We start from the raw sequence: 53,312 nt of genomic DNA, 5'->3' as shown, positions 1-53,312 counted from the left end.
TAATTAATATAGTTTTATTATATAGAGTAGATATTAGTTATATATAAGTAGTATGTATACATACAGTCAGTGACGAAACCAGGATTTCAATCAAGGGTGGGCAAATTTGAGAAATATTTTTTAGGAGGGGCATTATTGAAAAAAAACTTACAAATTTAGGTCAAAAACATAATTATTAGTAAAATTTAAGGGTAAAATTATAAAAATAGTATAAAAATTTGAGGTTAAAAAAATAATTTTCAAAAATTGAGGAGGGGCATTAGCCCACCCTGACCCCCACCTAGATCCGTCACTGCATACAGTTATAATAATATATAATGCCTATGATATTCTATACATATATATTAATAATATTTACGTATTCATTGGTATTTTATATATATATATATATATATATATATGCAAATAATTACGTTTAGTAGGATATTTAATATTTAATTATATTTAATTTCTAGTATTAAATTCGTATTATTTATTAGGATATTTTTTTTAATATAAATAGGTTTTTAGGTCTTTTTGTTAAAGATAATTTTGATAATAAAAAAAACTAAAAAAGAGAATTACCTCTGATTTTTTTTTTTTTTTTTCGATATTGTTAGTGAATGAGATACGTGTAATTTTTATCCTTTTTCATCACACCTCCAGCTACATCACTTTTTCTCTCTCTGTGTGTATATGTGGCATATATGCTCTTGTTGGCTTTGGTTCTAGTGGTACGTTTTAGCGGATTTGAAATTGTGCTTTAAGATATTTTTTTTCTTAGCTTTTAGAACAGCGGTTTTGATCTGTAACTTCTTGTGTTGTGTCGTGTACGTGTGACTATAGAGAAATTTCATTTTCTACGCTTAAAAATTATCAAATTATCAAAATTAGATACATAGTTTAATAATATTTAAAATTAGACTTTTAGATATTTTTTGAACAAAAATACTCCTGAAATTCAAATAACTCATCTTTCTCTCTCATTTCAAACCATCTTCACTTTTACCTCTTCATCACAAGTCTTGTCACCTTCGAATTGGTTGTGCTAGGATTAGAAGGGTTTGTGTTAAGCTTCAATTTTTGGGAATTTCGCATCGTTTTTGGGAATGTTCTATAGTTAGAGTTTCTAAACAAACTTGGAAAAATCCGATTTTCGATGAAATCCGATTATCTCCGATGAGATTCATCGGATTTTTCCGATGACTTTCAACCCAAAATCTCCGCCAAAATCCGATGAAATCCATCAAAATCCGATGCATTGCGATCCGATGCTTTTTAGATATATATATATATATATATATATATGTATGTATGGATTTTTAGAGATATTTTTGTCCGAAAATGTTCAAAAATCAAATTTCGGATATTATTAAATTAATGGATTTAATTTTGATATTTTGATGATTTTTAGGTCTCTCGTTGTATACATGTTACTGATTGCATTACTGTGTTAATAATAGTGGAAGTGGAGATTTAATTCGTGAATATATGGATGAAGTTGTAATGGTTCAAAGTTTAATTCCACGTAGAAAAAAAAATGTATTTAAAAAAATGGAAAAAGAATGAGTGGTTGGGACTTGGGACTGTGTTTGGACCATGTGGTTTGGACTTTGGAGTTACCTTGAGGTTCTTGACAAGTGGTCAACTCAAAACTCAAATGAATGGTTAGTTTGTTAGAGTTTTGAGGGCTTTGAAGTTTGAACGTTCAAATTATAAAATAAATAAATATTATAACAAGAGGAAAGTGAACTAGCCGTTTTATTGTCTTGGAAATCATATTTTATTTGGTAATCCACCGTGAACCAGAAAAATACCGTGCAATACTTAAAAAAAAAAAAAACATAAAAATTCATATATAATAAAATATAAAAATGAAAATAGTCTCCAATATCATCGTTATATTACAAGTCATAATTCGAATAATTAAACCTAAAATCATAAACTATTTGCTATAGTTCAACACAAGACAAGACAAACCTAATAAAATAGTTCAATATAAAATACAAACTAAAATAAAAAAGTTCAACACAATCCACCAAATAACATAATTAAACATAATCGAAAACAAATAAAATTATATTAAATTTGGATTTAACAAATAAATTACACAAATTTGGATACACCATCAAAATAATGATAATATTCATGTTAAAAACCAACTAATTATACATAAACATTAATATTATACAACTAATTTAACAAAAAACCTATAAAAACATTCAAATTTAAATTCTATTTTTGGATCTAACAAAAAAAATTGAAAAATTTCGGATATAAAATCAAATTAAACACAATAATGAAGTTAGAAATTAAGAATTTGAACTTAATAATTAAAAAAACTAACAACAAATTCAATGAAAACACTAAATTTTATATGACTTTGAAAAATTGGCAGGATTTGACCACTAGTTTGGATCGCAAAAAGAACCCTGGTTTTTTTTTTTCCCGTCAGATTTATGATTTTGGATGAGAATTTTTCCTTTTATACCGTGATTTTTTTTAAAAAAAAAAAAAACAACTGAACCAGATCAGTGTTTTCGAATAGGGTTCCGGTTTGATTTTTCGAGTTTCCTCAAAATCCAATAAAAATTTTGGTTTTCTGAATTCCGATACTAAAACTCTAAAAAAATGGATTTCGAATCAATAACCATCCGAAATCTTCTTAAATTCAAACTTTAGTTTGGGCATGGAACGCTATATGACCCCACTCTATAATTAATACTTTTTGCCATTAGCAAGCGACATATATCCATTTGGACAAAAACTTACTTCTCACACATTCAAATATCTCTAAATGGTGTTCTCCTCTTTATAATGAATAGAGAGATTATTGAACAAGGAATTGAAAGTTCAAACTGATCTATTAAGATCCAAGAATTGTGTTCTTGCCAATTAATTCGGGCGACTATCCTATTTCCACTCCAACATTCCAACGTTATTAGAAAAAGTAATAATGTAGTAGCATTGATTTATACAAATACAAGTATCGACATTAAGGAGAAAATATTAATTAATGAACGACCAGCCTCAAATTTATTGTTATCACAACCAAGCCAAATAGCCAACCAACCCATATGAGTCATGACCATAGGTTATAATCTTCCACCAACTCTGTTTCACTACTGGCCATATTGAAAATAAAGAACAGGTATAATTTTTCAGCGTTAAATTATACATTATAGCTATACACCTCTTGATGATCAATTAGCTCTAATACTACCGACTTTTAACTATAATTTCCACAAATACCATCTAAATTCATTTAACTTCACGAATACCATCAATTATCTCTTTTGCATTTCATTTTTATTAGCAATCAAATACTTTCTAAGAGAAATTCATGGTGTGAACATGTGATTCACAGCATATGACCATAGGTTATATCTTCCACCAAACAGACCTTTGTGGAGTAAAGTCAAATCAATCCCAACACCAAACGTGGCATTCTTGCAGGTCGATTTGGCGGCGCCGTCGGAGGACTCGAGATCATCGTTAATGGCCCTCACGGCGCGGAGGAGGAAGATGACGAAGATGAGAAAATGCCTAGCGTCTGTTGACGTTACGTGAATTTTCAATATTAATTAATTTTATAGATCCATCGGTTTACTTTTTTTTTTTTTTAGGTTGGCACAAATAATAATACATAGATTTCCAATATAAAATTTCCAGATACGTATAATTTAATCCCTAATTATACTTTTGTACGAACTAACTAATTCAAACTAAACGTTTAACAAAATAACTAACGTTTCATAAGTTAGCGTAATCTAGTCACTTATAGTGTAAAAATACTAATATACCCTTAATGTTTTGGCGAACGTTTTTTTTCAGGATATCAAAATAATTAATCTATGTGTCCAGAATTTTAATCCACTATTTTATATATACCAAATAGTTAAAAAAAATTTCATCGTCAAAAGTAGATAACATCGCGACGTGTCTAAGGCCGGCGAGCCTCCACGAAACACGAGATCGGCGAGCCACCGCGAGTCCGAGATCGACGAACCCCCGTTGGTCCGAGAGAGACAAGCCCTCGCAAAGCTCGTCGTCGGCGAACCACCGTGAGTCTGAGACCGGCAAACCACCACAAACATTAAAAATTAATGGAGAGATCTAAAACTAACTCGGTCTGTTGACCAAAAAAAATGTGTAATAGCGTTCTCTTAACGTGTATAAACAAAATGTGTAATAGCGTTCTCTTAACAAGAACGTAGAAGGTTGTTAATATTTGTCTTACATATATTTAGACAATAGAAAATGACAACATCGATCCAAAAGAATTTAAAAATTACTTTATATGATGAAAATAAATTGTCCTTGAAACTGTTTTTCATGATAGTGGATTCCACGAAATGTCCTTCAAATTTTCCACGATAGTATACTCCACGGCAGTAAATGTTCGTTGTGAAAAGCTTTCATGACGAATTTCTCATGTTGTGATTACGGTTTTTGTAATAGTGTCCATAAAATATGCATGATGATAATTTTGTGATGCGACTTTATGTATTGCATACTTAATTTTCGTCTCCACTCCTATTTTTGTTTTGTCTTTGTGTATGTGCCTATATTGCCCGTAAATCTAGAGACTCGTGACCTCGTTTTTCGTTGGAGTCGAAACCAGAAGTTGAGTGATGGCGAGGTGGAGTACTTGGCACAAAAAGATACTGGATTGTTTGATACCGGATTTGGAGGCATGATAAGCTTGAGGCAATGAACATGAGAGTAGCTTGTGGAGGATGGAATGGTAGCCAAGGTGATTCTCAATAGGAATCAGGGTTGAACGGTCGGTCCTCGAAGAAGGCAACATCCACGGTGTTGTTGAGCTAAATAATACTAAGGTACATCAGATACCCCGAGGGCCTTGGTGGGGATGTAAGTGAAGAAAGATAGTGATAGATGGTAGACTAAAGAGAAGCGTTTACTTGGGCATGGTTTATAAATTTTCCAGAATATTGAGCCTTAGAAGAGTAAAAAATCACAGGGCAGCGCAGAACCATTGGCTCTTCCGGGCCAGGTATGGGTTAAACAAAGAGAAGAAGGAGTAGAAGCAAATATTTTGAGTCAATTACAATTTATTATAGTGATGATAACTTAACAGGACAGAGAGGAGAGGGAGAGAGAGGGAGAGAGAGGAGAGTAATGAAAGAAAAGGCAAAATTACAATACAAGAGTGGGGTTTGGCAGAAGAAATAGTAAGTGTTTAGATTTTGTCGATGTCCTCGTCCTCGAACTCGACAAAGTTGTCGTTGACGTCGTCGTCGTCGTCCTCGATGCCGCCGGCGATGCCCTCGTTGAGGCGGATGCTGTCGGGGAGCTCGCCGTAGGCCTTGAGGAGACGGGCCTCGTCGGGCATGTACTTGAGGATGACGTCGGCCTTGTCGTCCTGATAGTCGCGCAGCCCAACGAGGATGATGTCTCCGGCCGCGATCCACACCTTCTTGTGCATCTTCCCTCGGATGTGGCTCAGCCTCTTCGTCCCGTCGATGCACATCGACTCGCACCGCCCGTTGCCCAGCATTCGAAGCACCTGAGCGTACTCTTGCCCGTCCTCCTTGAACACCAGCTCTCTCTTCTCGTCGTCCGCCTCGTTCTTTCCCCTCTTCCTGTTCTTACCTCCCTTCCCTTTGTTCTTCGGCATGATTCTTCTCCTTCTTCTTTACTGTGCCATCAATTTCGTACACAAACATTCAAATTCCTACCCCCATAATTCATCATTTCTCTCCACCCCAAATTATCAGCACTTTCTCTTTTTCATTTACTTTTATTCACTTTCATTTCAACCTAAGAAAAAAGCAGCCCTAAACTTCCAACTCAAAATCCCCCAACATCCATATACACCTACAAAAACCATCATCTAATCTAACCCCTTTGAATCAGGGACCCAGGACCTGCTATATCTTTTGATTAGACTTCGCCAAAAACGGAATTTGAATTTTATACGATTTCAAATTACATAAACTCAAAACACATCGATTGTATATACTTTCGCAATCAAATAGGGAATTCAAGCAATAGTGATCAACACGTCAACGAAATAAAATAAAGAAACTGAAACTAAGAGTTTGAACATCACCTGGTGGTCGAGACGATGAGGCGGTGGGAGAAGGCGAACAATCGGGAGCGTCGGCTAGATGGTTTTCTAATCGTACAGGTATCACTTGCTAGGTTTTTATATTTAAGAATTATATTTCTTTTTTCTTTTTATATTTAATTATTAACAGCCTTGGTAGATATGGAATCCCTGTTCTTGTGGTAATCATGTTTTTTAAAATATGCTACATAACCAAATCCGATCATTTTTTAATCGTGTTTAAAATTTAGATTCAAATCCGATCATTTAATTTTAGGTTGTTGGCGGTATAAATATCTTAACTTTTCAATTTGATACGCTTTTATATCACAATTTTTTTTTCGACGACAAAAATACATAATATTATCTTTTAGTACCATGGTTGCTCTCATTCTATTAAAATGACACGTGAAATGTTATTGGCGGCATAAATACCTTGATTTTTCAATTTTATACATTTTTATTTCACAACATTTTTTTTTCGAATAACAGGGTTTAAAAACGTGAAAACGTTTTATTTCTTAGCAACTTAATTTAAACTGCTACAAACTAATAATTGTACACACCAGATTTCATAATTAAAAAATAAAATACCTACTTGCTCTAGTTCACTGAGAAAAGAAGAAGAGAGACGCCATGTAAGTTGTTCTTCAGTTCAAAGGGCTTATTGTCTTCTTTCGATACAGGCTAAGCTTCGGTGCCCAACATCATTGTTGCCTTCTTCACGGCTGTATCGACATCTTCACAAACAGATCCGTTGATTTCGGGTTTGTGTGTCGCTGAAGAGGAAAAAGAAGAGAGATGTGTTGTTTCCGTTGTCGTGTGGTTCCCGACATGTTCATTTCGATCTCGTCGACACTCATCTTTGACTTCAGTTTGTGTGTGCCCACGCTGAAGAGGAAAAAGAAGAGAGAGGTGTTGTTGCCGTAACTAAGTATTTAGAGCTTCTCCAGTGGAGCGCAATAACCTCCTTAATATTGCGCTAGTGCCCCACTGGAGCGCAATAACCTACGCTATATTAGCGTGGGAAGTTATTTCCCAACAGTGCAGCGCTATTTTTAGCGCTGCACTGTTTAAGCGCTAAATTTTTTTTTTTTTTTTTCTCTTTTAGGTTTTAAAATTTACCCAAATGCCCAAATTGTATATAATTACTTAATATTTACCCCTAAAATTATTTAGTTTATATAAAATTTATTATTGTGCATAATTTAAAAGACAACAATATTTTAAAATACAACAATGATATTTGCACATTGCAAGAAAATTATAATATTAAAACGGTCATAATCAACTAATACCAAACACAATTACATTAGCAAATTAGAAGAAAGTCATCAAAAAAACTCAAAAGACATTAAAAACACAATGCAACAAAATAAAATAACAATAAATAAACTAATATTCTGGAAGATTGGTGCTGGATCCCCCGAGACCGGTAAAATATTGAGAATATGAATCAGAAGTCGGAGGTGGTGCATGGGATTGTTGTTGTTCAAGCCTCTTTTGCATAATTTTCGCTTGTTCGGCTTGAACATATGCCCGAACCTGTGGATCTGGTATTGAACTTAAATCCCGGAACAATATTTTATTTTCTTCATTGATTTCTTTCAATTCCAAGTGGCGTTGCCTGATAACACTTGTCTTCTTCAATTGCTCAAGAAGTTCTTTATTTCCTTCCTCAATACCACTAATTCTAGACATTATTCCATCATCCACTTTTTTTTTAATTTGGTTTTCTTCACCCCAATCGGCCGCTCAGGAGGAGATGGATGTCTAGCAGATTCAGGAGTTGGATTTTCTGACTCTTGTGGGCAAGATGAACCTCGAGATGTTTGTCTTGCACTTGAGGCTCCATCTTGGAATTTTTCAAAATTCTTAATAATGTTCCACACATGATCAAACTTTCAACCTTTCTTGAATTTTTCATCTTGTGAAAGCAATACTTTAGCTTGATCCATCTAAAAGTTGATAAAACAATGGTTAAGTAAAAATCTAATCGTGAGAAAATAATAAACTATATTACTCACAATATCTTCAGTTGAAGCACCGCTTGGGTGTCTATTCTCAATTTGTCGAATGCATGCATGCATCTTCCTTGTAGCTTTCTCAATCACTTGAATACGGCACTGGATTGATCGCGTCGAACGCATCTCTGAATCCGGACTTTTGCCGTTGTTGTAAGCTTCCGCAACACGAGTCCAAAACTGATCGGATGATTGGTATATACCGATGATTGGGTCTTGCGAAATCTCCATGTAAACCCTACAAAGGAGTTTGTCTTCATCTCGAGAGTAATTAGAAGCTCTAGACATTTTTTTTAGTAAGGTGAGTGATGTGGTGAAATTACAACTTATGAAGGCAATATTTATAGCAAGATTCTCACGTTTCACAACTCATTCTGACGCGATTTGACTACTCACTTACAAGATTCTCACGTTTCTCAACTCCTTCTGACGCGATTTGACTACTCACTTACAAGATTCTCACGTTTCTCAACTCCTTCTGATGCGATTTGACTACTCACTTACAAGATTCTCACGTTTCTCAACTCCTTCTGACGCGATTTGACTACTCACTTACAAGATTCTCACGTTTCTCAACTCGTTCTGACGCGATTTGACTACTCACTTACAAGATTCTCACGTTTCTAAACTCGTTTCTCAGCTTTATCATTAACTTTTTCTCTATAAAATACCAATTTTATCATGAGTTTTAATACACACACTCATTCTATTCTGAATATAATACACATTCTCTCATTTTATCTCCCAAAATGAATACTAATTGGTCCTCGTCGTCTTCAAGCTCGGATGACGATTTCATTACTAGTTTGGATGAAGAGGAGGAGGCCATAACTCGTGCTATCATCAACAACAATATCTTGATTACAGAGCTTATCCGTCAACATTCAAGCCAAGTAGACATGAGAGCGGGAGGCTCAGTGCCAGGACGTGCTTTCATCAACCGTGATCGAGTGAGTGCAGACCGTCGACTATTCAATGATTACTTTTCAGAAACCCCGATGTATGATGAAGCCATGTTCCGTCGGAGATATCGGATGTCTTGCTCATTATTCCTCCGCATAAAGGATGCTGTTCAAGGTCATGACAACTACTTCGAGCAACGGGTGGATCGCGCCGGCAAACTTGGTTTGTCACCCCTTCAAAAGATAACAGCTGCATTTCGGATGCTGGCATACGGTGTTTCGGCAGATGCCACAGACGAGTACGTCAAAATAGGAGAGTCAACGGCGATTGAAAGCATGAAGAAGTTTTGCCGGGCAATCGTTGAGGTATTTTCTGAGCAATATTTAAGATCACCAACAACCAATGATATTGCTAGACTTCTGCATGTTGGTCAACAACGTGGTTTTCCAGGAATGTTAGGAAGTTTAGATTGTATGCACTGGAAATGGAAAAATTGTCCCACTGGATGGGCCGGCCAATACACGGGTCGCGGTGGAAAGCCTACTATTATACTTGAAGCTGTAGCAGATTATGATCTTTGGATATGGCATGCTTATTTTGGTATGCCAGGGAGCAATAATGATATCAATGTGCTAGATTCTTCCCATTTATTTTCCAATCTCACTCAAGGTATCGCTCCTCCTGCCCATTATGTCATACAAGGAATATAGTATAATATGAGTTACTATTTGGCTGATAGTATATATCCAAAATGGTCAACCATCGTGCAAACTATCCGAGAGCCACGTGGCAAAAAAAAAAGTATTTTGCAATGAAGCAAGAAGCGTGCAGAAAAGACGTAGAACGTGCATTCGGGGTTCTCCAACAACGATTTGAAATTGTTGCCGGACCGACACGATTTTGGAGAAAAGACGTCTTACAAGATATAATGACTGCATGCATAATTATGCATAACATGATAATTGAAGATGAACGAGATCTTAGTGCTCCAATAAGAGTTGCGGGAGAAACACCACCAGCGAATGTTGAAATGGTGGGGGATGATGGCACAAGATTTGAGCAATTCGTTAATCGTTATAGACAAATAAGAGATAAAGATGCACACATCGCACTTCGGAATGCATTGATTGAGCACTTGTGGGAAGAGTATTCTAATTCCGAGTCATAATTGTTTGTGTTAAAGTTACTTTTATTTGTTGTGTTGTAGTTTGTTTTACTTTATTTTAATTGAGTTGTGTTGTAATTTTTTTTATTTTAATTGTATTGTGTTGTATTTTATTTTTTGTGTTGTGATTTTTATTAAATAAAATTTTATTTTATTTAATGTGTATTTATATTTATAATTATAATTAATTTATAGAGTAATATTTTACTCATTATCATAATTCTTCTAAGTTATCTAATTAGTAATAATAATAAAAAATATAGGGGTATAAGTATAAATAGGAAATAAAGGGGGAAAAAATAGAGTGAAAAATAGAGTGGAAAATAGAGTTCGGTTGGAGAGAAATCACTGTTTACAGAAAAATAGAGTGAGAAATAGAGTGATCGGTTGGAGATGGCCTTAAGCATGAGTAATGATAGTACTAAAAGGTAACGTTACATGGCGTCTCTTTTCTTCTTTACTCAATGATCTAGATGTGAGTTCTAAACTTGTCTTGCTCATGGTATTTTATTTTTTTTATTATGAAATCTAGTGTGCATAATTATTAGTTTGTAGCAGTTTAAATTAAGTTGTAAGAAATAAAAGGCTCGCAAAATTCGTCACGTTTTTAAACCTTGTTATTCAAAAAGAAAAAAAATTGTAATATAAAAGTAAAAGTGTATAAAATTGAAAAATTAAGGTATTTATGTCGTCCTCCACGTGTCATTTTAACCGATTGAGAGCAACGATTATACTAAAAAGTAACGTTAGATATTTTTACCGTCGAAAAAAAAATTATGGTATAAAAGCGTGTAAAATAGAAAAAAGTTAAGATATTTATGTCGCCAATAATCCAAAATTATTTTAAAAAGCACCATTACCATTTACCACACGAACAGGACTCCTAATATGAATATCTACTAAGGCTGTTAATAATTAAATATAAAAAGAAAAAAGAAATATAATTCTTAAATATAAAAACCTAGCAAGTGATACCTGTACGATTAGAAAACCATCTAGCCGACGCTCCCGATTGTTCGCCTTCTCCCACCGCCTCATCGTCTCGACCACCAGGTGATGTTCAAACTCTTAGTTTCAGTTTCTTTATTTTATTTCGTTGACGTGTTGATCACTATTGCTTGAATTCCCTATTTGATTGCGAAAGTATATACAATCGATGTGTTTTGAGTTTATGTAATTTGAAATCGTATTAAATTCAAATTCCGTTTTTGGCGAAGTCTAATCAAAAGATATAGCAGGTCCTGGGTCCCTGATTCAAAGGGGTTAGATTAGATGATGGTTTTTGTAGGTGTATATGGATGTTGGGGGATTTTGAGTTGGAAGTTTAGGGCTGCTTTTTTCTTAGGTTGAAATGAAAGTGAATAAAAGTAAATGAAAAAGAGAAAGTGCTGATAATTTGGGGTGGAGAGAAATGATGAATTATGGGGGTAGGAATTTGAATGTTTGTGTACGAAATTGATGGCACAGTAAAGAAGAAGGAGAAGAATCATGCCGAAGAACAAAGGGAAGGGAGGTAAGAACAGGAAGAGGGGAAAGAACGAGGCGGACGACGAGAAGAGAGAGCTGGTGTTCAAGGAGGACGGGCAAGAGTACGCTCAGGTGCTTCGAATGCTGGGCAACGGGCGGTGCGAGTCGATGTGCATCGACGGGACGAAGAGGCTGAGCCACATCCGAGGGAAGATGCACAAGAAGGTGTGGATCGCGGCCGGAGACATCATCCTCGTTGGGCTGCGCGACTATCAGGACGACAAGGCCGACGTCATCCTCAAGTACATGCCCGACGAGGCCCGTCTCCTCAAGGCCTACGGCGAGCTCCCCGACAGCATCCGCCTCAACGAGGGCATCGCCGGCGGCATCGAGGACGACGACGACGACGTCAACGACAACTTTGTCGAGTTCGAGGATGAGGACATCGACAAAATCTAAACACTTACTATTTCTTCTGCCAAACCCCACTCTTGTATTGTAATTTTGCCTTTTCTTTCATTACTCTCCTCTTTCTCCCTCTCTCTCCCTCTCCTCTCTGTCCTGTTAAGTTATCATCACTATAATAAATTGTAATTGACTCAAAATATTTGCTTCTACTCCCTCTTCTCTTTGTTTAACCCATACCTGGCCTGGAAGAGCCAATGGTTCTGCGCTGCCCTGTGAATTTTTTACTCTTCTAAGGCCCCATATTCTGGAAAATTTATAAACCATGCCCTAGTAAACGCTTCTCTCTAGTATACCTTCTATCATTTTTGGATGCACTGTCTTTCTTCACTTACATCCCCGCCAAGGCCCTCGGGCTATCTATTGTACCTTGTTATTATTTAGCTCAACAACACCGTGGATGTTACCTTCTTCGAGGACCGACCGTTCAACCCTGAATCCTCTTGGGAATCACCTTGGCTACCATTCGATCCTCCACAATCTACTCTCATGCTCATTTCATCAAGCTTATCATGCCTCCAAATCCGGTATCAAACAATCCAGTATCAGTTTGTGCCAAGTACTCCACCTCGCCATCACTCAACTTCTGGTTTCGACTCCAGCGAAAAATGAGGTCACGAGTCTCTAGATTTACGGGCAATATAGGCACATACACAAAAAAAGGGAGTGGGGACGGAAATTAAGTGGTGGGTAACATACACATATCAAGTATGCAATGCATATGTTGCATCACAAAATTATCGTCACATGCATATCTTATGGACACTGCTACAAAAACCGTTCTAACGACATGAAAAGTTCATCGTGAAAACTTTTCACAAGAAACATTTTCCGCTGTGGAGTCTATTATCGTGGAAAATTTCAAGGACATGCATTTTCCGTCGTGGAATCCACTATCATGAAAACAGTTTAAAGGATAATTTTTTTTCCCCCTCATGTAAAGTAGTTTTAAAATTCTTTTTGATTGATGTTATCATTTTTTGTTGTCTAAATATATGTAAGATAAATATTCACGACCTTCTACATTTTTTTTAAACGTGGACGGTACCACTAAATTTTATTAATAAGCACTCACTTGTGGCGGAGGAAAACCGTGGTTACAGAGATATTTCTTAACAAATAAACAGAAAAAAAAGAAGAAGGTAAAGAATATAGATTACACAAATTTTTTATGATATCTATATCCCGTGCCATCTTTTACAATCAAAGATCGAATATGGGTCGATAAACTATCAGAATTAAAAATAGTAAAACCATCCAAAGAAAAACCAAGCTTACTAAGTGAGTCAGCGACCATGTTCTCCTCTCGATAAACATATTTGATGCAAACGTTCGTTAAGGCTTTCGAGATCATATTCCATCAACAATTAATATAACAAGGAGGTTTAACTTTACTAGTAAGAGAATCAACAAGGACTTTTGAATCACTCTCAATGGTAGTGATATCTGCCCAAAATTTCGAGAGGTTGAGAATGCTAGTTACCAAACTTTCTGTCTCCGCATCCAGACTAGTTGTAGACTTGATCGGACCTGCAAAACCACATATAAACGTACCTATTCCATCACGGATGACACCTCCGATTGCCCCACAACCATCGCGGAAAGCACCATCAATATTCAACTTAAAGCCTTCGTTCGGCGGCTTCCATGAAAGCCATGTAGCGCTGCGAAGTTTATTATCATCTTTCTTCAGTTCTGCCATTTGTAGAAGAGATATATAATGCTCAAAGTTACGCTGAGTCTTTTCCCGAGTCATGGATCCATCATCAAATCGGCTAAGACATCTGGCCTTCCAAATTTCCCAGAGAATCACATAAGCTCCTTGAATTTTGCGTCTAACCAACTGATTCTTTATATTACCCGTAAACCAGTTCTCTACGAAGTGAGGGATAGTAATCTCTCTGTTTGTATGTTTGAAAACCACATGAAACACATGCCATATCTTCTTAGCAATCTCACTAGTAAAAAATAAATGAGTGCTCGTTTCAGCTCCGTGAAGATCACAATAATGACATTTAGAAGCCATAGGAATCCCAAGTTTAACTATTCTGTCATAAGTAGGTATGGCTTGGAACCACATTTCCAAACGAAAAAGCAAATTTTCGTCGGGGTATGTGAATTCCAAAGCTTGACATTCCATGCAAAGTTACTCAAACCGGTACTTGGGTAGAACTTCCAAAAATAATATTTTGATGTGGAAAAAGTCCCAGAGTCACGAGGTTTCCAAATCAAATTATCACACTTATCAGAGAGGCTCGTACATTGGATTTGTGACCAAATATCAAGAGGAACAAGACACTTTACCCGATTTAACAAGGTTTGATTTTTTAGGCCATCCGACACCGTGGGCTTGAGGTTGTCAAAGCTCATTGCAAGAGGTCTCAGAGTTAATCCGCACCAATTATCCAACAGATCAAGTTAAGAGAAGGCTATTACATATTTTCTTGGTCAACAGATCAAGTTAGCTTTAGATATCTCCATTAATTTTTAGTGATCATTGTGTGCATTTTGTGTTAGATATATACAAATAATAAGCTAAAACGTGTATCATGTTTTGGATTCGATATGATATAAGTTGGTGTTGTACTTTATGTAAGATGTTCTACAAAACTATGCAACTGTAATAGTATTTCTAGTCTTCTACGAATCATCTTTTATTTATTGAAATATAACTTTAATCGCATTTATACTATATCATAACAAGAATTTTGGAACAGAATTACACTGGGACCATGGAATTCCCATGGTTGGGATTCATAAGATTTTGTCGGCAAGGTGTGTAGTAGCGTCACTAAGGCGTGTCTTGGTGTCCTCAATGACGGTGAAGAAATCGGTGATCTCAATGATACGGTGCTAGTTCTGATCCCGAAAATCAAGGACCCGGTGGAGGTACGGGACTTTCGGCCAATAAGTCTTTGCAACGTGATGTACAAAGCAATATCCAAGTGTATAGCTAACCGGCTCCGAAAGACGATGGAAGGGACTATCTCCGAGAACCAAAGCGCCTTTGTGGGGGGGAGGCAAATTTTCGACAACGCCATGATCGGGTTCGAGGGCCTCCATACCATGATAAGATGTCGTTTTGGCAACGGAAAATGCGGTGCCTTCAAGATTGACATGTCCAAAGCCTACGACCGAGTGGAATGGGTGTTCCTTGAGGCGGTGATGATCGGGCTTGGGTATGCGTCGGAGTGGGTCCGTTTGATCATGAGATGTGTTAGATCGGTGAGGTTCTCCTTCATCCTCAACGGGAGAATCTGTGGAAATATCGTTCCCTAACGAGGCCTCCGTCAGGGGGACCCGCTATCCCCCTTCCTATTTCTCTTTTGCTCCGAAGGGCTCTCGGCGTTGTTTAGGAGAGCAGAGAGGAACGGGCTGATCTCGGGACTGACTTTTGGAGAGCCGAGGGTGACGGTTACCCATCTTTTCTTTGCCGATGATAGCCTCATTTTCTTCAAGGCGGAGGAGAATGAGGCGGTTGTGGTCCAAGAGTGCTTGTCGTCCTACACCCGGGCTTCGGGCCAAGTCATTAACTACGACAAGTCGGAGATTTGCTTCGGGAAGAAAGTCAAAGAAGCGGTGGGAGCCTCTCTTGCAAGAAGTCTTGGGGTAAAGATTACGGAGAGCCATGAAAGATACTTGGGGCTACCCATGACCATGGGGCGGAGCAAGGCGGAGATCTTTAATTACATTCATGAAAGAGTGTGGAACAAGGTCCGGGCCTGGAAAGGATCCTATTTTTCCTACCCGGGCAAGGAGGTTATCATCAAAGCGGTCCTCCAAGCCATTCCAAGCTACGTGATGAGTTGTTTCATCCTCCCCAAGAAACTTATCAAGCATCTTCACCAATTAGCGGCCAACTTTTGGTGGGGAAGCACCCGAGAGAAGAAAAAAGATTCATTGGGGGAGTTGGGACAAACTTTGCACCCGTAAGGAAGAAGGAGGTCTTGGATTCCGCAACCTCGGGAGTTTCAACCAAGCCCTCTTGGCTAAGGGAGTGTGGCGTGTTTTGAGGTTTCCGTCCTCGTTGGCGGCGCGAGTCCTCAAAGCTAGCTACTTCCCTAACTCGGACATTCTCTCGACGGACAACATGAACTACGCCTCGAGTACTTGGAGAGGGCTTATGTGGGGGCGTGACCTTATTCTTAGAGGCTCAAGATGGAGAATCGGCACCGGGGACTCTGTGAATGCGAGGTCCGGTAGGTGGATCCCTCGAGCTACGGGTTTCTCGGTCTGTGATCCGTCTCTCCTCCCGGGCGATTGGACGGTGGCTGACCTCAAACTGCCGGGGGGGCTGTGGAACGTCCCGTTCCTCCGAACCTTGCTGCGTGACGAGGACCTCGAGTGGGTGTTGAAAATCCCTTGCGTGTCCTCCCCCGTTCCCGATGAGTTGTGTTGGCACTTCTCCAAGGACGACGAGTACTCTGTGAGGAGCGGATACAGAGTAGCTCGCGACGCCGTGGGGAGCTGCTGCTCGTCGGACCCAAGTGTGACGGAGAAATGGTGGGAAGGGATGTGGAAGCTCGAAGTCCCCCCCAAGATGCGTATGTTTTTATGGAGGGTGGGGAAAAATTGGTTGCCCACTATGAGCAACTTGGTGTCCCGAGGCATGGAAGTGGACTCGAGGTGCCCTCGTTGCAAAAAAGGACCGGAGAGTGTTTTTCATGCCATCTGGGGCTGTGAAGCTAGCGCGAAAACGTGGAAGTTAACCGGATGGTGGAGGTTGATCAAGACAGCTTATGCCGGAGATATTATTGCGCTGCTCATCCACATGAAATCGGTCCTCTCAGGCTCGGAGTTTGAGATCTTCGTGGCGGTGGCTTGGTCAAGTTGGAACGCCCGGAATAATGAAGTCCACTCGGATCGGCGCGAGCACCCGGCGGGGCAGCTGGGTAGAGCCGTCAACTACATCGAGGAGTTCCGTCTCGCCTCGACACCGCGGGCGGTAACAAAACCAAGGACTATAGCGAGATGGGCCCCCCCACCAGCGGGTGTTACAGCGATATGTGTGGATGCAGCCTTTTTGAGGGACGAGAATGTTAGCGGAGCAGGGGGAGTGCTGCGTAATTCGGAGGGGTTGGTAGTAGGCTCCTTCATCGCCCCGCTCCGCCATCCTTCTTCTCCCCTGGTCGCTGAAATGCAGGCGATTATCGAAGGCCTTCGGGTGGCAAAACAGCTGGGCTGCCAGAGGATCCGTGTCCAATCCGATTGCGCCACTGCTGTGAAGCTCGTTCAAGGTCGGCGTCTCTGGGCTACGGAGGAAGGCTTGCTGGTCAGCGAGGCGACGCGCTTTGCCGACGATTTTCTTTTTGCTGAATTTTGTTACTTACCAAGGGCTTGTAATCGGATTGCTCATATCTTGGCAAGGAAAGCCTTACTCTTCCCTGTTTGTACTGTGTGGGTGGAGGTTGTTCCCCCAGAAGTTGTTGACCTTTGCTTGGCTGATATGCCTTAATACATTTCTTGGATTCCCAGGTTTTCTAAAAAAAAAAAAAATATCCACAATTCGATGCAAAAGAAAAAATAAAAATATATCCACAACATGACTTGTGTGACTCTTAGCCAATTGATCACCAAGATCCCATAATATGATTACTGTTTTCCGTTCTAGATCTCTAGAGAGGATCCAACACAAACAAACTGTCACATACATATTTTTTGTTTTAATGAAATGTCGAGTTTAATTTTTTATTTTAAAAAATGTCGAATTCATATATTCTGTTTAATTAAAATGACGAAATTATACCCTAAAATAGACAATAATGTCACGAATCTTCTTTTTCTTGAATTTTTATTGAATTTTCATTGACGTTGACTATAATATTTATATGTAAACACGAATTATCTTTATTCATTCGCGCCATATATGTAATTTATTTAAAAACTAAAAAATAAACAACAATCACTTAATCGTGAAGAACACAGAAAGAGGCAAATGAGTAAAAATCGACAGTTGATATTTATCAAAATCACATATTCGAACAGAGAATCCATGATTCAGAGGTTCAATTCGAACACAGAATTAAGTCATCTCTGGAGAGATATGAATTTTATTATTTAATTTCAATTTAAAGCTATTTTTATTTCAAAATTGAGAATTTAGATGTTATGGTACTGATTTGGATTTGATTGAGTTTTTCTTATATAATAGTTAATATCAATGAAAGAGAGATTTGTGACAGTGTTATCTATTTCAGGGTATAATTTTATCATTTTAGTTAAACATAGGATATGAATTGTATATTTTTGAAAACCAAAGGTCAAACTCGACATTTGATTAAAACACAAGATATATATGAAGTCTTAAAAAAAAAAAAAAAAATTTAGGAGCCTTGTAAACAGTTCAGCCCACAGCTCCGAAGACAAACATCGATTGGGCTGGGCTGGTCTACGCCCATACACGTGGCTACCGGTACACGTGTCTTCCGTGAACGCTCTAAGCCACTGCCACGCGTGCACATATATACGTAGAGAGAGAGAAGTCATTTTCTGAGTAACGCATTACTCAATACTCATCACCAGAGCCAGTTTTTCAGGTCTTGTCACAAGGGCGTAGTATCAAAGCCAAGGCGCGTGGTTCAAGTTTTATACACCTCCCAGCTACTCACTCGCGAGATCCAGCCTAACTATTCGAACGTGACTGACACGCGTCTGTCGTTTTAGCCTCGCGGTAGTGTTTGTCATTGCAAAAAAGCAAAAGCCTGTGGGTTTTTTTTGGGAAACTTGATAAACCAAGCTTAGTGTAGCATGTGATTTGAAAACCAAACCATATTTGGGTTCCTTTAAAGAAACCAAGCATCTGACCACATGAAATGTCCAAATTACCCTTAAATTAATTTTTTTTTCAAAATCAATTCTTTATGTCTCTGCCTCCCTTTCCCTTCCCTCACGAGTGACTCCCTTCAAAAACATAAAAAAAAAAAACCCTGCTCAGCCCCAATGGGCAAAGGCTCTGTGATCATCTACATAGCTATTGCTCTTCTCATCCTCTTCCTAGTCTCTCGTTCGCCGCAGAAATCCCCCTCATCTCTCCGCCACCGCCACCGCCGCCTCCGCCTCCGCTCCAACTTCACCTCCTCCTCCGGCCACCACGCTCCCGCCACATTCGACCCCCTCGTCGCCGGCATCGAGCGCCGCCGCGAGGACCGCCAGTGGGAGCGCGAGTTCTTCGAGCACTCCCACCCGGAATCCGCCGCCAATTCCACCTCCGCCCCCGGCGACGAGGCCCAGCCGGAATGGGACAAGTACGTGGACGCCGAGGATTACCTCAATGACGAAGAGAGGTTCAACGTCACCGGAAGATTGGTTCAGCTTTTCCCGAAGATCGACATTGATCTGGCCGACGGGTTCGTCTCCGAGGACGAGCTCACGGAATGGAATCTCAGGCAGGCTCAGACCGAGGTGATCCACAGAACTAAGAGGGATATGGAGATTAGCTAGAGAAAACATCTAATAAATTGCACTTAAGGCTTGTGACAATTAGCTAGAGAAAACAATAGAAGAAGATGCAAGGGAATTTATGACGTACAAAACAGTGTGTTTGATATGTTGAAACAAAAAAAATGAAACTTTCTTCTTTCAGATGCCCAATATTCCAATTTATATTTACTTATTATGTACACTTACTTTGGTTCTTATGTTTAGTTTCCTAATTATGACGCGATTAGTTGGAAAAATATATTCTTTTTGTATTTGTTTCTTCAGAGTTTTAATTATTCTATGTTGGATTGTGTAGTTTCGAAGAGAAGGAGCAAGCGGCCCATAAAGCATGATGATTACACTCCGTTGAATTTGGATTGTGTAGGGTTAGAGACTAGTATTTTGGAGGAAATTTGGGTTTGTAATGTTTACTGATAATTACTTTGGTAGTGTGGGAGACTAGTTTTTTGGAGGAATTTTGGGTTTGTAATGTTTACTGAGAACTACTTTGGTAGTGTTGGAGACTAGTTTTTTGGAGGAAATTCGGGTTTGTAATGTTTACTGATATGTCTGAAATGTCTGAAATAAAAAACATAAACTAACTGAAAACTCTGAAATCCATTACAAAAAATAACAGAAAACTCTGAAATGCATTACAAAAAAAAAATTGAAACGTCTGAACTCAAACACATAAACTAACTGAAAACTCTGAAATCCATTACAAAAAATAACAGAAAACTCTGAAATCCATTACAAAAAATAACTGAAAACTCTGAAATCCATTACCAAAAAGAACTGGAAACTCTGAAATCCATAATCAAACACAAAACTAAGTGAAAACTTTGAAATCCATTACATAAACTAACTGAAAACTTTGAAATCCATTACCAAAAAGAACTGAAAACTCTGAAATCCATAATCAAACACAAACTAAGTGAAAACTCTGAAATCCATTACATAAACTAACTGAAAACTCTGAAATCCATTACAAAAAATAACTGAAAACTTTGAAATCCATTACAAAAAAGAACTGAAAACTCTGAAATCCATAATCAAACACAAACTAAGTGAAAACTCTGAAATCCATTACAAAAAATAACTGAAGCGTTTGAAATCCATTACAAAAAATAACTGAAAACTCTGAAATCTATTACAAAAAAGAACTGAAAACTCTGAAATCCATAATCAAACACAAACTAAGTGAAAACTCTGAAATCCATTACATAAACTAACTGAAAACTCTGAAATCCATTACCAAAAATAACAGAAAACTCTGAAATCCATTACAAAAAATAACAGAAAACTCTGAAATCCATTACAAAAAATAACTGAAAACTCTGAAATCCATTACAAAAAATAACTGAAGCGTTTGAAATCCATTACAAAAAATAACTGAAAACTCTGAAATCCATTACCAAAAAGAACTGAAAACTCTGAAATCCATAATCAAACACAAACTAAGTGAAAACTCTGAAATCCATTACATAAACTAACTGAAAACTCTGAAATCCATTACAAAAAATAACAGAAAACTCTGAAATCCATTACAAAAAATAACAGAAAACTCTGAAATCCATTACAAAAAATAACTGAAAACTCTGAAATCCATTACAAAAAATAACTGAAGCGTTTGAAATCCATTACAAAAAATAACTGAAAACTCTGAAATCCATTACCAAAAAGAACTGAAAACTCTGAAATCCATAATCAAACACAAACTAAGTGAAAACTCTGAAATCCATTACATAAACTAACTGAAAACTCTGAAATCCATTACAAAAAATAACAGAAAACTCTGAAATCCATTACAAAAAATAACTGAAAACTCTTAAATCCATTACAAAAAAGAACTGAAAACTCTGAAACTACACAATCCAACATAAGAACCGCTTGCTCCTTCTTTATGGGCCGCTTGCTCCTTCTCTTCGAAACTACACAATCCAACATAGAATAATTAAAACTCTGAAGAAACAAATACAAAAAGAATATATTTTTCCAACTAATCGCGTCATAATTAGGAAACTAAACATAAGAACCAAAGTAAGTGTACATAATAAGTAAATATAAATTGGAATATTGGGCATCTGAAAGAAGAAAGTTTCATTTTTTTTGTTTCAACATATCAAACACACTGTTTTGTACGTCATAAATTCCCTTGCATCTTCTTCTATTGTTTTCTCTAGCTAATTGTCACAAGCCTTAAGTGCAATTTATTAGATGTTTTCTCTAGCTAATCTCCATATCCCTCTTAGTTCTGTGGATCACCTCGGTCTGAGCCTGCCTGAGATTCCATTCCGTGAGCTCGTCCTCGGAGACGAACCCGTCGGCCAGATCAATGTCGATCTTCGGGAAAAGCTGAACCAATCTTCCGGTGACGTTGAACCTCTCTTCGTCGTTGAGGTAATCCTCGGCGTCCACGTACTTGTCCCATTCCGGCTGGGCCTCGTCGCCGGGGGCGGAGGTGGAATTGGCGGCGGATTCCGGGTGGGAGTGCTCGAAGAACTCGCGCTCCCACTGGCGGTCCTCGCGGCGGCGCTCGATGCCGGCGACGAGGGGGTCGAATGTGGCGGGAGCGTGGTGGCCGGAGGAGGAGGTGAAGTTGGAGCGGAGGCGGAGGCGGCGGTGGCGGTGGCGGAGAGATGAGGGGGATTTCTGCGGCGAACGAGAGACTAGGAAGAGGATGAGAAGAGCAATAGCTATGTAGATGATCACAGAGCCTTTGCCCATTGGGGCTGAGCAGGGTTTTTTTTTTTTTATGTTTTTGAAGGGAGTCACTCGTGAGGGAAGGGAAAGGGAGGCAGAGACATAAAGAATTGATTTTGAAAAAAAAATTAATTTAAGGGTAATTTGGACATTTCATGTGGTCAGATGCTTGGTTTCTTTAAAGGAACCCAAATATGGTTTGGTTTTCAAATCACATGCTACACTAAGCTTGGTTTATCAAGTTTCCCTTTTTTTTTGGGTAAGAAAGAGAGGGAAAAAAATATGTCTGTCAGAGTACACTGACATTAGCTTTAACTCTCTCTCTCTGACCGTGTCTGGGTCTCAAATCTTGGCAAATCAGCAATTGAAAGAGAAGCGTTTATGATATGTACGTTATTAAAATCATCATTATCCATAACCTGTCTCTCACCATCTTTATCCAAGTAATTCTTGATCTGATTCGCAAATCGCAAGTATTTTTTTTAGTATAATTATTATTATTATATTTTTGTTCTTTGGATTCAGCTTTTTAAATGCTCTCCCTCTGCTCTGTGTCTGTTTCTCTGTGTCACACACACATAAAAACACAAAGCACTTAATAAGCTATTTTTCTGAGGCCGCAAGAGAAAGCGAGTAATTAGTGCTTCGAAACAAGTTATTATGTGTCCGCATTGATGCATCGAACATGGATACCCAAACTTTCTCATCAACCTCAGGTATTTCTTTTCTCTCTCTCTCTCTCTCTCTCTCTCTCTCTCTCTCTCTCTCCACAAGCTTTCATACAACACTCGCATATATATATATATATATAATGGGTGTGTGAATAAGGTGGGTTGTTAGGGAAGAAGAAGAAGAGGGAATGGACGGCGGTGATGCGTGAGAGGGAATCGTGGCCGTTGATCACGAGGAGAGGGTTCACGGAGGATCAGAGGAAAGAGCTTCACGAGCAAGCGGTGATCCACAGACACATCTCCTCGGGTCTACCTGTTCCTCTGCACCTCGTGCTTCCACTCTTGAAGACCGTCTTTTCCTCTCTCGGACCCATTTCTTTCACCAACCAATACCCTACCCGTGAGTTCTCTTTTTGACTGTAATCTTTGAGAACTGTTCTGAGGAAACAACACTGATTGTCCTTCGACAGTCTTGAAGTGTGGAAAGATGACGGAGGAAGAGCCGGGACGGTGCCGGAGAACGGACGGAAAGAAGTGGCGGTGCAGAAGAGACGTTATCTCGGGGCAGAAGTACTGCGAAACCCACATCCACAGAGGCCGTCAACGTTCAAGAAAGCTCGTGGAACAAGCCTTTTCTCCGTCCCTTTTCGCCGAACCCCAATCACCGCCACGTCATCACCACCGTCCGAGCCCCGCGCCGCCGGTATGCGTGGGCCTTCAGCTCATGACCAACGCGGGCGCGACATCTGGCGTGATCAAGGCGGCGAAGAAGCCCCGCGGGTCGGGGTTCTCTCCGAAGAGTGTCCTGCAAGGCAGCCAATTGGAGTTGGCGGTGGGAGCGAGCGGTGAGGTGGCGGCGGGGGATTGGCGGAGGTGTCGGAGGACGGACGGGAAGAAGTGGCGGTGCAGGAGAGAGGTGATCGCGGGGGAGAAGTATTGCCAGAGCCACATGCACAGGGGAGCCAAGAAGCGGCCGCGGGGCCCGCCAGACACGAGCCTCAGCATCTCGATCCGGCCCCCGGGCCCCGCCCCCTCCGCGGAGGAGGAGCAAAGCAGCTCCAGCGACACCACAATCACCGATACCAGCAATTAATCAAGTTTTATGTTATTAATATTACTAGCTAGCTAGCTAGATATGTTGAGATGATGAAGATGAGAGAGCAAACTGCATTTTGTTTTGTAAACACCTCTTCCTCCTTTGTAATATCAAATATATCAATGCATCGTTTAATTTTCTTCAGCAATTTTGATCATCCAACATCGGCCTAATTATGGCTACCGGGTAACATTGTGGCGGTTTCTTAATGGCAACCGGTAAAAAGCATGAGTCGTGTACGATTCGGCGCTCGAGCTCTATCTCGTTACTCACCCGAGTAAATCATGCGTTTCGGAGACTAAATGCGAATAGTTCGCATAGTAGAGCTATCATTTCAAGCTCAGGGGAGGCCACTGGAGACCGGGGTCTAGACACGACCTATGCCCATTGTATATTTAGATGAAGGAATTATATCATTATTAATAAACTCCAATTTAAGTGTAGAAACATATTCCTATAAATTAAAATTTGTTTTTATAATATATATTTTATTTAGAAATATGTTTTCTTTACTATGAAGGTTTGGGCCTTTATCGAGCCTAGATTAGGGAAGTAATTATTATGATAGTCTTATACTCTAAGTCCATCCAAACCCTTCACAGATCTGGACCAAACCTTTGCTAAAAGGGTCACCCGACTCAATTGACAATTTTATCATACACTATTCATGTTATATATTTTGGGTTAGAATAAGAATAATAAATCATATTATTTTGAAAGGAAAGATGTCAAAAATAAGTGTTTCCCTCTATTAATATATCAATATGACAGTGTCCATACAAACACATGATTTCTCTAGACAAAGGAAGCTCAAAGGCACAAAACATACATACGAGTAGTAATTATAATAAGCAAAAAGTAGTAGCATTGTCGTCCAAGAAGGTGGTTGGTGAGAAGTAGAATCTGAGTTTACAAGAGGCTTCTTCATGTTAACAACCACCCCTCGTTTTTATCTCCTAACCTCTTTTGAGTCGCTAGGAGCCTTACAAGTTGTCTAGCCTATCGCCTCCCGGTTTGGACTCTATTAACGCAACCTATGGCACTAAGCTCAGTGTTCAAACGATCACACCATTCCCCTTATCTTTCTATAGATCTAGTTAGACTAGTGTTGGGTTGGGTAATCTCACAAGTCTCTTACCTCTCGGCATCAAAACAAGTAAATCAAGCTCTCTAATTACTACGTAATTAATCTAGCTAGGACTCACTAATCACTCCAAAAACCCATGATTTTCATGTATATAACTTTTCTCTCATGAAGGACTCTTCTATTCCTAAGAAATTAGCTCACACTCACACCATTCCACCACCACCTACATCATGCTCCTACTAAAAGCTTAGCTAGACGTCCTAGCTATCAAGCAAATCATGATTGCGAAGAGAATAACAAGCAATAAAAGGAAGGAAATAGACATATCAAGGTGAATCAAGCAATCAATAATAATCAAAGACTCAATTCCACTAAATCAACATCCAAACTTCATTCAAATGCTAGTATCACAAAGCAATAAACTCAAATCAATGTAAACAAGAGTATATCTAATTATCAAGAGCTAAAAAAAATAAAGAAATCCAAGAAACTTAAGAAACAAGTCAAAATGGGTAGTAAATGGAAAAGTAGTAATGAAAGAGGGAAGAGATAACAAGAGTGTAGAAGAGGCGGTCACTCTTTCTTCTCTCTAGCTTTTTCTTCCTTCAATGGCTTCCTTGGACTTTCTCTCTCTAGAGCTCTCTAAACTTGCGTCTCAATAATGATTCATCCTCCTTTGTATTTGGACCTGATTAAGAAAACTGTCTAGGAAGGGACATGTTAATCATTGTAGCAAGTGCAAACAGCCAGGCCATTCGAGGAAAACTTGTCCTAATCCAGTTGTGGTGCAGGTGCAAGTCTTGTTCTTAATATTGTCTTCATGTAATAACTTGTTAAGAACCGAGTTTGTTCTAAACTTGTCCTGATTTTGTTGCTTGCAGATCACGGCAGTAAAGAAGCGAGGAAGACCACAACAGACTAACCCTTGCCCTGAGATGGTGAAAAGACAGAAAAGAAGAGAGAGACGACAAGCTCTAGCTCAGCCTTGATGTTGTTTGGATTAGAAGCTGTGATGCTGTTGTCTGTTTTAGAAGTTGTGAAAATATTTTTGGATTCGAAGCTGTGAGAATATTTTTGTGAAGCTGTTATAAGTTGTGTCATTTCGTGAAGATGTTTGGTTAGAAGCTGCGAACATATTTTTGGATTAGAAGCTTTTTGGTTAGAAGCTGTGATGTTGTTTTGGTTATGTCATTATGTCATATTGGTGATGTGAACATATTGTCGGATTAGAATCTATTTTGTTGAAGCTGTGAACTTATTGTCTATTTTGTTGAAGCTGTGAACATATTATTGTGCAAGTCATTATGTCTATTTTGGTTATGTCATTAGAAGCTGTTTGGAACAAAAGCACATTTGTGAACATTTGTTTATATTCATACGTAAACACGTGCAGAAAATTCACTTGGAACAAAAGCATCATCTATTTGGAGCAGAAACACACTTCATTCCTTTGCAGAAAATTTCAATGCACAATACACCATTCATTTGCACATTTCATTCCAATATATACCAGCCAATATCATCTAGCAACAAATTACAACAAGCACAATGCACAACAAAAAAACCAATCTCTGCCTCTGAACCCAACAAGCAAGTGCATTCGTCTCCAGCTCCAACTGATTCTACAACTGATTCATTCTTCTAAGCAATCCAGGAATGATATTCTTCGCTCTTTCGCAAATTTCAGGGTCAATCCACTGAAAAATTTACATCCACCCTCAACCTGAAAAACCAAACAATAAATCTCAAGAACTCAAATACCAAATATCCTAAAAATACTCTATAATCAATATCAACCAAAATCAAAACACTTACACTACTCACACGGCAAGTTATGAACCTTCATCATGGGTTAGCACTGGTTCATGACGTACTCTCGATCCACAATACGCCAAAGTTACAAAAAAATGTTACCTGGAAACTCTCTCGCCAACGCTGATGTTTGCGAAAACCGATGGTGCCTCGAGTGTTATGAAGATGATTGTTGCTCACCTAGAGTAGTAGCGGTGATTCACATTTCTAACATTGAGTATTTTGCCCATAACTTTTAAACATTTGAGTATTAAATTGCAACTCCTCGAAAATTTTGAGTATTTTTACCGCCAATAACTCTATCTTTATTACGGTATATCATTAAATCAATAATTCATGTTGGGGTATTAATGAATCGTATGTCAAACACATGGATAACCTAATCAAATCAAATACCTAATAAATCATATCATATTTGTGGAATAAATACACGGGGGTAATGTAGTCCTTGCAAATTTGGAATTCAACCAAGAATCATATTTGTGGAATAAAGGGCTTGTACTGGATAATTAGAAAAACTTGACCAAGATCATAATATGTCTTTTGTTAATTTATACAGTTCTACGTTTATCGTGGTATTTTTCTTTAATGTGTAACTTATATAGTGCTTAGTCAGCTATATAACCCCTATATAATGTGATAGATATTAATTTTAGTAAAGTAACACCATATTTTAGTTAATATTTAGAATGGGAGGCTCTAATGGAGAAAAGTAAACAAAAACACAAACTTGGATGCATAGATATAAAGTTACAAACAGACATGCTTACACTCACAAGGATGCATGTACTGGGATACGGAAACAAATTAAAAAATCAAACCAAATATTTTATAACTCCAATGTATCTCACAGAAAATCCTAATATCATGTGTCTCTTGCAATTGCAAGCCTTTACATGTCTTCACGTATCACAATATACTGCATATTTATCAACAGGCTTAAAAGCTTAATCACGAGTGATATTTGCAGCATTGAGGTTCAGCAAAGACTTTTGAGTTTGTCTCAATAACTAGCCTATTCGTGTAAAAAACAGAGGTAATACAAAAGCTCCACCTTGCAAATAGTTCTCTAAAAAGAAATTTGAAATGAGAGCGAGAGATGATCATGAATATAAGAGAGAATAGGCATCGTAATTACTCGAACTCACCCCCATCAAATCGTATCAAACATTCCGACTCTAGACATGAGAACTAGTACCATGAGATTACACGGGATATATCAGGTCTTTTGCTTAATCTAAAAAAATATAAGGCATGATTCATATGACCATTAAAAGCAGTCAGATCTTTATATTCCTGAGTCATTACAAAACACACAAACTGGAGTTGTCTGGTTCCGGTGAAAACAGCGTAGCTACAACTTAACTCAACAGAGTTAATGAGGCAATAGAACTATACAAAAAATCATTCACCAAAAAAACAAAACTCCAAGCTTGCACTACTATAATATAATAGAGATGACTTAGCTGTCGCAGACGCCAGTCGGGTCAGCGTTCTTGATTATCCAAGGATGCTCCAAGATGTTCTGAAGAGACAGCCTCTTTGACGAGTCCTTCACTATAAGCTGTTGAAAAAAAAAATGTAAATGATCTTTAAAATTAAGGTAAAAAAAAAAAACTCCTACTAAGAATACCATGTCGAAGGGAAAAATAACTTACCCTGCTTATGAGATCCTTCGCTTCAACTGAAACTTCAGGAACCGTGGGGAAGCAGAAATCAACTCTTGCTATTCTGCAGCCACAATCACTCGCTCGATAAGAATACCATGTCGATTATCAAAGAGTGATTGTTGGCATAATAAAAATTACCTCTTGAAAGTGTCCTTCTGATTCTCGGCCTCAAAGGGCGGTTCGCCGTAGAGGAACTCGTAGCAAAGAATGCCCAGAGTCCAGTTATCGACGGAGTGGTCGTGAGCTTTGTTCTCCACCATTTCCGGGGCCAAGTAGTCCAACGTCCCACACATCGTGGTCCTCTTGTTCCTCGACTGAACCGCCCATCCAAAGTCCGCGATTTTAAGCCGACCCTGCATAATCAGAACACAATCGTCTCAAACCAGGAGAAAAGAAAAAGAAAAAAACGAATCGAAATTTCACCAACTCAATGTGAGAAAGACATATACTAACATGGTGGTCAATGAGCAGATTTTCCGGCTTTATGTCGCGGTGAATGATGTGCTTCTCGTGACAATATGCCAATGCTTGTGCAAGGCTCATTATGTACTGAACATTTAAATAAACCATTAAGAAATCAGTACCAAATGTTTAGGGGGATTTGTTAGGTGTACCGTGGCAGCTTGGTTCTCGGAGAAACGGCCTTGCTTCTTGAGCTCGCCGTAGAGCTCGCCGCGGAAGGCATATTCGAGGATCAAGAAGATTCGGTCAATGTCGTGGAACCATCCGTAGAGTTTGAGAATGTTTGGATGGTCGAGACTGGACTGAATCTCCATTTCCCTCTTCAACTGGTGGAGCATCGAGTGCTTCTCCACTTGCTCCCGGAATATCACCTTCAAAGCCACCACGTACTTGCTCTGCCATAACGAGATTCATAGTATATATATCTTCGTTTTCTCGGTTCAGAAACACACCGAGTATTGAAATGAGGATCGGAATCTTTTTTTTACCTTGACCTCCCGAGCGAGATAGACTCGGCCGAATTTTCCTTTGCCGAGAGGCTTTCCGATCTCGAAATTCTTCAATGACCAATTTCCCTTCTGATTTTCGGGGTCTTTTTGGGTCTCCGACGCCATGTTTCCTTGGTTCTCCGACGCCATTTTCCCTTTACTGTCTGCCAATTGGATTTGAAATGGCAGCGAGGGAGGGAAATTTTTTGCAATTTTAATCCCTTTCTAGTACGAAAAGACCAAATTGCCAACGTTCTCAATATATACACAATTTTTTTTTTTTTTTTTTTTTTTTTTTTTTTTTAAACAACTAGTCCGGGACTTTTAAATTATAGCCCTAACTATTTAGGGAAATAAACCATATTTCTCATACTTCCAAAATTACCATTGGTTTCATAAAACTTCGCTCTTATGTGTTTGTTAATTCCATATTTTTTCCAGTTATTCATCATCGGATTTGAATCATAGAATCATTTGTCAAATGGGAGACATGTATTTTGTTTTTTCGAATGGTAAATAATATTTACTATCGAATGACCCGACTGTAAATATTATTTACCATTAAAATTATCCTGCGATTTGCAACCAGGATATCCGACGACTCATTTGGAATAGATGTTTAGGATCGTCGATTTCGTAAATGTTCTTCTATTGTTATTATATTATCTGTTCATCTACGTTAGTCATTTAATCTTTCTTAGTTTATGTTTGTCTAGTGTAGATGTTTAGGTTCTTTGGTTTCTTAAAATTTCGTTCTTATTTGTTTGTTAATTCCAAATTTTTTCCAGTTATCATCATCAGATTTGAATCATGGAATCGTTCTAAATCGGAGACAAGTATTTTGCTTTTTCGAATGGTAAATAATATTTACTATCGAATGGCCTGACTGTAAATATTATTTATCATTAAAGTTTCAGAGTTTCGATTATGGTGTTCTATGGGTTAATCGAATTGGAAATATTATTTACCATATTTTATAGTTAATCTAACAGAGAATTGATCGGAGATGCGGGGTAGAGTTTCCATTATGGTGTTCTATGTGTTAATCGAATTGGAAATCATATTCACTTACCATTTTTTACAAGTCTGAGAACGGAGACGATTCGTCGGCTTCGAAAGTGGCGAAAGCAGAAAATTGGTGGCGGAAAAGAAGGTCGGACGCAATATCGGAGGATTGAAGGATTCGAAATCGATGGAGAGTTCGGAGACAATCTCGGAGGATTGAAGGATTTGGAGTCGGATGCGAAAATTTTGGTGTGTATTTGATGAATGATAAGATAGGAATATAATATTGTTTTGTAGTGGATTGGGCTAGTTACCTAATTTAAGTAATAGTTGGACTATAATTTTAAAAGAGGTGACCAATTTAGGCTAGATACCTAACCGCCCCTTTTTTTTATTCATTTTTGCAGCCTAAAGAAAAAAATATATACACGTTTTTGGTCATAAATATTTACAGCGTTTGTTATATACTTATCAATGATCTAGTATATTACAAGTACAGCCAAATAATTATTTTTATTATACATATTTTACTCTAATCTTAAAACATAAAGGAGCAATTAAAACGGGTTATTTTACCATGTGAAAACTGAAAATTAGCATGTTGAAGGTTTTTAATGTGATGATTTGATAATGACATTTAGTGTTTTACTGCTTTCTGTTGTCAAATTAGAGAGTTTATAGTCTATCGATGTGTCGAAATTTTTTGAAATATCACACTCCATATTACATTATGCTTGCTCTTCAAATAATTAATAACGGTTTCCTTCTCGAGCACTAATTTTAAATTCTTTAACATACAAGCCAACTATGTTAGTTTAATATTCCAAACTTCAAGAAATTGCACGTAGCTATCTAACGTGTAGCGGAACTCCTTGGTCATCCTTTTTTATTTTAAATTTTTCGCAATTTATTTATTCATGTAACGTAAAACTAGATCACAAATCTTATCCCCCTAATAGATCACAAATTTATATATGTCCTATCAAATAAAACAAGAAATCAGACCTAGCCACTATTTGGATAATTATTCTTTGAATTCTTTTTCGGAAGATGAGTATTATTTACACATTTACAAGGGCTTTCTGTAATAAAACCCAAGCACATGTAGAAAGAATCTAATTCTAAATTTCAATATCAGGGTCAAGGTAAAAATTCTGGTATAACTATTTACTAGGAGCTCTCAGTTTGAACCAAACTCTTGGTTCCACTTTTCAAGCTCTTCCCATTTGCTTTTGTTTAAGCTCGGCCTGATAACACTCATTGCCTTCTTGAAATCGTCATACTTTAGCGATCTTACCTGGTTCAGAAACAAAAATGGTTTTATTAATGCAGAATCGACAGTTGACTCAGTGTCTGATACCACCTTAATTACTAACGGATAACCGTCCAAAAGATCGAATAATAAAGATACTCGAGCAAATAAAATTCTCTCGTCTTATAACTAATGAATCAGCCACATTTTAAAAGGCTACCTGATTTGCCTTGACTGTGAGAATGTTATCACCCAATTCTCTGATTGGCATCATCGCAGCTTCTTCGCACAGGGCTTGAAGATCGCTCCCAGAATATCCTGTACAAACGAAACTTAAATTTCCGATCAGCTCTGGTACGACTTGCATTTGAGTGACGAAAATAATATGAGCTTGATCCAAGAATAAATTGAAATGGTTGTTTTATATTCGATGAATTTTCCCTCTCAATATAGATCACAAAGAACTCCTTCCATCCTAAGTTGGGTAAGAAAAAGAGCAGACCTTCATGAACAGATAGAAACAAGATAGGATAAAGAGAGTGGCTTCCGTATAACAAGATAGGATAAAGCAAGTGCTTTAATTTTACAGTCTCAATAACTATAAACTAGCTTTCATATTGAAGTGAAAGCTCTTCAGAACATGCACCAGAATATCGGCATACCTTCTGTATCTCTTGCAAGCCTATCTACGTCTCCACCTAAACAATAAAGAACATCGTGTGAGAGATGAAAAACGGCATTTGAGTCCATGAAAATCACGTTCAACCCGAAAATTTAAATTTCCCATTTAAAAAAAAAAGTAGAAACAAACATAATTTACAGCAAATAAATGTGTTCTTACTGGGTAAGGAAAATGATTGGCCTTTCAGTTTGTGTCTCAGAAGAAGTTTCCTAAGTGCTGCATCTGGTAACGGCACATAGATTTTCTTCACCTGGTTCATCGATTCATGTTAAAAGTTGCAATACATGATTTTGGAGAAAATAACCATCGTGAATGAGAACATTCACTCAATCTCTGTGGCCTATAGTCTTAAATGGTAACAATAACCTCATAAATAAATCATATTATAAGTGAGATGTAGAAAATTTAGCTAGCTGGAAAACATACGTACCAATCTCCTTAGAACTGCATCGTCTAATTCTTGTGGCTTGTTTGTCGCGCCTGGAAGATTCATCAGTTAATAATGAGAAAACTCAAAAACAAACTATATGCACAATACAAACAAAATCATTATGCATATTTCCCAGCATTGTCTCTATCCCACTCGGCCTATTTGAATCAACGTGAACCCAGGACGACTTTCAGTTGCCTCAGATGTTATCTCAATTACTTGCAAACAGATAAAATATCAATGTATGCCCAGCCTGTGGACCTCGCCATCGAGTTTGTCTCAATGGTTTGCATATTGATACGGTAAAAAAATGACCTAGCAACTACTGTTGAAACAGATAGGTTTAGTTAGTTCTGTTATCATATTTGTTATTGCATTTTATCTCTTTATTTGGATAGGATATATTAGATTAAGTTCGTGTTAATTATTGTTTCCTTTGGTTTGTTTAGATCCTGGATATCACGGCTGTGTTAGATTTAAATCATCCCCGTCCAGTTTTATTTAGATTCGTTTGGATAGGTTGTAAACCGAATTAATCAGAAAATATACCAGATCGGATTTCTGCTGGAAACAATTAGTTTCCATAACATTTCAGCTAGCACCAGCATTCTATAAAAAAAATGCGTATATGTAAAAGTAATGAATGAGTATATGACATTTAGAGCAGTGAAAACCCAATATTTATGATAGCAGATGGTACTATTTGGCAGACCTAAAAGCACAGTTTTGATGCCAGACATCAAGCAGTAAGTGAATAAAGAGAGATGATCATAGTGCCTACAAGGTTGCATTTAGAAAAATAAAAAATAAAAAATAAATAACAATGGTAATGTATTTGTGCTGTTCTACAAAGCTTACCAATGACAATTACTAGATCGTTATTATTTGAAGTCACCCCATCGAATTGTATTAAAAACTCTGACTTTAACCTTCTGCTTGCTTCATTCTCATTAGCCTGTCTCGTTGACATAATACTATCAATCTGCAAACGAAAAACCTCGTCAGATAGTCCAAAAATGTAACTATCTAAGAAATCTTGGAAGACAGCCAAAAAGTTGTACGCTGGAACTCAAAGCTTCTTCATGAGTATAGCTAGCATGTAGCAATGGAGCTTGATTGAGAAGAAACAAATACCTCATCCATGAAAATTACAGAAGGCTGTCTGGATTTAGCAACCACGAAGAGAGTTCGTACAAGCTTTTCTGCCTCTCCCACCTTTTCAGTAAATAAATAAAAATGAACGGAATGGCTTTAAAGGTGATAGCGATGAGGAAATAAAGCTAAAGTCAGCAATTAGGATCAAGAGAGACACACCCATTTTGATGTCAATGAAGATGCAGAAACATTGAAAAAAGTTGCATCTGATTCTGAAGCAACTGCTTTGGCTAGCATGGTCTTTCCATTCCCAGGTGGACCAAAGAGAAGCAAACCTATAATGAACAAATATAGTCATAAAATAATATCAAATAATTAAATGTAAATATGGCAATATATCTACTGGACCAAATAATATACCCTTTTTAGTTCCCGAATCACTCATCCAAAAACATATTTACCTTTAGCCGGCCTCCGAAGTCCGGTAAACAGATCTCTTCTCTTAGTTGGTAAAATAACCATCTCCATTAGAGCTTGCTTAGCCTTCTCAAGACCAGCTGTGAAAAGAGCAACTCGAATACTTAAGGATATCACTTCAGCATAAAGGCATTGAAAGGGAAAACTTAAATAACTTGTATAAACCTAAATACTAAAATGTCTTACCAACATCTTCCCACTTAACAGAGGGACTCGCGTCGACTATTGAGGTGTTTATCATTTCAACCAGTTTTGCTTCATAGCTACCACCAGAGTCTTGCACAGGTTTCGTATTTGCATTGCTATTTGTTTTGCTACTTGCAATTGGAATTTTGCGACCAGGAAGAGTGGAAGTAGGTGCAACATATCTCTTAGTCTTTGGGGTCGTTGATACAGCAGTGGCTTTGGGAGCTGGAACTACATTGTTCTATTGGATCATTGAAAAAACTGATACTCAGATTCTCTTATATTGCAATAAAACCTGAATTTCTCTATTTCAACAGGAATCATTACATGGCTTCAAGTCTCAAATAGACACGAAAATAAATTTGACAACTTTAGATTGCACTTAGTTACTTCTACGTCTGTGAAACTCCATTTGGTCTTAAACACAACCGTGCTTCACGGAAGGAAGAGTAATGAGTTTAATAAAACTCTAAAGATAAAAATATACCTTATTTATAGATGAACCACCTGAAACATAAAGGGCATGAGAGGATAGAGTAAGTGCTTCGCTTAAATTGATATCAATTAGGAAACTTGCTAGTGTGAGTTAATCAGTGAGGAACACGAACCCGTTCTCTTAACTAATGCCTGTAATCTCTCAGATACTTGGTCCTGCCATTTCGATATCTTTGCGCGATAGGATTTAACCTTCTCTTGCTCTCTGTCACGTAGCAATATGATCATTCTCACAATCTCGACTCGATCACGTAGCAAAATGAAAACTGTTAAATCATCTTAGTTCTCTAATTATCACGATGTCTATAATTCCCCCAAACCTAGTTGAACTCAGAGATTATCCGATCAGTGTCACAAACCGCAATCGACACGGTCAAAAATTTAAAGACAAGTTTTTTTTTCTTCTCAATTATTCGACTCTATCTATCAGATCAGACATCACTAAACCACGCCTGATTAAACGATCTAATACCACTCTTCAAACCCTAGACTCGCCAAACACGAACAATCGACCACCGAGAATCCAATAAACGATATCAGACACCGAACCTGGATGCTATAAACGACGGCGTTGGAGTAGAAGTAGCTTCGGCGAGAACTCTCTGGGCGTTTCCATAGTGAGCGATCGCGTCGTCGACCAAGCCCCACTCCTCAGCCCTAACGGCCTTGTCGATCTCTTCTTTGGCCAATTCGAAGTAGCTTTTGAGCTTGTAAGCGACGCGCTCGTTTGAAACCAAAGCTCCGGTTCCGACTTCCATGGCCGGAGAATCGGTCGGAGGGGTCGGGCTAGGATCGCCGGTGGTGGGCAAGATTGAGCTGAGAGAGTCGACGAGGCCCTTAAGAAAGCTCATGATCGTGGACACGCATACTGGTTTTGACGAGGAATTGGTAATTTGCAGAGGAAGTTTATTTTCTGGTCCTTGCCGGGAAAATCACGCTACTTTCCCGGAAAAATGTGATCCTCCAAATTGATATTTCAAAACTTTTCATTTAGAAACCAAAATGTTCTCAAGTTTCGCCAACTCGACTAAATTTTATGTTTTGAATTGAAAAAAAAAATAGGGTGAATTAGCCTACTAACCCAATCAACCCATCTTTGTTGTTAAGGGAACAGTCCAAGTTTGAATTAATTAAGAGAATAGTTCAAATAAAATTTCATTCCATTATTACCCTCATAATCCAAAACACTCGGAGGATCAGGAACGTCACGACGGCGACGAGGACAACGAACACAGCGGCATTGAGGAGCGAGCTTTCGGGCTTCTCGGCAACGGTGTCGGAGGGGTTCTCGGAGTAGACGAGGTTCGCGGCGGTGCGGATCGGGGTCTCCGGCGATGGATTGGCGGTGGAGTAGACGAGAAAGACAATGCTGTGGAATAAGCGTGTTTTCGAGGGATTTGTGGTGTTGGACACATTCGCATTCTTCTTCTCGCTCTTTGCAATTTCGATCAACTTATACATACCTCTGCTTGTTCGTGTTTTTGATTCGTTCTACAATTTCTTTTTGTTTGTTGATTCGGTGGATTTTTCCTTTGTTTGTTGATTCAGTGCTAATTCGCAAATCAGTTAATTAATTAAATGACTGAATTGAGTTAGGTTAATTAATAAACTGATTGGTTGAATTAAGAATTAGCGTAGGTTCTGATTTTTTTTTTGTGAGTAAAGTTAATTTACTAACTGACTGAATTATGAATTAGGTTAATTAATTGAATGATTTGAATAGGAACTGACTTAAGTTCTGATTTTTGTAAATTTTTTGTGAATTTCCAATCCAAACATTCAGTTAATTAATTAACCTAACTCAATTCAGTATGTTAATTAATTAACTGATTCGCGAATGGTATAATTGTCTGCTAAGAAAAAATGAGATATTTTCTTAATTAAATGAAACTTGAGCTATTCTCCTAATAAAAATTGTAAAATGGGTAGTGATAACAAATTTCAATATAAAATAAGAATTTGTCACAATTAGTCAATATTTTTAAGATTTTAGTCAAAACTTTATTTTATTAATAAAACAATTAATTAGACCGATGTACTTTAATTTACTTAAAAAAGTAGATTATTGAACTTCTGGCTTAATTGCCTCAATATAAAATTAATCCTAACTCTTTGTTTTTCTTTTGTATACTTCAAACTAAATAATACTTAAAACTAATAAATATGAAAATTATCAATAGTTTGTCTAAAACAAATAAAATAATATAAATTACAAATATATATGTTGATGTTTGAATACGTTTTCTAGGAAAAAATATTAACAGTATTTTTTGTGATTAATTGAAATGCGCGATTTAATTTCTAAGCTATGGATTATGGATAATTTACAAGAAACCCCCCCGAACTCTTACTCGATTAACGAAATGCACCCTCAACTCGGATTTTCAACAAAAATTACTCCGAACTCACACTTGTGTTGAATTTTGCCCCCTCCGTCAATTTTTTTCACAAACTGTTAAAATTTTGATGACGTGGAGGTCACATGAAACTTAAAGCATGTGCAATTATCAAAATACCCTGAGTTCTATTATTATTATTATTTTTTTATATATCTATTATTATTATTATTATTATATTTTAATAAATAAAAAACGTTAAAGAAAAACGAAAAATATCTCTGAGAGTCTCTTCGTCTCTCCATCGCTCTTCAAAGCCCAGCTCACAAATCCGATCAAATTCTCGACAGAATTTGGGGGTTCCAATGACACTCACCGCGAGCTCCTCGTCCGGATCGGAGTCAAGAAAACGACGATGGCAGTCATATAATTGAAGATGACGCAGTAATGGCTCCAAAGGACGCGAACTGTTCGTCCGAAGTTCGATCGAGATTGAGAGACTTTGTAAGGTCAGAATCTATGTCAATTTTGCGCGAGTAAGCCCAGAAGTTTGTCGACTAGAAGGTTCTGGACTTCAAATTTCTCGTCCAAACTTTCGCTCTTTCAGGTGATTTTCAAGTAAATCATATCCAGATCGATGATCGATGCAATTTAAATCTTGAATTAGGAATAACTAAAATTTTAAATTAGGAATAGCTAAATCATATCCGTGTTGCCTAGCGATTCTGCAGAGTTGTAAATGTCGGTGACGAGAGTGTCAGAGACGGCGATGACGTCCTCCACCGTGGACTCCAGCCTCGGGAACGCCTCGCGGACGCATATCGCGTAAGGTCATCGCACTCCCAGGAGGTCGCTCGCCGAGACCGGCGTATCAGCCGCGGGAGGGAAGTCAGAGATTTGGGTCCTTCTCGGCGGACCAAAATTTGGATATTTGTTTTTCTCATAGAGGTAAAAAGCCTTGACCTTAGTGTGGCCATGAATCTGTTGTTGTTCGTAGTTGAAATATTTATGTGGTGTAGATCTCTTCTCTAACAATCGTTGTTGAAAGAGCAGGGTCTCACATAAGTTGGAAACAGATGGAGGTGGTGAAAGAAGTGCGGTGATGGAAGAAGATGAGGAAGAATTAGATCTATATATTTTTTTAATTATTTTTTTCTAATGTATTTGGAGATTCAGAAGAGTATAATAATAATAATAATAATAATAATAATAATAATAAATAAAAAAGACCATTATAACCTCAATAAAGAGTTCACGTGCCTAAAACGTGCGAATCTCATGGATGGTAACTGATAAACTTTGACACAAGTGCAAAAGTCAACACAAGTGTGAATTCAGAGTAATTTTTGTTTGAAAATCCGAGTTGAGGGTGCATTTCGTTAATCGAGTAAGAGTTCGGAGGGGGGGGGGGGGGTTGTTGGATTTGCTCACAAATATTATAAGCGAAAAAAATATAGATCTCATATGTTAGGCTACGTAAAGGTAAGATTGATGAGTTCGTTGAAGTATAATAATCACTTATATATGTGTTAGTTCTCTCTCCATAATACCAATTGAATTTAACAGAATTTACTTTAACCGTAAAAGGGATATGATATGAATTGAATGTTACATAATGGTTAAAAAAAAGGTTGGGGGCTTCATATGCCAAAAAGCCATAACACAAAAGCTGTGACACACGAAGAAAGTATGGAAGGCAACAAACAAAACAAGTGGCACCATACAAAAACAATCGTCAAACTCACACTTTCCTTTCTTTTGTCATCACTCTAATAATTTAATCGCCTACTACACTTGGCTCATAGTTCTTCAGATCGGAGCGCTTTTCCTTTCTTAAAAAATAAAAATAAAAATAAAAATGAACGTTTACACTTTCCTCTCCGCGATCTTGGCACTAACATCGATATCAGTAGCGATCATCTTTGTGGCCTTGGCTTACTTGGCCATTAAGACCTACACAGGCAAGTCAATCACCGACTCTTCTTACCCTCCCGTGAAAGGCACGCTCTATGGCATCTTGTTCCACTACGGCCGTGCGTACGATTACCAGGCCGACCTCGCCGCCGATTCGCCGACGTTCCGGCTCCTCAAAACGACGGCGAGCGAGGTGTTCACGGTGGACGTTCGGAACGTGGAACACGTGCTGAAAGGAAGCTTCGAGAGCTACTCGAAGGGGGACCAGAACGTTGAGTTGGCGAGAGATCTGTTCGGACAAGGGATCTTCGTTGTCGACGGCGAGAAGTGGAAGCAGCAGAGGAAGCTTGCGAGCTTGGAGTTCACGACGAGGATTCTCAGGGACTTTAGCTGCGTCGTCTTCAGGAGAAACGCCGCCAAGCTCGCTACCGTCGTCCATGGATTCTCTGTTCAGGACCAGGTTTTCGATATGCAAGTAAGATTCTTTATTTTTCAGTTTCTCATCATTTTTATATGACCTTTTTTGTTTTTTTTTTTTGTTTTTTTGGCAAAATTTATCACTGAATTCTTATGGACTGACGGTCCACAGATTTTCTATGAAACAATAAATTCATTATCTGAAACATAAGAATATTAAAATGATATCATGAATCTCTCACCGGATTGTTGAGATCATTTATCAATCGTTGCAGTTGTCTTCTTTCTTTCTGCTTGATGATGCATTTAACTAAAAATTAGGTAACTAGCCGCCTTACATTTAATGTATTTATCCATGCCACCTTATAGCGTAAATGTTGGTCCGTATTTTTTTTCTGGTGATAGATGTGGTTAAGCACATCCCCCAGGAAAGATTCTTAATTTTCTGTTTCTATTTTTTTTATCATTATTTTTAGTATCCAAGGTTGGTATGACTTTTTTTTGAAGGAAAGACTCAGAGGTTCATTAATCAACCAAGGAGAGGACCACATCTCGGTCACTACAAGCCTTCAGCCACGCAGGGCTGTCAAAAAAATGAAACTCAAACATAGGGGAGTCTAAACATTTTTTAGCAATACAATTGGCGACCTCGTTGCAGCAGCGAGGCACCCAGGAACATAACAGAGAAGGAAAAACAACATCCAGAAAGGAGCAGATGTCGGCTATAACTGCACCTTGGAGCCCGAGCGTGTGTCTACCGTTAACCAATTGCACCGCCCGTTGACAATCAGACGCAACCGCCGAAATCTCCCAGCCGTGGTTTTGGGCAAACCTCAGCCCCTCTCGAATTGCTCTGCACTCTCCAGTCAGCGCTGAATCCACGTCCCTGATCCCCAGGCCCATGGCGCCCACAACCGCTCCGCAGTGGTTACGAATAACTCCCCCGATCCCAGCCCGTCGGGTCTGCGCGTCCCACACCATGTCGACGTTCAGCTTCAGCGTACCAGAGTGTGGTCGTACCCATGCCTTCGGAGCTGTAGTCGGGTTCCTCCCATCAAGCTCAAGTTTGCGGGCATGAGACTTGAAGCTTGTAAGCCAGCACACCACATCGGAGACCCAAGCTTCAGGCGGTTTGATGGTGTTCTCAAAAAGGCGGATATTCCGATCAGACCAAATTGCCCAAACCATGCCACTAAAGAGCTCCAGATCAGCCGTGGAGAGACACGTGAACGCGCGAAGACAAATCTCCTTGAAAGGCATGGCTTCGGTTTTCCCCACCCACCGCCACAACGACGACTCTTCCAGATCAGCTGAGCCCTCTCACAGGTCCAAATAGCGTGCACAGTACTTTCCGGAAGCTCTCCGCAAAAGGTACAAAAAGGAAGACACGACATACCTTTGCGCCTCAGTTCCCCATACGTAGGAAGGGCTTCAAACCAGCATCTCCACAACAAGTGCTTGATCTTTGGTGGGATATTGAGGCTCCATAGCACTTTCCACCACGTAGGTTCATCGGTCGATGAGCTCGACGGCCCTCCGGTTTCATCTCTCCTCGCTAGGCGATAACCCGAGCGAACCGAGTACAGCCCATTATCCTCGTAGTGCCACACCAGCTGATCTCGTGAACCCTCTTCCCCTAGAGGAATATTAAGCACAGCTTCCGCATCGTAATGGGACAACATAACTTCGATCAACCCGCGATTCCACTGCCCATTCGTCATAAAATCAGCCACTCTCCACAGGAATCCATCATTTGGCTCCGGCGTAATCAAACAAAAAGCCCCCGCTCTTGGAAGCCAAGGATTCGAAAAGGCCCGCAGATCCCCCGCTCCGACTTGCCACCGTAGACCCCGTCGGACCAGGTCAAGACCCCAAAAGAAGCTCTTGCATAAGTAGGAGAAGTGGTTCTTACACTCTGCATTCAGTGCCGACGAGTTGGGAAAATATTTGGCTTTAAGAACTCTAGCCATTAAACATTCCGGGAACCGGATAACCCTCCACGCTTGACGGGCCACGAGAGCTTGGTTGAAAACGCCTAGATCCTTAAAGCCGAGCCCGCCTTCGCCCTTCGGCTTAGCAATGAGACTCCACCGTTTCCAATGGATAGTTTTTTTGTCTTCCGAGCCCCCCCACCAAAACCGACTGATCAAGGAGTGGAGTTCATCAATGAGCGTCGCGGGAAGCTTGAAGAGGCTCATAGCATACGTCGGAATCGCTTGCACTACAGCCTTCACAAGGACTTCCCGGCCGCCCGCTGAAAAGAGTTTTGCCCTCCACGCGCGAAGTTGTTTACGCACCCGGCTCGTGATAGTACTGAAAACCTTCATTTTACTCTTCCCGATGCGGGCCGGCAATCCCAAGTAGCTCTCCAATTCTTCCGTAACCGGGATGCCTAGGACACTGGAAAGCTCTCCCACCTCTGCCTCCGGAATATTCCGAGAGCAACAAAGAGCCGATTTTTCCAGATTTACCACTTGTCCAGAACCCCGTTCATACACCTTCAGAATGTCTTGGATTGCAAGGCATGCTCGAGGATTAGCAACGCAAAAAAGAATACTGTCATCCGCAAACAAAAGATGGGAGATCGAGGGGGCCGCTTTACAACATGCAAAACCTCTCAACAGTCCAAGGCGTTCTTGTCCTCTAATTAGCGCTGAGAATCCCTCCGCACAAAGAAGGAAGAGATACGGCGAAAGCGGGCACCCTTGACGAAGACCCCTCTTTGGCACAAAGGAGCCCCCGACCCTCCCATTGATAACCACCGAGAACACCGGGGAAGAGATGCACTCGAGAACGACCGCCACCAGCCTCGGCCCGAATCCGATTCTCTCCATCATAGCTCTAATGAAGCCCCACTCAACCCGGTCGTATGCTTTACTCATATCCAGCTTGAGCGCCAAAACCCCCGTCTTCCCTTTAGTTCGCATTCTCAAAGAGTGAAGAAGCTCGAAGGCTATCGTGACATTATCCGAGATAAGACGCCCCGGGACGAAAGCACTTTGAGCCTCAGAGATCACTGCCGGAAGAATTCCTTTGATCCGATTGGCCACCGCCTTCGTAACTAGCTTGAGGGTCACATTACACAAACTTATGGGCCGGAAATCGACCACTCTCTTAGGATTTTTTACTTTCGGGATAAGAACGACATTGGTCGCATTCCAACCTTTGGCACTCTTCCCTGAATTGAGGATACCTAGGCACTCCTCACGCACCGTCGGACCCACCACACTCCAATTATTTTGAAAGAACAACGCATGAAAACCATCGGGGCCCGGAGCCTTCCGAGGACCCATAGCCCACAAGGCCCTATCGATATCTTCACTCGAGAACTCCTCCTCTGTCAAACCCCGGCTAGCCTCCGGCAGCCTAGCAACGTCCTCTCTTGTGATCATGTCGAAATCAGCTTCGGTCGCGCCATTCGTGCCATAAATGCCTCGAAAATACCGTTCAAACACCTCTCGGACCTCCACCTCCGACGTGACCCAAGATCCCCTTTCATCAAGGATTCCCCTAATGGTATTTTGGCTCTTCCTCCTCGAGGCACTAGCATGAAAGTACCTCGAGTTCTTGTCACCGCCCTTGAGCCAATCCACACGAGCACGTTGCTTCCAATGGTACTCATCAAGGAGGATCAGAGTCTCCAGCTCGTTCCCTAACCGTTTCGCCTCCCTGCAATTAGCCGGAGAACATACCTCATTGTTGATCTGAGCTATCCTCGTCGAGAGATCTTTAATTCGCCTCTCCCTGTGCCCGAAGGATGTCCTGGCCCACTTCGTCAGAGCAACCCGGCACGAATCCAGCCCTTTGGTACATTTCTCCATCCCGGTACAACCCATGGTCTCCTCCCAAACTCGCTTGATGACCTGCCCACATTCCTCGTTGGATAGCCATCCCGGTTCGAAAGCCCACCGTCTCCTCGAGGATGAGACGCACCGAGTGACCGGGGGACGTGCCTCCGTATTGATAAGGATGACTCGGTGGTCCGAGCCCCAAAAATCCAGCACTTCGACAAACCCTGCCGGGAATAGTCTTTTCCAAGCCCGATTCGCACAAGCCCGGTCTAAGCGACATTGCACATTATGGTCACCACTTTGTTTGTTGTTCCAAGTAAACAGCGCTCCTTGAAATCCTAGGTCGCATAATCCACAATCCTCTAGCGCCTCCGCAAACCTAGCCATATCACTCGCACGCCGTCTCGCTCTACTAGCATGCTCAAAATCAAAGAGTACTTCGTTGAAGTCGCCAGCGCACAGCCATGGTTCCTCACCCATCGCCTGGATTCTTCGCTGAAGCTCCCAAGAAAGGTGACGAGAAGATTCATCCGGTTCTCCATAGAATCCTGTAAATCTCCATTTGCGACCCTCCCCGTCTCCCACTGATGCGTCGATGTGACCCTTGTTGTAGCTCCGAATGCACACTTCAACATTGTCGGACCATAACAGGACTAGTCCACCACTCAATCCTCTAGCATGGACCCCAAACCCGTTCGAAAAACCCAACCTCCATTTCAGTCTTTCCACCCTTACTCCTTTTAATTTCGTGTCCGAAATAAAAAGGAGGTCCGGGTTCCGCTCACGAATCAGCCTTCGTAAGCGGCCCATTGCCCGAGGGTTCCCCAACCCCCGGACATTCCAGCATATGGTTTTCATTGCGTCCGGTCAGCCCGCCTCTGGCCGGCCGAGGTTGGTATGACTTTACTTATGTAGTTTTAGTATTTTTATTTACAAAATTTCTCACTTAAATACTCATGAACTAATTAATTTCACCAACGACAGACAATATTATATATATTTATATTTTTTTTTATAGGAACAATTAAGTTAGAGTCCAATATTTTACTTTCCTTATAAAAAAAGTCAAAATTTCATTTTATCAAAAAAATAGTCTACTAAGTCGACCCTAATTTCTTTTATTTCGGTCTGGTTGAAATAAACTACATTAATTGTTTTAGTTAGTTTAATTTACTTTGGTCGAATGGACTAATTTTTTTAATAAAATGAAATTTTGGCTAGGATCTTAAAAAAAAAATTAGGGGATCGACTAATTGCAACAAATTTTTATTTTTTATGTCGGTCCACATATTTTATTTTGAAACAATAAATTCATTATTTGAAATATAAGAATATTGAAAGGGTAGAGTTATAGTCAATTTTTTTTAAGGACACATTTGCTGTCAATGTGGATTAAACTCACAACCTCCATTTTAATAGGTACCACTGCAGTTATAGTCATTTTGATTATGTTAAATTTGCGTAATTTGGTTTGATAACCCTAATGTTCATCGCCTTAAAATATTGGGTTTAATTGCACGTTCATAAGTAATTTGTGTTTTTTTTTTTAAGGAAACGCCAATTAATAATTAAAAGTACTTATTAATAAAGTTAACAACAGAAGAAAAAAACAAATTAACAATGGCAAATAGATAATTGCATGAGAGTTTATTGTTGATATTTGTTACTAAGAAACAACTTTTCAAATCTTGATTATAAAAAAACATCTACGTCAGAATAAACAAATTAACAATGGCAAATAGTTGTTAATAGAGTTAAGCGAACATAAAAATCAGAAGACGTGTTTATAAGTAAGTCGTAGTTAATAGGGTTTGCGAGCATGAACTGAAAAAAGAAAAAAAATTTCATAGAAAAAAAAAAAATATCTTCCAAAATTTGGAAAACAAAAATATATAACCCAACAATCAACATAAAAATTGAAAGAATAATTGATTCTTATAATTATGGAAATAAATAAACTATTTTATATTAATCGAATCAATTTCCTTAAAAATTTGACTTGAAAACCAAATAAGGAAGGCTTTATTGAAAATTTAAACTGATGAAAACAAATACAGGATTGTAACAAGAAAAAAAAAAACGCCTAAACAGTTTAGGCACATCATTCATGTGACTATTTCTCTTTATCAAATTGGAACGTTGTTGAAATTGCAGTTATTAAGTTTCAACTTTCAAGTAGCTTAACTAGTTATAAATTTGATATTGAAATGATAATACGAATCTCTCACCGGATTGTTGAGATTATTTATTTTCTAAACTGTTTTTTCTTTCTTTCTTTTTGCTTGATGAGACATAACTTTGTAAACTTATGCATATATGTATTTTTGATATATAATTGTGTTTGGAAGTTCAAATTTTGATTTTTTTAAAATATATTTATACCCCTTTATTATTGTGATAGATGTGGTAAAGCCTTCATCTATCACAAAGAAAATAGAAAGGTGAAGACTTTAAGCACACCCCAGGGAGAGAAAAAAAGATTATCTACAATACGATAGTTTCTCTCTACTATCAAAACCTGTCCATCCAAAGTCTTCTATTCTCTATGTGATTAACCAAGATTTCTGTACTTGTTAGTCTAATCTGTAAAGCTGTAAATTGGGTATTAAAGCATGGCTGTTATTTCCATAGGATTTGCTAATGAGATGCACATTAGATTCCATGTTCAAAGTTGGATTTGGATTAGAATTGAATTGCTTGGAGGGCTCAAACGAGGAAGGACTTGCGTTCATGAAGGCATTCGATGACTCACACTATCTGGTTGGCTTGCGATACATCGATCCCTTTTGGAAGTTGAAAAAGTTTCTCAGAATTGGCTCTGAAGCCGCTCTGAAGAACAACATAAGACTCATGGATGAATTTGTGGGCCAACTTATCCAGGAAAAAAGAAAAATGTTCGAAGAGAGACGGGATTGCGTGAGTAATTCACTAAGTTATAATGCTTTTCTTGGTCTCCAAGACTCAAATAACGGACCTTTTTTTTCTGCTTTGAAATAGAATGAAAAAGAGGATATACTTTCAAGGTTTCTGTTGGAGAGCAAGAAAAATCCAGAGGAAATGAACGAAAAATATCTGAGAGACATAATTCTGAACTTCACGATCGCCGGCAAAGACTCGAGCGCAAACACGCTCTCGTGGTTCTTCTACATGTTATGCAAGAACCCGGTTGTACAAGAAAAAGCTGTGCAAGAAATACGAGATGTTCTCGGTGACAAAGCTGACGAGACCAACATCAAATCGTTCGTCGAAAACATAACCGATGAAGTGATCGAGCAAATGCAATATCTTCATGCAGCGTTATCAGAGACTCTGAGGCTATACCCTGTACTTCCAGTGGTACAAAACTATCACTTACATTTACAACTTCAATTTACGAAAACTAAGTCGCGTCTTGTAAATTATTGCGTTGTCTTTATACTAGTGGCATTCTGATTTATAAATTAGTTTTGTGAGCAAGTTGTTTTCAAGCATTTGATATATTTTTTTAAAATTTTAGTCTTTTCTAAAATAATTTTTTCAATGAGAAGCCTAAACTTAAAACATATTTTCAAACATAAATGAGTTGTTAGTGTTCAAAATACTAATAAAAAGATAAAAATAATATTGTAATCTAATCATAAAATTACTAGATTAAAAAAAAAAACAATTTCGGATTGTTCGTTAGATTGTGTTTTAATGTTTTTATTTATTTATTTATGTTTATGCGTAGTCTAATTCAGTCTTCTAAATGTTTGGTTCATATTCATTAGTACTATTATCGATTTATTAGGGTTCGAGGACCGCGGATAAGGACGATGTTCTTCCAGACGGGTTTAAAGTGAAAAAAGGAGATGCGGTGAACTATTTGGCCTATGCCATGGGAAGAAGAATCGACATTTGGGGAGACGATGCTCTGGATTTCCGCCCCGAAAGATGGCTCAAGGACGGGATTTTCCAACCCCAATCGCCGTTCAAATTCATAGCCTTTCATGTTGGTGTTTTTTTTTTTTTTTTTTCCTTCTAATATATTCTGTTTTTTTTTTTTTATAGGTTCTCTTTTTCTTTATTTGATATGGGTTGAATTGAACTTTTCAGGCTGGTCCTCGGATCTGTCTCGGGAAGGACTTTGCGTATCGACAGATGAAGATTCTTTCAATTGCGCTGCTCCGTTTCTTCCGCTTCAGATTGGCCGACGAATCGAAGCCCGTAACATACAAAATCATGTTCACTCTTCACATTAAGGGTTCTCTCTCTCTGTGTGCTGTTCCAAGGAGTAGTATTACAGTTTCATGAAATAGATCAATCCACAGGTCAAGCTAAATAGTAATACTCTCCAGAGTGACTATAATTTGTGTATATGCATTTGGATTAAACTCTCTTTTTTTAATTTTTTTTTAATTTTTTATTATTCTTAGTATGTTATTTGCTTTCTTTCACAGCTATACCACCTTTTGTAAATGATCCATGGTTGGATGTTTTAAGAGATCAGAATTTCCCACTTTCACTATTTCATTACTAGTCAACTGGACATAAAGTGATTAAGGCAACTATATTGGACTTGGACTTGATCACAGAGTTAGTCTCGTTTGTTAACAGTGCCACGTACTCAACCATTTGTTGATAGTGACTATCACCAACCCGTGAATTTTACTTAACCTAAATTAGGTAGAGGCTCAAGACTTCTATACTGAGTATGGGTTAAATAGTTAGAAAGTCATTACCAATTAATTGGGTTTAATGTGAACCATAATTAGATTAGTCTATAAAGTAAATTAGCGTTATGGTCCCTAATATACCAAAATATTAAACACACAATTTTCATTAATCCAATTTTGAGTGTAAGATCCCATTAATTGTATCCGGAAGTGTGGTTGGAAGATCATAGCACACTGTGGAGCCTCTCGTGGATTTCGACCTGAATATTTATAAAATTGTTGTTTTTTCCAATAACTGTTAAAGTATCATGAGGTTCTATCCTAAAACCAATTGACACTAAAAGGAGTAATTCATATCCTTTATAAGAAGCACAAATGATAGGATTGAACAACTGGTGCGTGAAGTTTGTAGAAACGGGTGGCCCAACATCGAGAATGAGTTTGACTCTGATACCATGTTAAAGTATCTTAGAATTCCATCTTAAAACCAATTGGCAATATGAGGAGTAACTCATAACCTTTATAAGAAGCACAAATGATACATTTCCAATCGATGTGGGACTTCCTAATAATAATCGATATGTCAAATTTATGAACACATTAACACAAGGGAATATAAAATCCTAATAAAATACTAAAAAGAATTATTTATTTGTAATAACCATGTCAATTTCTCTAACTAGGCACATGTTGAAGAAAGTATAACCCTTTTCTCAATCATGCAGTGTTTTCTTAAATTTGTTTTGGTTTTATGAAAAAAGAAGTTGAAATGTTGGAAAATTACCATGGTAACCCCACCCGGCTGCCTTCATGGAATGGAACTCCTTGAGAGCCTCCGTTCCAAAGCCTACGTGAAATAGGTAGAGGCTCCAGACTTCTATATTGAATATGGGCTAAATAGGTAGACTGTCATTACTAATTAATTGGGTTTAATGTGAACCCTAATTAGATTAGTCTATAAAGTAAATTAGGGTTGTGGAGTGGTCCCCAATATACCAAAATAATAAACACACAATTTTCATTAATCTAATTTTGAGTGTAAGATCTCATTTAACTGTATCCGGAAGTTTGGTTTAGGAAGACCATAGCACACTGTGGAGCTTCTTGTGGGTTTTGATTTGAATCTTTGTAAAATTGTTTATTTTTTCCAAAATCAACACAAAAAGTATAATTATGACTAATGTATTAATGAGACCCATAGATGTTTGTATGTCAATGATCCATAAATTAATGACATCTATTTATGGTGTTAACTATATTTTTCCTAATTATATTTTTAGTTTATATATAATAAATTCTTCAATTTTACTAATAAGTTCAATCCCCTCAAACCTATTGGTCCGTATATTCCCTTAAAAAAGACGGTTAATGATAATATTTTAAATATAAGTAGAAAAATTTCACGGATTAGGCCACTTAAAATGTTGGATTTACAATTTAACCAATGCTTTATATATGTTTAAAATCTAACCATATTTGATGATATGACCTCATTAATTAAATAGTGTTTTACATGACTGTCCCTAGTATTTTCATACGTTAATTTCATAAATGGTGATAAATGTCTAATTTACTAAAATGAACGAAACGTTGGTTAGTTCATTAAAATTAGAAAAATTAGTCGAACTAACCCACTTGAAACGTTGATATTGCAATCTAATCAGCGTTTTGTCCAAGTTTCTATTCTAGCAAAAAAATGATAATGTGGCTTAATAATGTACGGAGTTAATTACTATATTATCCTCTACTAGAATTTGGCTAACAAAACTTGTAGCCAACGTTTGATAACCCAAATTTTGCATTTAATACGCGTGATCTACTGTTGCATTTAAAAAAAAAAATTATTCGGCATCCTTCAAATTAACACGTTATTCATCCTTTTGAATGGTTTATTTTAGTCTTATTGAATTTTTTTTTGTTATCATTAATGTTGTCACTTTTACACGCATGTGACTATGTGCATTAATCAATGTTTATTTTGTTTCCTATATTATATTCATTCTGGTTAAACTTTCAAATTTGAATCAACCCGTGATGACGTTGTTGACTTTTAAAATCAATTATTATTTCTTTCATATATTATTTCATAAATGATTTTCCTTTTAAATATTCAAATTTGAATCCAAGCGTGTAAATTTCCTCAAACGTTGGCTACTGTTTTTTAGTTTATTTTAGTCCTAGTGAATCAAACGTTGGCTACTTTTTTTTTCTACTAATTTAAATCACACAAGGGTATATAAGGTGTTTCATAGCCGTAAATTTTAACAAATGGCTAGGTTACAAAGTTTATCAAATATGGACTAAAAACTAAAAACCACATTTCAAAATGGCTACGTCGTAGTTTGCCCTTAAATTATGCTTAAAATTGTGTAGATAGCTAGAATGTCCATATAAATAGCTGTGCCTAACTTGAAAAAAAAAGGAATAAAAAAAAAGTTTAGCTGTTATTGTTACATTTGTTTACAAATATTATAAATAATGTAATTTTTTTTTACTGGCTAGAGATAAAGATGACAAAATGATAGTTAAGTATGTAATTATTTTAGATGGTTAACGGTTAATTATTAATCGTTCGAAACAATTAAAAAATCAAATAATTGGCTGCTTAAGCCACGGAATGTGTAGCAATTTAAAATTGGCCAACCTTTCGTTAATATGCTGTAAATAGCCATATTGATTACGTGGCAGCTTATTAATTAAATTAAGTTTACACTTTTGCCCTTATTTAATTCGCAAAAACCGAATAGGGAAGTTTTCAAAATTTGAAATTTGAAATTTCTTGCAGATTTTGAAAATTAATAGCCCATTTATTGTTATGTTTTTGGAAGTTTTTAGCGTTGACTTTAGGTAATTAGTATCTATTTTCGTGGCAATTTATATGTATAAACTCGGTAAATATATTCTTCATTTATTGATATTATTTTGTCTTCCATATATTCATAATTTCCAGAATTTTCGTGCTCAAAATATTTCCAGAATTTTTTTCAGTTCAAATACACGATTTTACTGTAAATATGCTTTGTATTTACAGTGAATATACTGTAAATATGCTTTGTATTTACAATGATTATACTGTAAATAAGCTTCGTATTTACACGAATATACTGTAAATATGATTTCTATTTACACGAACATACTGAAAAAAAAAACTGTTCTTCGCGGAGTCCATAATATCGATCGGAACCTTTGGACGCAGATTCTTCTCTTCTCGGAAAATTCAAACAGGGAGCACGAGAGAAAAAAAAAAAATCTCTTGAATTCCGACGATTCTCTTTGATGAATACCTTCTCAATTTGATGAATTTTCACGGGGAATACCTTCTCAATTTGATGAATTCCGACGGTCCTCTTTGATTCCAGCCGAACTCCTCGTCAATCTCTTCTCGGCAACTCCCGGCGACTCCCCGGTCCGAGCGCGCGCGGGTTTTGGGTCCGCTCATGACGGGGTGTTTGGTGGTGGTCCGGTCGAGCGTTCTCTTCTTCCTCGAGCTCTCACTCCCTCGATCTCTCTGTCGGCTCTCTCTCTCTCTCTTAGCTCTCTTTCATCTTTCTTCTTTTTTTTTTTTTGAAAAACTATAAATGTGAGCGGTTGTGGTTAAGTGTGAACGCAGTTACACGGTTATAATTACCTCCTTGATATTCGCGAGCATTAATAACTAAATATTTGACTTGATTACGTGTAAATAGCCGATAGAAACTGGGCGGGAAAACAAAAGGATAGTCTAGTCATATTTTGGCTGTAAATAAATCCTCATGGCTATTTACCATTTATTAATAAAATGTGGGCTAAAAATAAATTGCATATTTTCAGGAGGCTATATAGCTTAATTACCCTTAAAAAATTGACCAATTAATTGTGATTTTTTTCAAAACGATTAACTAATTAACTACTATTTTTTTTTTGGTGGTTAACTATAAAATAGTCGATTAGAATTCATATCAACCGAACTATTTTAGATAACGAGAGAAACACGAATCCAAGATTTTTGACCCACGAAGAAAATTTGACAACACACTTTCCTTTGCTTTTGACAGACACCATTTGAATAATTCAACCGCCGGAAAGATAAGCGTAAAAATCTCTAGCGCACTTGGCTCATAGTATTTCAGATCAGAGCTCTTTTCCTTTCTTTAAAAAAAAAAAAAATGAACGTTTACACTTTCCTCTCCGCGATCTTGGCACTAACATCGATATCAGTAGCGATCATCTTTGTGGCCTTGGCTTACTTGGCCATTAAGACCTACACAGGCAAGTCAATCACCGACTCTTCATACCCTCCCGTGAAAGGAACAATGTACGGCATCTTGTTCCACTACGGCCGTTCGTACGATTACCAGGCCGACCTCGCCGCCGATTCGCCGACGTTCCGGCTCCTCAAAACGGCGGCGAGCGAGGTGTTCACGGTGGACGTTCGGAACGTGGAACACGTGCTGAAAGGAAGCTTCGAGAGCTACTCGAAGGGGGACGGGAGCATGGAGATGATAAGAGATCTGTTCGGACAAGGGATCTTCGTGGTCGACGGCGACAAGTGGAAGCAGCAGAGGAAGCTTGCGAGCTTTGAGTTCACGATGAGGTTTCTCAGGGACTTTAGCTGCGTCGTCTTCAGGGAAAACGCCGTCAAGCTCGCTAATGTCGTCCGTGGATTCTCTGCTCAGGACCAGGTTTTCGATATGCAAGTAAGATTCTTTATTTTCAGTTTCTCATCATTTTTATATGACCTTTTTTTTGGCAAAATTTATCGCTTAAATACTTGTGGACTGACGGTTCACAGATTTTTCTATGAAACAATAAATTCGTTATATGAAACATAAGAATATTAAAATGATATCATGAATCTCTCACCGGATTGTTGAGATTATTTATCAGTCATTACAGTTAAGACTTTACCGTAACCAAAAAAAAAAAAAAAAAAAAAAAAAGTGAAGACTTTATGCGCATCCCCCAGGAAAAAAAATGGCCCTTTTTTTTTGTGTGCGCGCGCGCGCTTAAAGTTGTCTTTTTTTTTTTTTTTTTTTTTTTTTTTTTTTTTCAGAATAAACATAAGATACTTGCATTATATTGAATATTCATCAATTGAATCATTGGTTATTCATTCATGTGTCGCAGCTTTTGAA

At 38.3% G+C, this 53,312-nt stretch overlaps 6 protein-coding genes and 2 pseudogenes across 9 annotated transcripts in view; 4 read left to right on the top strand and 4 right to left on the bottom strand.

Annotated features, from left to right (window-relative positions):
- Nucleotides 1-5,003: 5,003 nt before the first annotated feature.
- LOC149400453 (eukaryotic translation initiation factor 1A) lies at nt 5,004-6,191 on the bottom strand. Its single transcript, XM_089612993.1, has 2 exons — nt 6,056-6,191; nt 5,004-5,641 (listed from the first exon to the last, which is right to left on the bottom strand). Exon 2 carries the CDS (start codon nt 5,618-5,620, stop codon nt 5,183-5,185), a length of 438 nt encoding a protein of 145 aa, XP_089469119.1. The 5' UTR covers nt 5,621-5,641; nt 6,056-6,191; the 3' UTR covers nt 5,004-5,182.
- Nucleotides 6,192-7,447: 1,256 nt separating this feature from the next.
- Nucleotides 7,448-8,386, bottom strand: LOC149400452 (uncharacterized; annotated as a pseudogene).
- Nucleotides 8,387-11,051: 2,665 nt separating this feature from the next.
- LOC149400451 (eukaryotic translation initiation factor 1A) lies at nt 11,052-12,366 on the top strand. Its single transcript, XM_089612983.1, has 2 exons — nt 11,052-11,197; nt 11,612-12,366. The coding sequence occupies exon 2, from the start codon at nt 11,633-11,635 to the stop codon at nt 12,068-12,070; it is 438 nt and encodes a 145-aa protein (XP_089469109.1). The 5' UTR covers nt 11,052-11,197; nt 11,612-11,632; the 3' UTR covers nt 12,071-12,366.
- A 10,300-nt stretch (nt 12,367-22,666) lies between these two features.
- Nucleotides 22,667-23,962, top strand: GRF9 (growth-regulating factor 9). Its single transcript, XM_089610434.1, has 3 exons — nt 22,667-22,914; nt 23,039-23,269; nt 23,340-23,962. The coding sequence occupies exons 1-3, from the start codon at nt 22,884-22,886 to the stop codon at nt 23,960-23,962; spliced, it is 885 nt and encodes a 294-aa protein (XP_089466560.1). The 5' UTR covers nt 22,667-22,883.
- Nucleotides 23,963-26,533: 2,571 nt separating this feature from the next.
- On the bottom strand, nt 26,534-29,710 carry LOC149400449 (serine/threonine-protein kinase Aurora-3-like). Of its 3 annotated transcripts, none has more exons than XM_089613549.1 (7): nt 29,485-29,710; nt 29,149-29,391; nt 28,988-29,083; nt 28,673-28,887; nt 28,523-28,595; nt 26,868-28,428; nt 26,534-26,775 (listed from the first exon to the last, which is right to left on the bottom strand). In XM_089613549.1, the coding sequence occupies exons 1-6, from the start codon at nt 29,632-29,634 to the stop codon at nt 28,327-28,329; spliced, it is 879 nt and encodes a 292-aa protein (XP_089469675.1). In that variant the 5' UTR covers nt 29,635-29,710; the 3' UTR covers nt 26,534-26,775; nt 26,868-28,326. The 3 variants fall into 3 exon arrangements, with proteins under 3 accessions (XP_089469675.1, XP_089469676.1, XP_089469677.1); XM_089613550.1 differs by having other exon boundaries at nt 26,877-28,428; XM_089613551.1 differs by having other exon boundaries at nt 26,535-26,775; nt 26,967-28,428.
- A 1,794-nt stretch (nt 29,711-31,504) lies between these two features.
- LOC149400448 (AAA-type ATPase family protein) lies at nt 31,505-36,136 on the bottom strand. The gene is made up of 13 exons (XM_089613125.1): nt 35,656-36,136; nt 35,220-35,311; nt 35,099-35,118; nt 34,612-34,852; nt 34,410-34,505; nt 34,168-34,283; nt 33,988-34,068; nt 33,712-33,835; nt 32,854-32,903; nt 32,583-32,673; nt 32,404-32,439; nt 31,962-32,059; nt 31,505-31,786 (listed from the first exon to the last, which is right to left on the bottom strand). Exons 1-13 carry the CDS (start codon nt 35,955-35,957, stop codon nt 31,670-31,672), a joined length of 1,464 nt encoding a protein of 487 aa, XP_089469251.1. The 5' UTR covers nt 35,958-36,136; the 3' UTR covers nt 31,505-31,669.
- Nucleotides 36,137-39,105: 2,969 nt separating this feature from the next.
- LOC149400447 (cytochrome P450 704C1-like) lies at nt 39,106-48,040 on the top strand. Its single transcript, XM_089613354.1, has 5 exons — nt 39,106-39,831; nt 46,196-46,480; nt 46,562-46,900; nt 47,334-47,534; nt 47,639-48,040. The coding sequence occupies exons 1-5, from the start codon at nt 39,301-39,303 to the stop codon at nt 47,834-47,836; spliced, it is 1,554 nt and encodes a 517-aa protein (XP_089469480.1). The 5' UTR covers nt 39,106-39,300; the 3' UTR covers nt 47,837-48,040.
- A 4,108-nt stretch (nt 48,041-52,148) lies between these two features.
- The window catches only part of LOC149400446 (cytochrome P450 704C1-like), a 3,218-nt pseudogene continuing 2,054 nt past the window's right edge, over nt 52,149-53,312 (top strand). The window contains exon 1 of the transcript XR_016296285.1: nt 52,149-52,874. The product of XR_016296285.1 is annotated as a cytochrome P450 704C1-like (transcript). The remainder of the gene's footprint in view (nt 52,875-53,312) is intronic.

The sequence above is a fragment of the Urtica dioica genome, chromosome 4 (assembly GCF_054948205.1).
Source record: "Urtica dioica subsp. dioica isolate 48M chromosome 4, U.dioica_male_clone48M_v1_H2, whole genome shotgun sequence".
Classification (NCBI taxonomy): domain Eukaryota; kingdom Viridiplantae; phylum Streptophyta; class Magnoliopsida; order Rosales; family Urticaceae; genus Urtica; species Urtica dioica.
The sequence above is the reverse complement of the archived record's forward strand: the minus strand, read 5'-3'. Positions and strand labels throughout refer to the sequence as shown.

Excerpts from the sequence above, each read along its gene's own strand:
- LOC149400453 (XM_089612993.1), bottom strand. The coding sequence starts at position 5,620 with ATGCCGAAGAACAAAGGGAAGGGAGGTAAGAACAGGAAGAGGGGAAAG.
- LOC149400451 (XM_089612983.1), top strand. The coding sequence starts at position 11,633 with ATGCCGAAGAACAAAGGGAAGGGAGGTAAGAACAGGAAGAGGGGAAAG.
- GRF9 (XM_089610434.1), top strand. The coding sequence starts at position 22,884 with ATGGATACCCAAACTTTCTCATCAACCTCAG. Across the intron at positions 22,915-23,038 it reads AACTTTCTCATCAACCTCAG|GGAAGAAGAAGAAGAGGGAA; the intron begins GTATTTCTTTTC and ends GTGGGTTGTTAG. Across the intron at positions 23,270-23,339 it reads CACCAACCAATACCCTACCC|TCTTGAAGTGTGGAAAGATG; the intron begins GTGAGTTCTCTT and ends GTCCTTCGACAG.
- LOC149400449 (XM_089613549.1), bottom strand. The coding sequence starts at position 29,634 with ATGGCGTCGGAGAACCAAGGAAACATGGCGTCGGAGACCCAAAAAGAC. Across the intron at positions 29,392-29,484 it reads ATCTCGCTCGGGAGGTCAAG|AGCAAGTACGTGGTGGCTTT; the intron begins GTAAAAAAAAGA and ends TCGTTATGGCAG. Across the intron at positions 28,888-28,987 it reads ATCTGCTCATTGACCACCAT|GGTCGGCTTAAAATCGCGGA; the intron begins GTTAGTATATGT and ends CTGATTATGCAG.
- LOC149400448 (XM_089613125.1), bottom strand. The coding sequence starts at position 35,957 with ATGAGCTTTCTTAAGGGCCTCGTCGACTCTCTCAGCTCAATCTTGCCC. Across the intron at positions 32,904-33,711 it reads CGATCTAGTAATTGTCATTG|GCGCGACAAACAAGCCACAA; the intron begins GTAAGCTTTGTA and ends TGAATCTTCCAG. Across the intron at positions 32,674-32,853 it reads ATGCAGTTCTAAGGAGATTG|GTGAAGAAAATCTATGTGCC; the intron begins GTACGTATGTTT and ends TCGATGAACCAG.
- LOC149400447 (XM_089613354.1), top strand. The coding sequence starts at position 39,301 with ATGAACGTTTACACTTTCCTCTCCGCGATCTTGGCACTAACATCGATA. Across the intron at positions 39,832-46,195 it reads ACCAGGTTTTCGATATGCAA|GATTTGCTAATGAGATGCAC; the intron begins GTAAGATTCTTT and ends TTATTTCCATAG. Across the intron at positions 46,901-47,333 it reads TATACCCTGTACTTCCAGTG|GGTTCGAGGACCGCGGATAA; the intron begins GTACAAAACTAT and ends TCGATTTATTAG.